The sequence below is a fragment of the Triticum aestivum genome, chromosome 7A (assembly GCF_018294505.1).
Source record: "Triticum aestivum cultivar Chinese Spring chromosome 7A, IWGSC CS RefSeq v2.1, whole genome shotgun sequence".
NCBI lineage: Eukaryota > Viridiplantae > Streptophyta > Magnoliopsida > Poales > Poaceae > Triticum > Triticum aestivum.
Window position 1 is genome coordinate 308,252,465 of NC_057812.1, and position 72,089 is coordinate 308,324,553.

Genomic DNA, 72,089 nt, shown 5'->3' on the forward strand with positions numbered 1-72,089 from the left:
GATTTGAGTCTTTGCTTTTTAGTTTACCACAATCATCCTTGCTGTACACACCTTTTGAGAGAGACACACATGATTCGGAAATTATTAGAATACTCTATGTGCTTCACTTATATCTTTTGAGCTATTTAGTTTTCGCTCTAGTGCATCACTTATATCTTTTAGAGCACAGTGGTGGATTTGTTTTGATCTCTCATGCTTCACTTATATTATTTTGAGAGTCCTTTAGAACAACATGGAAATTTGCTATAATATAAAAACTTTCATAAAAGTGCATGGAATACTATGAGAAGTTTGATACTTGATGATTGTTTTGAGATATAGAGATGGTGATATTAGAGTCATTGCTAGTTGAGTAGTTGTAAATTTGAAGAATACTTATGTTAAAGTTTGTGATTCCCGTAGCATGCACGTATAGTGAACTGTTATGTGATGAATTCGGAGCATGATTTATTTTTTGATTGTCTTCCTTATGAGTGGCGGTCAGGGACGAGCGATGGTCTTTTCCTACCAATCTACCCCCCTAGGAGCATGCGCGTAATACTTTGCTTTGATAACTTGTAGATTTTTGCAATAAGTATATGAGTTCTTTATGACTAATGTTGAGTCCATGGATTATACGCACTCTCACCCTTCCACCTTTGCTATCCTCTCTAATACCGCGCACTTTTCGCCGGTATCATACACCTACCATATACCTTCCTCAAAACAGCCACCATACCTACCTATTATGGCATTTCCATAGCCATTCCGAGATATATTGCCATGCAACTTTCCACCGTTCCGTTATTATGACACGCTTCATCATTGTCATATTGCTTGCATGATCATGTAGTTGACATCGTATTTGTGGCAAATCCACCGTTCATAATTATTCATACATGTCACTCATGCATCATTGCACATCCCGGTACACCGCCGGAGGCATTAACATAGAGTCATATTTTGTTCTAAGTATCGAGTTGTAATTCTTGAGTTGTAAGTAAATAAAGAGTGATGATCATCATTATTAGAGCATTGTCCCAAGTGAGGAAAGGATGATGGAGACTATGATTCCCCCACAAGTCGGGATGAGACTTCAAACGAAAAATAAAAAAGGAGAAAAGAGGCCAAAAAAAAGAAGGCCCAAATAAAAAAATGAGAGAAAAAAAGAGAAGTGACAATGTTACTATCCTTTCTCCACACTTGTGCTTCAAATTAGCACCATGTTCTTCATATAGAGAGTCTCCTATGATATCACTTTCATATACTAGTGGGAATTTTTCATTATAGAACTTGGCTTGTATATCCCAATGATGGGCTTCCTCAAGATGCCCTAGGTCGTCATGAGCAAGCAAGTTGGATGCACACCCACTTAGTTTCTTTTGTTGAGATTTCATATACTTATAGCTCTAGTGCATCCGTTGCATGGCAATCCCTACTCACTCACATTGACATCTATTGATGGGCATCTCCATAGCCCGTTGATACGCCTAGTTGATGTGAGACTATCTTCTCCTTTTTGTCTTCTCCACAACCACCATTCTATTCCACCATAGTGATATATCCATGGCTCATGCTCATATATTGCGTGAAGATTGAAAAAGTTTGAGAACATCAAAAGTATGAAACAATTGCTTGGCTTGTCATCGGGGTTGTGCACGATTTAAATATTTTGTGTGGTGAAGATAGCGCATAGCCAGACTATATGATTTTGTAGGGATAACTTTCTTTGGCCATGTTATTTTGAGAAGACATAATTGCTTAGTTAGTATGCTTGAAGTATTATTATTTCTATGTCAATATTAAACTTTTATCTTGAATCTTCCGGATCTGAACATTCATGCCACAATAAATAAAAATTACATTGAGAAATATGTTAGAAAGCATTCCACATCAAAAATTCTTCTTTTATCATTTACCTACTCGAGGACGAGCATGAATTAAGCTTGGGGATGCTTGATACGTCTCCAACGTATCTATAATTTTTGATTGCTCCATGCTATTATATTATCTATTTTGGATGGCAATGGGCTTTATTTTACACTTTTATATCATTTTGGGACTAACCTACTAATCGGAGGCCCAGCCCAAATTGCTGTTTTTTTGCCTATTTTAGGGTTTCGAAGAAAAGGAATATCAAACGGAGTCCAAACGGAATGAAACCTTCGGGGGCGTGATTTTCTCAACAAACGTGATCTAGGAGACTTGGAGTGGGCGTCAAGAAACAAAAGAGGAAGCCACGAGGCAAGGGGGCGCGCCTACCCCCTGGGCGCGCCCTCCACCCTCGTGGGCCCTCCGTTGCTCCACCGACATAGTTCTTCCTCCTATATATATCCATGTACCCCCCAAACATCCAGGAGAACCACGAGAACCTAATTCCACTGCCGCAACCTTCTGTACCCGAGAGATCCCATATTGGGGCCTTTTCCAGAGCTCCTCCGGAGGGGGCATTGATCACAGAGGGCCTCTACATCAACTCCATGGCGTCTCCGGTGATGTGTGGGTAGTTTACTTCAGACCTACGGGTCCATAGTTATTAGCTAGATGGCTTCTTCTCTCTCTTTGGATCTCAATACAAAGTTCTCCTCGATTCTCCTGGAGATCTATTCGATGTAATATACTTTTGCGGTGTGTTTGTCGAGATCCGATGAATTGTGGGTTTATGATTCAGATTATCTATGAACAATATTTGATTCTCCTCTGAATTCTTTTATGTATGATTGGTTTATCTTTGCAAGTCTCTTCGAATTATCGGTTTGGTTTGGCCTACTAGATTGATCTTTCTTGCAATGGGAGAAGTGCTTAGCTTTGGGTTCAATCTTGCGGTGCTCGATCCCAGTGACAGAAAGGGAACCGACATGTATTGTATTGTTGCCATAGAGGATAAAAAGATGGGGTTTATATCATATTGCATGAGTTTATCCCTCTACATCGTGTCATCTTCCTTAAAGGATTACTCTGTTCTTATGAACTTAATACTCTAGATGCATGCTGGATAGCGGTCGATGTGTGGATTATAGTAGTAAATGCAGGCAGGAGTCGGTCTAGTTGTCACAGACGTGATGCCTACATACATGATCATACCTAGATATTCTCATAACTATGCTCAATTCTATCAATTGCTCGATAGTAATTCGTTTACCCACTGTAATACTTATGCTCTTGAGAGAATCCACTAGTGAAACCTATGGCCCCCGGTCTATCTTCCATCTATTAATCTTCCAACACTTAGTTATTTCCTTTGCCGTTTATTTTACCTTGCGTCTTTATTTCTCTTTATCATAAAAATACCAAAAAAATATCTTATCATATCTACCAGATCTCACTCTCGTAAGTGACCGTGAAGGGCTTGACAACCCCTTTATCGCGTTGGTTGCGAGGTTCTTATTTGTTTGTGTAAGTGCGTGGGACTTGAGCATGATCTCCTACTGGATTGATACCATGGTTCTCAAAAACTGAGGGAAATACTTATGCTACTTTGCTGCATCAGCCTTTCCTCTTCAAGGGAAAACCAACGCAGTACTCAAGAGGTAGCAAGAAATAAATCGAATTTGGTTGTACTAAATACATGAGAAACAAATACAATTGCTATATTTCCAAGTTGTTAAGCATGCTTGGTTTGGTTAACTGACTGATCTTCTATTAGGAGTATGTTATATTGTGCAATGTGGTGCTCAGTTAACATTTGGTTCATTTGTTGTGGTGTTTAGTTAACTGCTTGGTTCAATTCTGCAATGCGATGTTCAATTGTTGTGGGTGCATTCTGTTATTGTATAGCATGTGAGAAATAAATCGAATTTGGCTATACTAAATATGCGAGAAACAAATACAATTGCTATATTTCCGAGTTGTTAAGCATGCTTGGTTTGGTTAACTGTCTGATATTCTATTAGGAGTATGTTATATTGTGCAATGCGGTGCTCAGTTAATGTTTGGTTCATTTGTTGTGGTGTTTAGTTAACTGCTTTGTTCAATTTTGCAATGCGATGTCCAATTGTCGTGGGTAGAATTTTATATTGTTGTGCATGTGAGGAAAAATCGAATTTGGCTGCACTTAATACATGAGAAACATATACAGGTGCCATATTTCCTAGTTCTTAATCATGCTTGGTTTGAATAAATGGGTTTTCATGCGGCTTGAATTAATCTAATGAATCTCCAATGTGCTTATTTTTCATCAACATATTTAATAATAACATGCGAACCCTTACTTAATCTAATGACTAACTACCTTATATGTGTTGCAGGGAAACAATGGGAAGCACTAAGGTTTACAATCGAGTTTAGCACGTGCATGGTCCGTTTTCTAATAGCACATTATTGTGCAATTGCAGGAACCATTCTAATATTTAGGTTTTTAACAATTTGGTCTTGCACATGTAGGTCCTGCTGTCAAAGGTTTTGACCCACTGTTTGACCCTTTTTGCATATGGGGAAATGACTTGTCCATGAATATCAATCAAGTCAAGAAACTCAGAAAGATTGTTAGGATAAAGAAATTAGCTACAAAAACAACAAGATCTTTGTCTGCACAATGAAGAAGACATCAGTTAACTACAAGATGGTACTAGCTATTATACCTTGCCTTTTTTTATTCCTTTGCCGCATTTCCAATATAGAGAAGATATTCATCCTTGTTTTCAGGCCTTTCCAAAGCAGTTCACTGATTGTTACCTCTCAAACCACCTCTATGCTCAGGAGGCAAGGAAGGTTTTCATACAACACCCACGGTTCAATATTGAAGTGTTCCTGAAGAGGACGAAGGATGGACGATCAATCATCCACAGGCACTGGCCTAAAGTTGCAAATACCTTCAACATAAATGAAGGCTCAATATTCTCGTTCCACTTCAGCAGTTTTCCAGATGAGATGCATCTTTCTATGTACTGTATATGATGCTAATTTCAAAAGGTTCTAGACGTTGCATGTCAAACTTAGTGCTGGTGCAGTTGTGTAATGGGGTAGCTGAGTGCTGAAGCTATATCATGTTGTACTCTGATGTATTTCAATTATGAAATCATGCTTCCTCAATATGGAAATGAAATACATTGTGTGCTTAATATGAATGTCAATTAGATTAATAAATGGATTGTTAATAATAGGCCAATTACCCTGCTAATTGGATTTTTCTATTGCAAACGGTTATTCAGAAAACACCATGGGCGATGACCTCAGGAAACGCACACTGTTTCTAGGAATAACCCATGTTGGATCAATGAAAAATCACACACGACATTCTCTTGAAAACTGTTTGCATTAGGCCACCTTGCGCAGACGTTTACCACATAAAAACTATGTGTGATGGAAAACATTTGCCACACAGTTTCTTCTACGCACCGTGTGTGATGCATTCAATAACGCAAATAATAAAATTGTTAATATCGTGTGCAATGGCAACGCTATCACGAACAATTAAACGGGGAAAATTGTGTGTGATGTACATGCAAAGGGAAACATTTTCCTTGGAGTGACTGTGTGGGACGTTCATACGGATGGAAACGTTTAGCGGGGACTGATTGTGTGGGATGTATTTACGACCGGAAACGATTCCGCATGTCTAATTGTATTTTTTAGTATTACTATACATATAACCGTATTTGAGTGCTCGTCGGTCGCACACGACCTCATTTTGCCGAGCGTGTGTGCCAGGAGGGCATATCCTCGACGGTTTCTGGGCCGTGTGGGAAGTACCCCCCCTATCGCCCACACTCACTTGGCGATGGTTCCAAATGCCGTCGCGGAAAGGGGTCAAAAATAGTTTGTATAGCACCTCGCTCTACCAGTGTCAACCGCGTTGATAAACACTTTCGCTTAACGGTCTACAAGGGTACATAGACACACTCTCCCCTCTCACAGCTATGCATCTTCATGGATAGATCTTGCTTGTGCATAATTTTTTTTTGTTTTCCATGCAACGTTCCCTAGCAAGCGCAACACCCAGCACATGCTTCGCCGCCGCTGGCCGTCAGTAGCTGTTGCCGGCGGCCATTGCCGCCACCCCACTGATACATCTCTGTCATATCTATAATTTTTTATTGTTTCATGCCATTATTACACAACTTTCACATACTTTTGGCAACATTTTATATGATTTTTTGGACTAACCTATTGATCCATTGCGTACTGCTAGTTCCTTTTTGTTGCATGTTTTTTGTTTCACAGGATATCCATATCAAACTAAGTCCAAACACGATAAAAAATTACGAAGAATTATTTTGGAATATTTATGATTTTTGGGAGGTGGAATCAACGCTAACGGAGGCCCACGGCCTCCACAACCCACCAGGGCGCACCGGGCACCCCCCCCGACACGCCCATGTGTCTTGTGCCCTCCCTGTAAGTCGGTTGGGGCCCTTCTTCGGGCGCAAGAAAGATAATTTATGGAAAAAAATCATGTAAAATTTTCAGCACAATCGGAGTTATGGATCTTCGGGAATTTAAGAAACGGTGGAGGGTGTCAGGACCCCGATTCCAAGTCACACCGATCGAGCCTGTAACACCCCATATCACTTTGCGGCCTCACGCACGGTATTCCAATGGGTGTCACCTTACCATGGCCCGGGACCGTTTGTGCCTTTTGGCTCATGTATATGATAGTGTCGCTAGCATCCATATGACAGAGAACCCGGGCCGACATGGCTAGTCGTGAACCCAAAGCGGCACTAACCTATGGGGACAGGCATACATGTATCACATCGAACATGTCGGTTAGCAGCGTGTGAATCCGGGCTGTAGCACTGGGCTAACAGGACTCCGGGAACCCGGGCTGTAGCAGGCTAGGCAGGACTCCGAATGTCACCGTGTGACATTTCCCCGAAGGGACAGACACAGGAATGAAGTGAAACACATGTTGGCCAGTCAAGTGTCCTGAGCAGTAGTGCTGGGCTAGCAGGACTCCGGTGAACCGGGCTGTAGCGGACTACTATGGCTCATGGAAGCACTAGACTACATTTCCCCATAGGAGAGGCTGCCAAGGATAAACAACTATATTGTCGGATCCCACACATACCAAGCATTTCAATCATGCACACAATATGCTCGATATGTGTAAATACAACATGGCATCACAACAAAACTCTACAACTCAAAGTACTTTATTTAAAGGCTCCGTAGAGCCATACATAACATGTTCATACAGGTAGGGGTCACATGACCCGACACTCAAGTCATACAAGCATACAAGCACATGCGGAAGCAAACTAGTCTGAGTACAGACACTAGAAAGAAAGAAGGCTTGACGAAGCCTGTCTATCTACATAGGGCCCTCCATGGCCAGAATCACCACCTGGGTGGCAAGTCACTCATCGACATCGAGGTCTACGTAAAACCCGTCGGAGGGGGCGGTGTTGTCGTCTGAAAACAGTAATTAAAGCAACATGAGTACAAAGGTACTCAACAAGACTTACAACAGATCCTACTATACATGCTCATTCTCAAGAAGGTGGTGGAGTTAGTGAAGCAAGCCAGCTTTGACTCTTGGCTAAGCTATCCTATGAGACACCAGTTGTAAAATAGTTTTCGCACATGAGTCCTCTAATCACCAACACAATACTCCACTGTGGATCCTCCCTCGTCATCCTACGAGAGGGCCATCCTCGGTACTCACACTTATCTTGAGTCTTTTAGTAGTAACCATTAACTTGTCTATGAACTGTATAGGCAACCAGGTAGTCCTTTACCACAGACGCGGCTATTCGAATAGATGATGTTAACCCTGCAGGGGTGTACTTCTTCACACACGCTCTCACCACTTACCGTCGTTTACACGACATGTACTCGGCAACCTTCAAGCAGAAGCCCAACGAGGGTGTCAGCCACGGCCTACCTAAACACTCAAGTCTCTAGTCCAGGTTTATCGCCTATCCAGGTTCCATCCGTAGGGAGTCCAGCCGAGGTTTCCACATACGGCCCCGAACAATGTGTACAGGGTTGCCGAGACACCAAACGGGCGACTCGGTACACCGTGCCACGGTGTATCTACCGCATCATAGCCCACCCCTAGGGTTAGCGCTACGCACGGCCGCCAACACATATCCTATAAACACCAAAAACTAGTTGCAACTCCTGGACAGAGTACTAGGGTGGTTAAGAAGCCGAGAGGGTTAATTAAGGATCCCAATGCATGGTAGTAACTGATTCTTAAATCACACATACAGATCTCAGTTCTTAAGGACGACCTCAATGAAATAACCCACCATGTACTCCTACATGGCCTCTCATTGATACCTTTACCAAATCATGTTCAACACATCCCTCACATTACCGACGTAATCATTTCACTCTAGCCCATCACCCAGATGAACCAGACCTGACACAACCATAAGCATCGCAGGCATAGCAAGGTAGGAAATACATACATGGCTCAATCAACTCCTACACATGCTAGTGGGTTTCATCTAGTTATTGTGGCAATGACAGGTCATGCAGCGGATAAGGGTTCAACTACCGCAGCACACAGCAGTTTGAAACATTGTTGTCTTAATGCAGTAAATGAGAGCAGGAGCGAGAACATGGGATTGTATTGATATGATCAATGGGACTGCTTGCCTGATGGAGAAGTAGTAGGGTACTTCCCTTCAGTCGGATACTCGTGAATATCCTCGGAGGCAGAACCTACCACGAAAGACACCACAGAACACAATCATCACATGGCAATATGCAACAATATGATGCATGCTATGACATGGCAATATGATGTGTCCTGGCTAATGCATTGTAAAACATGTTGGTTTGAGTCTATTTGAATCAAAGGTTCGGATGGAAGCTTATGTTATTAAGTCATAGAAGTGCATTAGCTTGTTTCACCTAAACAGCAAGGTTAATGAGTTCTGTCATGCATGAAACCATTACAGATGGAAAGATTTAATTTTTCTGATCAAATTTCATATATAAATCTTTGCATTTGGAGTTACGGATTAAAAGTTATGAATTTTTGAAGTTTGTAGTATTTTCTGGAATTTCCTGTGTAAAAGTAATTCCAGAAAATAGTTATTGCGTCAGCAGTGCGTCATGGTGATGTCAGCGGTCAACGGAGCCGGTCCAGGTCAAACCTGACCAGTGGGACCCCCGTGTCAGTGTAATTAGCCTAACAAATTTCTAGTTACCACTAAACCTAACTTAATTAGCAGATGGGCCCCACCTATCATGGACTCAGGGAGGAGTCAACCTGGGCCCACACAGAGTCAAACAGGGTCAAACGGGGTTAAACTCGCCGGCGAGGCCAGACACGGTGGGGCAGTGCGGGTTTCGTGCTCCGGCGACCAAATGGACGGCGGAGACCATCTACGCGTAGCTGGGAATGAGCCGCGTCGTTTGGTGGTAGTGGTGGAGCTCGGGGTGGCCGGAAACATCGCCGGCGACGAGCTGTGCGGCTGCCGGAGCTTGGGCTCATCGTTAGGGGGCACGGCGAGGCGCGTGGAGTAGTGCTACGGGTTCCTGCGAGTGCGGTGAGTGTGATGGACATGGTGGTGTGGCCGGAGGGTGGCCGGAGTCACGTCAGCGACGAGCTCGGTGGCGGCGCGTGCGGTGATGATTCGTGCAGTCCCTACGGTGCTCGAGAGAGAGAACGGGTGCAGGAGCTCACGGCGATCACATAGGAGCAGACGACGCGGCCGGGGACGAACTGTTGCGGCGGTGACGGCGAAGGGGATCTGCGGCGGTGCTCGGTGAAGTCGAGCTCGAAGAGGACGAAGCAGGGCGCGCGAGCGGTCGGGGCTTGGGCTGCTCGACGGACACGATGATGGCAAAGCTGTTGGACACGGAAGCGCAGCACGGGGACGACGGCAGACGCGAGTTTCACGGTGGTGTGGGCGCGGCAGCGTCGGCCATGGTGCGGGAGAGCGAGGGAGAGAGGCAGGGGAGCGAGTGAGGTGTCCGCGGGGTCGGGCGGTGACGTGGGGCTCGCCCAGGTGTCCTGGGGCGCGGGCGGCAAGCAGGTGGCGCCGTGGCGAGCTCGCGCTCGCCGGCCTCACCTCTCTGCCTGCCTGGCGGAGACGAGGCAGCTGGCTGGCATGGGCCGGCACAGTGCTAGGCCGCCAGGTGGGCCGGCTGGTGGGCTGCGGCCAGGTAAGTTTCCCTCCCTCTCTTTTAATTTATGTTTTCTATTTTTTCTGTAACTGTGTGGCTTTATTAAAAATAATTAGGCATCTTCAAAAATCCTGAAAAAAATCAGGGGATCTGTTTATATTATTTCCAACAGCCCACACTTATTTCCAGAATTATTTGGGCATTCAAAATATTATATAGCATTTAATTGCCCAAATGCAAATAGGTAATGATTTAATCCAATGACCTTAGGTGTCCTAGAAAAATGTGAACCCATTTTGTCAGAGGTTCTAACCTAAAACAAAAAGGGTGGACTTTTTAGAAGGGCATTTCAGGTTCATTGAAAATAATTTTAGTAAACCCTAGTTGTTTCCAGGGGGTGCTGGGGGCTCTGTCATCCCCATTTCAATTTTCTGGAAAAGTAGACATGATGCAACACTCTAATGCATGAACTAGCTAGGGTGTGACAGAGGGCTAGAAAACATGAACGAGAAACAGAAGAGAACAGAGGGATGGACCAATCTCGGAGGGGCTCCCGCCCCTCCGCCACCATGGAGGCCATGAACTAGAGGGGAAACTCTCCTCCCATCTAGGGGAGAGGCCAAGGAAGAAGAAGGAGGAGGGGGCTCTCTCCCCTCTCTCTCGGTGGCATCGGAGTGTCGCCGGGGCAAGGATCGTGACGACGATCTACATCAACAATCTTGCTACCGTCAACACCAACTCTCTTCCCTCTATGCAGCAGTGTAACCTCCCTTATGCCCGCTGTAATCTCTACTTAAACATGGTGCTCAACTCCATATATTATTTCCCAATGATATTTTGCTATCCTATGATGTTTGAGTAGATTCGTTTTGTCCTTTGGGTTAATTGTGATCTTGGTTGGTATGAGTGTATATTTTATTTATGGTGCTGTCCTACAGTGCCCTCTGTGTCAGGCAAATGGAGGGATCCTCGCTGTAGGGTGTTGCAATATGTTCATGATTTGCTTATTGTCGGTTGCGGGGATGACGGTAGCCTAAACACGGATAAGTGGGTTGTTGTGTATGGGAGTAAAGAGGACTTGATACTTAATGCTATGGTTGGGTTTCATGACCTTAATGATCTTTAGTAGTTGCGGATGCTTGCTAGAGTTCTAATCATAAGTGCATATGATCCAAGTAAAGAAAGTATGTTAGCTCATGCCTCTCCCTCATATAAAATTGCATGAATGATTACCGGTCTAGTTATCGATTGCCTAGGGAAAAATGACTTTCTTGTCGACAAAAGCTATCCACTTTTATTACCTTGCAATTTATTTGTAGTTTTATTCTCACAAAGTACTCGTAGTTTTATTCTTGCCAAATAGTTTTATACTCTTTCTAGGTAAAGCAAATGTCAACTGTGCGTAGAGTTGTATCGGTGGTTGATAGAACTTGATGGAATATTTATTCTACCTTTAGCTCCTCGTTGGGTTCGACACTCTTATTTATCGAAGAAGGCTACAAACGATCCCCTACACTTGTGGGTTATCAAGACCTTTTTCTGGCATCATTGCCGGGGAGCAATAGCATGGGGTGAATATTCTCGTGTGTGCTTGTTTGCTTTATCACTAAGTAGATTTTATTTCCTGTTCTAAGTTGTTCTCTATCTTTAGTTATGGATATGGAACACGAAATACCAAAAAAATAGTTGTACTTGCTACTCATGGAGATGGGGAACCTCCTAAAACCCTCGATGCTCGTTATGCGAAAGATATTATGCACTACTTTGATAATCCTGAGAAAGCCCCATTTAAGTTGATAATGGGAGTAATGTTGGATCAATGTGAATACTTTAGGGATTATCACTTGACTCAAAAAGGGAAACTGTTGTGGGATCAAATTCATATATTGCATTGGTATGCTCGGGAGCTATGCTTAAGATATGATTATACTTCTTGCTCTAGGATGAAGGCTCGACACCTTCCTTTTCATGCAAATTTAATGATTATGAAACATTAGCTTCTTATGCTAATGGTAGATTTGATTACTATGATTTGGAATGAATAGAAGAATTTGTTGCTTTTAAGAGTGCTTATGAAATTGAATCTTTGTTTGAAAAGTATGAAGCTTTTGATGGTGATGTTTATAGACCCGAAATTTTTGCTATACTTAAATATTGCTATGAGAATTATAAATATAATTCTGATATTGATGCATTTATTGAGAAAGTCTCCGCTGTCCAAGAAAAGACTAATATTTTGCAGGAGTCTATGGAAGAAGGAATTGGTGAAACAGTGAGCTCATTGGATGAAAAAGATGATGAGGAGAGCGAAGAACAAAAGGAGGAAGAGCGGATTGATCACGCATGCCCACCTTCTAATGATAGTAACTCTTCAACTCATACATTGTTTAATGTCCCTTCATTCTTACCGAAGGATGAATGCTACGATAATTGCTATGATCATGTTGATTCATTTGAAATATCCCCTTTTGATGAACTTGATGTTTGCTATGCTTGTGGCCAAGATGCCAATATGAATTATTCTTATGGATATGAACTTGCTATAGTTCCTTATGTCAAATATGAAATTGTTGCTATTGCACCCACACATGATAGTCCTATTATCTTTTTGAATTCTCCAAACTACACTATATCGAAGAAGTTTGCACTTATTAAGGATTACATTGATGGGTTGCCTTTTACCGTTACACATGATAATTTTGATGAATATAAGTATGCATGTGCTTGCTGCTCCTACTTCCAATTATTATGAGAGAGGAACTATATATTCACCTCTCTATGTTTCCAACATGAAAAAATTGCAAGAAACCGCTTATGCTCTGTATTGGCCTTTACTTGATGTAATGAATTGTTCTTGTATGACATGCCGATGCATAGGAAGAGAGTTAGACTTCATCATTGCATGATGTATGTTGCTTTGTGCTCATTACTACATGCCAAATCATTGTTAATTAAAATTGGCTTTGATATACCTTGGGATCCGGGTAGATCCAGTACTTGAGCACTTTATGCATAGCTTAATGGCTTTAAAGAAAACGCTGCCATGGAGACAACCTGAAAGTTTTAGAGAGTCATTTATTTCTACTGAGTGCTTTTATAAAGTTTAAAAACAAGAAAATATAGAGGTGAACCTTAAAACTTCTTCAAAAAGAGAAGTGATTGAAAGGTGATGCATTGGAGAAGTGAGGGTCGACCTTGAACACTTGTGTTCATGCTCATGGAAACAATGTAAATTTTTCATGGAAGTCCCAAAAAATAATTATCCCCTTGTACAAATCCATTGTATTATAAAAATAATGTGCCAAGATTTGCCTTTAGGATGATTAGATTACTTGTTGGTATGTGCGGTGCAGAAACATAAACTTTGGCTGTAGCGCGTGAATTTTCATTTTTTACCGGAACATCAAAAGGTTATGAAACTTTTTGCACAGTATTTATATTCAAATTGTTTATTTTTTCCTAATGTTTAAGAATTTTTAGAGTTACATAAGTATGGTGAATGTTTAGATCTTTACAGACTGTCCTGTTTTCACAGATTGCTGTTATAGCTTCATTATTTGCGTATGTTTGAAATCTTGTTGAGCCCCCTTTGACTTGGGGCAATAGGATTGTGATAGCATACAGTGGGTAATGTTTGACTATAATTATACAATAATTTTATAGCAGTACATGATGGGATTTTACTGGCATATTCACTAACCCCGCCACTAAAAGTTCGGCTAAGTTTTGTGTGGATGAAGTGATCAAAGATCAAGGAGGACTAGATATGAGGATAAGGAAGAGAGGCAAGAGCTGAAGCTTGGGGATTCCCAAGGCACGCCAAGTAAATATTCAAGGAGACTCAAGTGTCTAAGCTTGGGGATGCCCTGGAAGGCATCCCATCTTTCTTGAACAAGTATCGGTATGTTTTCGTCTTTGTTTCATTCATGTGATATGTGTGAATCTTGGAGAGTCTTTTGTGTTTAGTTTTCATTTTTATTTTATGCACCATGCTAGTATGAGATAGTCCATGGTTGATTTATAGGATGCTCATTGCACTTCACTTATATCTTTTAAGTATGGCTTTATAGAATGCTTCACGTGCATCACTTATATCATTTGAAGTTTGGATTGCCTATTGCTCTTCACATAGAAAACCGTTATTTGTAGAATGCTCTTTTGCTTCACTTACTTACTAGAGCATGATCTTTTGTAGAAAGAATTGAACTCTCATGCTTCACTTATATCTATTTCGAGAGTCAACAGGAATTGGTCATTTGCATGGTTAGTCGTAAAATCCTACATAAGACTTGTGGATTACTGAATATGATATGTTTGATTCCTTGCAATAGTTTTGTGTTATAGAGATGGAATGTGAGGGAGGTACTAGTAAATGGTTGTGGTTAGTAAGAATATTGGTGTTAAGGTTTGTGATTCCCGAAGCATGCATGTATAGTATCCCGTTATGATATGAAGTTGGAGCATGATTTATTATTGATTGTCTTCCTTATGAGTGGCGGTCGGGGGCGAGCGATGGTCTTTTCCTACCAATCTATCCCCTAGGGGCATGCGTAGTAGTACTTCTCTTCGAGGGCTAATAAACTTTTGCAATAAGTATATGAGTTCTTTATGACTAACGTGAGTCCATGGATTGTACGCACTCTTACCTTTCCGCAATTTGCTAGCCTCTATGGTGTCGTGCATTGCCCTTTCTCACCTCGAGATGTGGTGCAAACTTCGCAGGTACATCCAAACCCCGTGATATGATATGCTCTGTCACACATAAGCCTTATTATATCTTCCTCAAAACAGCCACCATACCTACCTATTATGACCTTTCCATAGCCATTCCGAGATATATCGCCATGCAACTTCCACCGCTTCTGTTTTGATGACTTGATCATTCATTGTCATATTACTTTGGATGATCATATAGCTGACATAGTATTTGTCGGTCAGACACCGTTCATCATTTTTCATACATGTTACGCTAGATCATTGCACGTCTTGGTACACTGCCAGAGGCATTCATATAGAGTCATATTTCGTTCTAGGTATCGAGTTGTAATTTTTATTTCTTTTGAGTTGTAAGTAAATGGAAGTGTGATGATCATCATTATTCATTATTAGAGCATTGTCCCAGTGAGGAAAAGATGATGGGGACTATGATTCCCCTACAAGACGGGATGAGACTCCGGACAATGAGAGAAAAAAAGAAAAAGAAGAAAAAGAAGAAAAAAAGAAAAGAAAAAAGAAAAAGAGAGAGAAGGGGCATTGTTACTATCCTTTACCACACTTGTGCTTCAAAGGAGCACCATGTTTTCATATAGAGAGTCTCCTATTTAGTCACTTTCATATACTAGTGGGAATTTTTCATTATAGAACTTGGCTTGTATATTTCGATGATGGGCTTCCTCAAATGCCCGAGGTCTTCATGAGCAAGCAACTTAGATGCACACCCACTTAGTTTCATATTGAGCTTTCATACACATATAGCTCTTAGTGCATCTGTTGCATGGAAATCCTTACTCCTTGCATTGATATCAATTGATGGGCATCTCCATAGCCCGTTGGTTAGCCGCGTCGATGTGAGACTTTCTTACTTTTTTGTCTTCTCTATATTTACCTCTATCATCATACTCTATTCCACCCATAGTGCTATATCCATGTCTTGCGCTCATGTATTGCGTGAGGGTTGAAAAGGCTAAAGCGCGTTAAAAAGTATGAACCAATTGCTCGGCTTGTCAACGGGGTTGTGCATGATCAATACTTTGTGTTAAGAAGATAGAGCATGACAAGACTATATGATTTTGTAGGGATAGCTTTCTTTAGCGTTGATATTCTGAAAGACATGATTGTTTGTTGGAATGCCTGAGTATTGATGTCTTTATGTCAAATTATAGACTATTGCTTTGAATCACTTATGTCTTAATATTCATGCCATGATTAGATATATGATCAAGATTATGCTAGATAGCATTCCACATCAAAAATTATCTTTTTTTATCATTTACCTGCTCAAGGACGAGTAGGAATTAAGCTTGGGTATGCTGATACGTCTCCGTCGTATCTATAATTTTTTATTGTTTCATGCCATTATTATACAACTTTCACATACTTTTGGCAACATTTTATATGATTTATTGGATTAACCTATTGATCCAGTGTCCAGTGCCAGTTCATGTTTGTTGCATGTTTTTTGTTTCGCAGAATATTCATATCAAACAAAGTCCAAACACGATAATTTATTACGAAGAATTATTTTGGAATACTTATGATTTTTGGGAGGTGGAATCAACACTAACGGAGGCCCGCGGCCTCCACAACTCACCAGGGTGCGTCGGGCACCCCTTGGGAAGCCCATGTGTCTTGTGCCCTCCCAGTAAGTCGGTTGGGGCCCTTCTTCGGGCACAAGGAAGATAATTTATGGAAAAAATTGTGTAAAAATTTCAGCGCAATCGGAGTTACGGATCTCCGAGAATTTGAAAAATGTTGGAGGGCCAGAAAACAGGAACGCGAAACAGAAGAGAACAGAGGGATAGATCGAATCTCGAAGGGGCTCCCGCCCCTCCGCCACCATGGAGGCCATGGACAAGAGGGGGAACTCTCCTCCCATCTAGGGGGAGTGCTACCTCTTGAGCACTGCGTTGGTTTTCCCCGAAGAGGAAGGGATGATGCAGCAAAGTAACGTAAGTATTTCCCTCAGTTTTTGAGAACCAAGGTATCAATCCAGTAGGAGGCTATGCGTGAGTCCCTCGTACCTGCACAAAACAAATAAATCCTCGCAACCAACGCGAATAGGGGTTGTCAATCCCTACACTACCACTTACGAGAGTGAGATCTGATAGATATGATAAGATAATATTTTTGGTATTTTTTGTGATAAATATGGAAAGTAAAATAAAGGCAAAGTAAAGAGCAAAGGAAATAACTAAGTAGTAGGAGATTAATATGATGAAGATAGACCCGGGAGCCATAGGTTTCACTAGTGGCTTCTCTCGAGACCATAAGTATTCTATGGTGGGTGAACAAATTACTATTGAGCAATTGACAGAATTGAGCATAGTTATGAGAATATCTAGGTATGATCATGTATATAGGCATCACGTCCGAGACAAGTAGACCGACTCCTGCCTGCATGTACTACTATTACTCCACTCATCAACCGCTATCCAGCATGCATCTAGAGTATTAAGTTAAAAATAGAGTAACGCCTTAAGCAAGATGACATGATGTAGAGGGATAAACTCATGCAATATGATGAAAACCCCATCTTGTTATCCTCGATGGCAACAATACAATACGTGCCTTGCTACCCCTACTGTCACTGGGAAAGGACATCGCAAGATTGAAACCAAAGCTAAGCACTTCTCCCATTGCAAGAAAGATCAATCTAGTAGGCCAAACCAAATTGATAATTCAAAGAGACTTGCAAAGAAAACCAATCATACATAAAAGAATTCAGAGAAGATTCAAATATTGTTCATAGATAGACTTGATCATAAACCCACAATTCATCGGTCTCAACAAACACACCGCAAAAAGAAGATTACATCGAATAGTTCTCCACAAGAGAGGGGGAGAACATTGTATTAAGATCCAAAAAGAGAGAAGAAGCCATCTAGCTAATAAATATGGACCCGTAGGTCTGAGGTAAACTACTCACACTTCATCGGAGGGGCTATGGTGTTGATGTACAAGCCCTCCGTGATCGATGCCCCCTCCGGCGGAGCTCCGGAACAGGCCCCAAGATGGGATCTCGTGGATACAGAAAGTTCCGGCAGTGGAATTAGGTTTTTGGCTCTGTATTTGATCGTTTGGGGGTACGTAGGTATATATAGGAGGAAGGAGTACGTCGGTGGAGCAACAGGGGGCCCAGGAGGGTGGAGGGCGCGCCTGGGGGGGAGGGGGTAGGCGCGCCCCCCTACCTCGTGGCTTCCTCTTTTGTGTATTAACGTAGGGTCCAAGTCTCCTGGGTCTTGTTCGTTGAGAAAATCACGTTCCCGAAGGTTTCATTCCGTTTGGACTCCGTTTGATATTCCTTTTCTTCGAAACCCTAAAACAGGCAAAAAAACAGGAATTCTGGGCTGGGCCTCCGATTACTAGGTTAGTCCCAAAAATAATATAAAAGTGGATAATAAAGCCCAATAATGTCCAAAACAGTAGATAATATAGCATGGAGCAATCAAAAATTATAGATACGTTGGAGACATATCAGGAAGGCCAAGGAAGAATAAGAAGGAGGGGGCTCTCTCCCCCTCTCTCCCGGTGGCACCGGAGTGCTGCCGGGGCAAGGATCATGATGGCGATCTATATCAACAATCTTGCTACCGTCAACACCAATTCTCTCCCCCTCTATGAGCGGTGTAACCTCCCTTCTCCCTGCTGTAATCTCTAATTAAACATGGAACTCCATATATTATTTCCCAATGATATTTGGCTATCCTATGATGTTTGAGTAGATTCATTTTGTCCTATGGGTTAATCGTGATCTTGGTTGGTATGACTGTATATTTTATTTGTGGTGCTGTCCTACGGTGTCCTCCGTGTCACGCAAATGGAGGGATCCTCGTTGTAGGGTGTTGCCATATGTTCATGATTCACTTATTGTCGGTTGCAGGGGTGACAGCAGCCTAAACACGGATAAGTGGGTTGTTGCGTATGGGAGTAAAGAGGACTTGATACTTAACGCTATGGTTAGGTTTCACGACCTTAATGATCTTTAGTAGTTGTGGATGCTTGCTAGAGTTCCAATCATAAGTGCATATGATCCAAGTAGAGAAAGTATGTTAGCTCATGCCTCTCCCTCATATAAAATTGCATGAATGATTACCGGTCTAGTTATCGATTGCATAGGGACAAATGACTTTCTTGTCGACAAAAGCTATCCACTTTTATTACCTTGCAATTTATTCATAGTTTTATTCTCACAAAGTACTCGTAGTTTTATTCCTGCCAAATAGTTTTATACTTGTTCTAGGTAAAGCAAACGTCAAGTGTGCGTAGAGTTGTATCAGTGGTCAATAGAACTTGAGGGAATATTTATTCTACCTTTAGCTCCTTGTTGGGTTCGACACTCTTATTTATCGAAGAAGTCTACAAACGATCCCCTACACTTGTGGGTTATCACCCACCATCTATCGTCGTGGCCGCCACACCACCATTGAAAGCCAGGGCCATCGCCCGCTCCGCCACCGCGTCTGGAAGGCGGGAGGTGGCCGTCGTGGTCGCCACCCCACTGTCAGCCACCGAGGCCAGCACCCGCTCCGCTACCGTGGCCCGAAGATGGGCGGTGGCGGTCGTGGTCGGTACCCCACCATCGGCTGTTGTGGCTGCTAGCACACCGTCGACCGCCAGGGTCATCACCCACTCCACCACCGCCACCCGAAGGCGGGAGGTGGAGGTGGAGTCCCACATGTGCATCAGCGACCTTGCGTGCTACATCAAGTTCCTGCGGGAGGAGGAGTGCCTTGTCGAGCATGCAAAGAGTCTTACTGCAACCGTGGCCACAACACACGCCGCCGCAGAGGCGAAGAATGAGGAGATCCGTGAGGGGTCTTCTGGAGCGGCAGAGGGCATTCAAGGTGAGCGTTGCTAAAGGTGCAGCAGCGACGAGCACCGGATTCTAGTTGTTTAGCTCGTTGATAGGCTCCTCCTCCTCTGCCTCTTACTGAGCGCGCTCGACATAGGAGAGGCTGCTGCAAGTAATAAAAGCCCCTCCGTAGTAGTAGTATTTAGGGGCTATTTTGTTTAGTTCATCTGACTATAGATGTAGTTGAACTATACAACATACTTAAAATTAACTAGTCTATATAGTTGAACTAGCTATTTCAGTACGTGGTTGGCAACAATTGGGGAAAAGTTTGGTCGGTTCAGCTATCGAGTTGAATTGTTTGTATAAAGAACGACTTCTTAATCTATGAATGAAATCTATGCTTACTGAGTTTATGCAAAAATTAGATAGTGCTAGTGATTTTTAGCTGCAAATTTTGACAATGGAAATGTTACAAGGTTGATAAAGGGCAATGTTACTAGATCAACAAATGTTAATCTTTCCAGTTTGACAAATGACAATATAACCAATATGACAGATGCAAATCTTACCAAATTGTCTGTATGTGGTTGCACACAGGTTATCTGAAAAAATCGTTTGCGTTGAAGGGATGTACAAATCCCTCATGTCAGATTTTCTCTTGGCTTAGCGGCAAAGGAACCGTAGCTCTCGCTTTGCATACCGTCTACAATATGAACTGTTTGTGATGATGAGATGCACAAATCCTACGTGGCAAATTTTCCCTTGGCTTACTGGGGAAGACCATAGCTCTCTCTTTGCATACGGGTGCTCTATCTAAAACATTTGCGATGAAGAGCTGCACAAATTCTGCTCGGCACATTTTCCCTTGGCTTACTGGAGAAGTTGCCAGTTTGCATATGGGTGTTCTATCTAAAATGTTTGCGATGAGTGTTTTAAATTTAAAAACCATTGATGTTTTTTAAATCGTTTGATAAGTCTGTATATTCAGAGAGAAAAACACAAGTTTGTTCAAACCATGTGTTTCATTCAGTCACACTGCGACTTTATGTTCATACGATGGAGATATAGTATTAAAACCAAAAAAAAGTAATTCTGGGGACGGCGCGGGCGGCGCGCCGTGCCGGCGTTATCGTTGTCGTCCTCCGGGACGCCGTTGTTGAAGTCTTCAAGGCAGCACAAAATGTTCTTCACTTGGCAATCTAACATCACGTCATTGTGCAATCGAAGGGCGGGGCGCGGGAGGACGGCAACTCGCGGCGCTACGAGGTAGTGGTCGATGGCGACGTCCCATGACACTGAGGGGGCGCACACATGGGCATGGGCGCGGCGGGTGCAGGAAAACGCAGGGGACCGGCACCATGGTGGGTGCAGCTCACCCCGTGCATTCGGTTTATTCGGTTTACATGGTTCGGTTTATACGGTTTTTCGGTTTGTACGGTATTAATACTTCGGTAAATACGGTATGAAATTAAAATATGGTTCGGTTTCGGTATATACCAAATTATTTCGGTATGGTTTCGGTATATACCATAAAAACCAAAGTTGACGCGAATTTGAAAATGACGTAATAATAATTTGCAAATTTATTACTCAAAACACATACTATTTTACACAAATAGTATATGACTATATATATAAGAATATATGCATGCATTAATTCATCTGTTGATGGTTATGGACGTGCTTAGCATTTTAAAAAGAGAAAAATGACTATGTTACAAGAAAATTTTACATGCTTATTAGTGAATTTGACTGATGTACAAGAAAAATGACAACTTGTATGGTTGTTCATCTCAAGAAATATAAATTTATTTTTACTTCGGTTTATTCGGTTAACCGTTTGGTTTTTCGGTATATACCATAAAAACCAAAGTTCAAATCGGTATGAAAAGTTCACACCATACCGAAACCAGAAACCATAAAAACCATAAAATCGGTTCAGTTCGGTTTATTTTCGGTATGGTTTTTCGGTTCGGTTTTGAAATGCACAGGGTGAGGTGCAGCGGCGCGCATGGGCACGGGCACGGGCGCTGGCATGTACATAAGATCACGCGGATCTGCGGGGACCTCGCTGACACCAACGTCTTCCAGCTCTGCGATAGTGCTCGGCGACCAGCCCGTCAATGTTACGAGGATGGTCGCTGGCGTGGGAGAAGGATGGGAGCTGGGGCGGGCGCGGGGGCAACAACGGTTGCGGCCAGCTCATTCAGGGCCATGTCCATGAGGCCCCATTCCTCCTTATTTTCTATCTCGTCTGGCTCGGACTCGACTTCAACAAACTGGAACACTAGTGGCAGATGATCCTTCTGTGCCATGGCCTTGGTGGAGGTCTATGAGGGGAATGGGAGGCGAACAGTAAGGTCGTATTAAATAGTGGCTCGGGCGCCATTAATGGAGAGGATGCGAGCAAGGTGGGTGACCATGGAAGTCAATGTTGGGGAACACAGTAATTTCAAAATTTTCCTACGCACCTGCAAGATCATGGTGATGCATAGCAATGAGAGGGGAGAGTGTCATCCATGTACCCTCGTAGACCGTTAGCAGAAGCGTTATGAGAACGCGGGTGATGTAGTTGTACGTCTTCACGATCCAACCGATCCAAGTACCGAACGTACGGCACCTCTGAGTTCAGCACACGTTCAGCTCAGTGACGTCCCACGAACTCCAATCCAGCAGAGCTTCGAGGGAGAGTTCCATCAGCACGACGGCGTGATGACAGTGATGATGATGCTACCGACGCAGGGCTTCGCCTAAGCACCGCTACGATATGACCGAGGTGGATTATGGTGGAGGGGGGCACCGCACACGACTAAAAGATCAACTGATCAACTTGTGTGTTCTCTAGGGTGCCCTCCTCCCCACGTATATAAAGGAGGGAGGGGAGGTCGGTTGGCCTCTCTAGGCGCGCCAAAGGGGGGAGGAATCCTCCTCCTAGTAGGAGTAGGATTCCTCCTTTCCTAGTCCTACTAGGAGGGGGAAGGAAGGAGAAGGGGAGGAGAAGGAAAGAGGGGGCGCAGCCCCTCCCCTAGTCCAATTGGGACTAGGCCCATGGGGGGGCGCGGCCAGCCCTCGTGGCTTCTCCTCTTTTTCGCTTAAAGCCCAATAAGGCCCATATGTACTCCCATATTCCCGTAACTCCGAAAAATACCTGGATCACTCGGAACCTTTTCGATGTCTGAATATAGCCTTCCAATATATCGATCTTTACAGGTCAATCATTTCGAGACTCCTCGTCATGTCCCTGATCTCATCCGGGACTCCGAACAACCTTCGGTACATCAAAACACATAAACTCATAATACCGATCATCTCCGAACGTTAAGCGTGCGGACCCTACGGGTTCGAGAACTATGTATACATGACCGAGACTCATTTCTGGTCAATAACCAATAGCAGAACCTGGATGCTCATATTGGCTCCGACATATTCTAAGACGATCTTTATCGATCAAACCGCATAACAATATACGTTGTTCCCTTTGTCATCGGTATGTTACTTGCCCGAGATTCGATCGTCGGTATCTCAATACCTAGTTCAATCTCGTTACCGGCAAGTCTCTGTACTCGTTCCGTAATGCATCATCCTGCAACTAACTCATTAGTCACATTGCTGGCAAGGCTTATAGTGATGTGCATTTACCGAGAGGGCCCAGAGATACCTCTCCGACAATCGGAGTGACAAATCCTAATCTTGATCTATGCCAACTCAACAAGTACCATCGGAGACACCTGTAGAGCACCTTTATAATCACCCAGTTACGTTGTGAAGTTTGGTAGCACACAAAGTGTTCCTCCGGTATTCGGGAGTTGCATAATCTCATAGTCAGAGGAACATCTATAAGTCATGAAGAAAGCAGTAGCAACAAACTAAACTATCATCGTGCTAAGCTAACGGAATGGGTCAAGTCAATTATGTCATTCTCTAATGATGTGATCCCGTTAATCAAATGACAACTCATGTCTATGGCTAGGAAACTTAACCATCTTTGATTCAACGAGCTAGTCAAGTAGAGGCAAACTAGTGACACTCTGTTTGTCTATGTATTCACACATGTACTAAGTTTCCGGTTAATACAATTCTAGCATGAATAATAAAGATTTTTCATGATATAAGGAAATATAAATAACAACTTTATTATTGCCTCTAGGGCATATTTCCTTCAGTCTCCCACTTGCACTAGAGTCAATAATCTAGTTCACATCGTCATGTGATTTAACACCAATAGTTCATATCTTTATGTGATTAGTTCACATCTCCATGTGACTAACACCCAAAGGGTTTACTAGAGTCAATAATCTAGTTCACATCGTTATGTGATTAACACCCAAAGAGTGATCATGTTTTTCTTGTGAGAGAAATTTAGTCAACGGGTCTGCCACATTCAGAGCTGTATGTATTTTGCAAATTTTCTATGTCTATGTCGTGGGTTTTTCATGGCAGATGTCCTCGTGAGAGGACTTAGTCGTGGAGCCATCGCTACGGGTTAGCTTAAAGGGGTTAAACCGGACAAGGGACACGAGGGGTTTTATACTAGTTCGGCCCCTTCGGTGAAGGTAAAAGCCTATGTCTAGTTGTGATTGGTATTGCTAGGGTTTCGATGACCAGGGAGCAAATCCGCTTTGCCTGGCTCTCGAGTTGTTGTCTGTCGTCCCTAAACCGCTGTCGGGTCGTCCCTTTATATACATAGGTTGACGTCCGCCGGTTTACAGAGTCCCGAGGCCGGATCATAAACGTGTCCGGCTCGGTCTCTATTCCTCTAACTTACAATACAAGTTACATGAAAGAGTCGGTTTACATCTATAGGCCTTAACCCGCCTTTGGGCCTTGGGCCTTCGTAAAGTGCCTCCATCCTCACGTCTTCATGGGCTTCTATCTTCACGGAGCTAACCCGGCCACTCCTAGCCGGTTTACCTCCAGTAATCATATCCCCAACATTAGGCCCCAGATTGATTTGAACTTGTTCATGTCAATCTTCAATACTTAGAAAAATTCTTGCCCTGGCACCTTCGTATAGATCTGGTAAACCGTCATGATGTCATCCTTTAGATCCGTAGTAAACCGTCATGATGTCATCTATCCGTTGAAGCCGAAGATACCCTTCATTAATGAGTATCCGACCCTCGAGGCGACATCCTTATTAACTATCCATTTTAATCTCCTTGATTTATGCACTTGTCGCTTATCGGTTCACCTTATAAATGGGCCCAAGGGTCATTCTCTTTTTCCCCCTTCGCCTCTTCTTCCTCCTTGCAACGTCTCTGCATCCGGGCGCCGCCGTCGTCACCGAGCTTCACCTCCGCCTCTCCATTGGCCGCTGCATCAACCTGATTGCACCAAAGAGTTGCGGCATCTTCCGTTGCTTCAACAGTCGCTGTAAGTCCTTTCCTTTCCCCCTTTGTAGATCTGTCTAGGGTTTCCTTGTTCTTCGCAGTTCATCGAAGTTCATCAGGGCTCCGGTGCTGCTCTTCTCTGTTCCTCCTTAGTCCATGGATAAAAAACCTGAAGCTCAATGTATTCCACGTAATGGTTTATCTTCCGCTACCACAACAAACCCTTATGCGCATAAAAACTGATCTGGTCTTTTGTGAACTCCTTCGGGACCAACCCTTTTTAGGTCTAAATCTTTTTGATTTCCTGTCTTACAGTAGATCCGAAATTTCCCTGCAACCTTGCGGAATCTGTTTTACCTTACTTAGTCATTTTTACCTTAGATTTGTATCCTCTTTATCACATAGGCGGTTTACCTTTGTAAAAGCAATCTATCACATACCATTAGTCCCCTGGTGAACCATCAAGCCTTTTTACCTCCATTGTTACACTCCAGTTTAACAGCATGTGTATACCTTTGTTCTGATATTGCCTTGTCATTCATTATTGTATCAGCCTCCGGTTTACGCAATTTACATACCTATATATCTTTATTCTGTCGCATCTTATATATCACCATGAATGATTTGTAAACCGGTATTACCTTTCAGCTTTTCGCTTGCAATGGCCAAACAGTTTTACGCTTGTAACTGGGCTCCTTCCCGGGTTACCGAAGAACAGCTTAACGGAATGGTCAGAATTGGTACCTTGCCAAGAAAGAATGAGATCCGGTGGCGAGTTCCTGGATCGGAGAATCCTCCTACCCCTAAGCAAGGTGAGGTAGTGGTATTTGTTGACCACATAGGTCGTGGTTTCAAACCGCCAGGGTCAAAGTTTTTCCGGGATGTGCTTGCCAGTTTCCAGCTCCACCCCCAAGATATTGGACCTAACTCAGTATCCAATATATGCAATTTCCAAGTCTTGTGTGAAGTGTACTTACAAGAGGAACCAACTGCTGAGCTATTCCGGGATTTCTTCCATCTAAACCGGCGCACTGAACTTGTAGATGGACCTAACACTGAACTTGGTGGCATCTCTATTCAAAAAAGAAAAGAGGTGGAATTCCCTCATGCCAAGCTGCACAGTCACCCCAAAGAGTGGAACCAAACTTGGTTCTACTGCCAAGATACTTCCCGTGAAGACGAGAACCCTCTGTCGGGTTATCGTTCCCACCGGCTTTCCAACACTCACCCATTGCCGCAACGTCTAAGTGCCCAGGAACGGGCCTTTTATGCCCCTCAACTCGCCAAGCTCAGAGCCTTTATGGCCAACGGTTTATCAGGCGTCGACTTTGTACATTGCTGGATATCCTGGAGCATCTTGCCATTAAGTCGCCGCTTCGGTTTAATGTGTAAGTACACTGGTGAAGTACAAGACTCCCAACATCACATCAACATTCAGTTAACTGATGAAGAAGTCGCTGAGGGTGTTAAGAAGATTTTGAACGAATCAGAATCTGTCTGTCGCCAAACCGGCTTAAACCCCTTTTACGCAAAAAACAAACCGCCAGTTGTAAGTACTGTCCTTCCTTTTTACCCTTGATATCTTTTTAGACTGTTCAATCTGTGAATATCCTTCTGCTCGTTTATAAACAGGGTGATGATCCATTCTAGAAGAGGAAACCTGCAGAAAAAGCGGCAAAGCCTTCCCGCCCCAAAACAAAAACCGTCAAGAAAACCTCAAAGCGGAAGGCAGCTGAGCATATCAGCATGGAACTGGATGATGATACGGATGAATCGGAAGTTGAGGTAGAGCTTGATTCACTTGGTTCCCTTTTTATGCATCTCATTAACAATGATATTTGTCAGGAGGGCGCAGAAGGCTGCCAAGCCGACGATGTAGAGGTAATTGTCCTTTCCTATGGTTCAGACTCTCTGCCAACACAAAAAATCCGTCAAGCGATCCGGAAAGTAAGCTTTTCACATCCTCTTGCTCACTTGGATACAACATTTATTTTGAAGAAGCAGCAGCACGAGGCTCGCCGCACAACCCGGCACAGCGGCCAAAAGGTCACCTCGGCCGGTTTACCTGACACCCTGGTTCGAAAGTGCCAATTTGAGGTCTCACCTCCTTCTGACAATTCTTATCCCAAGGCAGGTTATTTCCGACAACCTCTTAATCCATCTGATTCAAATTATCAGGTGACACCTCCCTCATCTTCTGGCGAGTCAACAGCAACCCAACTTCCTCCCCTCAAAACTGTAGTTGGGTAAGTACTTAAACCCCTTCTTTGATTGCTTCCATACTTTGTATACTATGCTTAACTTTCACATCTTTTTCTGCTTTAAGAGCCAAGGCTAGATCCAGCAAGAAGGCTCGGGTGAATAATCCATCTGAAGACCAGGCGGCTCATGAACCGGAGCAAACGGTTGAAACAGAACAAGCTATGGAACTGGAGGGTCCCAATCCTGAAGCTACCTTTGATGAACCACCCCCTCAGGATCACAATATCGATGAAGCACCAGAAGTTGATACTGCCGTGCCTAATGCTGAACCGGCAGATCCAATCCGGGCTAGTCCAGTGAGAGCTACTGAAACTCCATCAACTCCAGAAAAAGCTGCTGGAGATAAAGAAGGTGATGTTACCATTACTGGTACTGGTCACACTTCGCCTAGCCGTCCTGTAATCTTGGCCCAACATAGTGCCAAGGAAGAGTGTGTTGCCATGGAAAAAGGCAAATGGAGCACTGACTTGTCAAGCTACGCCCATCTCAGCGCTCAAGAACTCCACTCCGGTTTTCTAAACCGTTTGCACTCAAACCGAGATTATGAAGCCGGTTTGGTGAACTTGATGAAAGAGCGCTACGAGGTATTTTCATCACTTTCCTTTCTTAAATACAAAGTACAAGCATCAACCCAAGTAGCCCCCAAGGGCCGGTTTATGATGACAATCATAAACCGGGACTTTATAAGACATGAACTGTTACAAACTTGTCCTCCATATACCAACTGATCGTTTGAAGCAAATCAGATGTGATCATTATATTCCTGTAATTTTTCGCCTGTGTAGCCCCCAAGGGCCGTTTAGCTTTGCGAGGTAAACCGGGTCTTCCACCAATGCGTCAACTTTGAACAGAAGTACATTAGCCCCCAAGTGTTAAGGATAATGCTTGCATTGTACTTGAGACTTGTGAGAAATATGTTGATGATAGAACAAATAGGCATTAAATATGCAAGGCTTTTCATGGGCTGCCAGGCCGCTGAGTTAAACCATTTTGCAAAGCCTTTTAAGATGGACCTCAATCTTTAACCAATCATCGTTTTAACTTTGACAAGTTCAGGGTCCATGGGATTGACTTGTCAAATGTTCGATGGGTCATACCAGGTTTACCTGGACGGAGTGGCTTACTTAAAGAGGCAGGATAACCCGGGGTTTTAGGTGAATACACCTGGCTTCCAAGCCTGGCTTGATAGCCTATTACAAGGGTACAAGCTCGTTGTTCTTTGAGAAGCAAGGAGCCCCCAGGTAATATTTGAGTTGTGCTCAGTGGTTACCTATGTTTGAGCTGTGCTTAATACAATAGACTATCTTTGGTTCCACATAATTTCCTTTTGGCTTGAAGCATATCAAGAGGTGTAGCTATGGTGTGAAGACAACCAAGCCCCCTGGTGATATCCCTTTTTGGTTTTAAACCGATCAAGAGGTGTGGCTATGGTTCGGATACGACCAAGCTCCCTAGTGGTTTTCTTTATATCTGTGTGGCAGTATAGGCCGGGTTAATAAAACGCCGCTTTGTCAGTAGAAGCTCCTGTAGGCTCACACATGATGTAAAAAGAACAGAGACCCCGCTTTATTCGAGGCTCCGATTTATTATATAATATATACATTGTTATAAGTATGTACATAAGAAGAGTCTATGGTTCAAGTATAGTAAGGCCGAAGAAGAGCTATATTCCATGGCCGCTTGGTCTCCTCCTCCGATTTACGTGAGTCTTTGTGCTCTCGAACATCAATGAGGTACTATGACCCATTGTGCAGATTTTTGCTGACCACAAAAGGTCCTTCCCAAGGTGGGGATAATTTGTGCATATCAGTCTGATCCTGGATGAGCCAGAGCACTAGATCGCCCTCTTGAAAAGTTCTGGTCTTAACCTGGCGGCTGTGATAATGTTGGAGACCTTGTTGATAAATCGTCGAACATGCTGCTGCAAGATCATGCTCCTCATATAACAGGTCCAGTGAGTCTTGACGTGCCTTCTCATTGTTAGCTTCAACATAAGCCGCCATACGGGGCGAGTCGTGACGGATGTCACTAGGAAGAACCGTCTCTGCTCCATAAACCATGAAGAAAGGCGTGTAACCCGTAGATCTGTTAGGTGTGGTGTTGATGCTCCATAACACAGAAGGTAATTCCTCCACCCAACAACCCGGTGTCCGCTTTAAAGGAACCATAAGCCGAGGTTTAATACCTCTCAAAATTTCTTGATTTGCCCTCTCTCCTTGACCATTAGACTGGGGATGAGCCACTGATGCTACATCAAGCCGGGTGTGCTCACGTTGGCAAAATTCCTCCATCTCACCCTTTGATAGATTAGTACCATTATCAGTTATAATACTGTGTGGGAAACCAAAACGGAATATCACCTTTTTGATGAATTGAACCGCCGTGACATGATATGGACATCATCATCTTGTGCCTTTGATCTCCATCTCCAAAACACCGTCATGATCTCTAGCGTCACCGGCATGACACCATGTTCTCCATCATCTTGATCTCTATCAATGTGTCATCACATGGTCGTCTCACCAACTATTGCTATCTCGTAGCGATAAAGTAAAGCAATTACATGGCACTTGCATCTTATGCAATAAAGAGACAACCATAAGGCTTCTGCCAGTTGCCGAGAACTTCAACAAAACATGATCATCTCATACAACAATTTATATCTCATCACTTCTTGACCATATCACATCACAACATGCCCTGCAAAAACAAGTTAGACGTCATCTACTTTGTTGTTGCAAGTTTTTACGTGGCTGCTACGGGCTGAGCAAGAACCGTTCTTACCAACGCAGTATAGTGATTGCTTTTTGATCTTCAGAAAGAACCCTATTCATTGAATCCGATTCAACTAAAGCTAGAGAAACAGACACACACTAGCCACCTGTGTGCGAAGCACGTCGGTAGAACCAGTCTCGCGTAAGCGTACGCGTAATGTCGGTCTGGGCCGCTTCATCCAACAATGCCGCTGAATCAAGAATCAACTAGTGACGGCAAGCAATATGTATATAACCACGCCCACAACTCCTTTGTGTTCTACTCGTCCATATAACATCTACGCATAAACCTGGCTCTGATACCACTGTTGGGGAACGCAGTAATTTCAAAATTTTCCTATGCACAGGCAAGATCATGGTGATGCATAGCAACGAGAGGGGAGAGTGTCGCCCACGTACCCTCGTAGACCGTAAGCGGAAGCGTTATGAGAACGCGGTTGATGTAGTCGTACGTCTTCATGATCCGACCGATCCAAGTACCGAATGTACGGCACCTCCGAGTTCAGCACACGTTCAGCTCGGTGACATCCCACGAACTCCGATCCAGCAGAGCTTCGAGGGAGAGTTCCGTCAGCACGACAGCGTGATGACGGTGATGATGATGCTACCGACACAGGGCTTCGCCTAAGCACCGCTACAATATGACCGAGGTGGATTATGGTGGAGGGGGGCACCGCACACGGCTAAAAGATCAACTGACCAACTTGTGTGTTCTCTAGGGTGCCCCCCTCCCCACGTATATAAAGGAGGAAGGGGAGGACGGCTGGCCTCTCTAGGCACGCCAAAGGGGGGAGGAATCCTCCTCCTAGTAGGAGTAGGATCCTTTCCTAGCCCTACTAGGAGGGGGAAGGAAGGGGAAGGGGAGGAGAGGGAAAGAGGGGGCGCAGCCCCTCCCCTAGTCCAATTCGGACTAGGCCCATAGGGGGCGCGTGGCCATCCCTCGTGGCTTCTCCTCTTTTTCCCTAAAGCCCACTAAGGCCCATATGTACTCCCATATTCCCGTAACTCCCCCAGTACTCTGAAAAATACCCGGATCATTCGGAACCTTTCCGATGTCCAAATATAGCCTTCCAATATATCGATCTTTACGGCTCGATCATTTTGAGACTCCTCGTCATGTCCCTGATCTCATCCGGGACTTGATACGTCTCCAATGTATCTATAATTTTTGATTGTTCGATGCTATATTATATTATGTTTTGGACATTATTGGGCTTTAATATTCACTTTTATATTATTTTTGGGACTAACCTATTAACCGAAGGCCCAGCCCAGAATTGCTGTTTTTTTGCCTATTTTAGGGTTTCGCAGAGAAAGAATATCAAACGGAGTCCAAATGGAATAAAACCTTCAGGAACGTGATTTTCGGAACGAACATGATTCAGAGGACTTGGACCCTACATCAAGCAATCAACGAGGAGGGCACGAGGTAGGAGGGCACGCCTACCCCCCCCCCCAGGCGCACTCTCCACCCTCATGAGCCCCCTGTTGCTCCACCGACGTACTCATTCCTCCTATATATACCTACGTACCCCCAAACTACCAGATACGGAGCCAAAACCCTAATTCCACCGCCGTAACTTTCTGTATCCATGAGATTCCATCTTGGGGCCTGTTCAGGAGCTCCGTCGGAGGGGGCATGGATCACGGAGGACTTCTACATCAACACCATAGCCCCTCCGATGAAGTGTGAGTAGTTTACCTCAGACCTATGGGTCCATAGTTATTAGCTAGATGGCTTCTTCTCTCTTTTTGGATCTCAATACAAAGTTCTCCCACTCTCTTGTGGAGATCTATTTGATGTAATCTTCTTTTGTGGTGTGTTTGTTGAGACCAATGAATTGTGGGTTTATGATCAAGATTATCTATGAACAATATTTGAATCTTCTCTTAATTCTTTTATGTATGATTGGTTATCTTTGCAAGTCTCTTCGAATTATCAGTTTGGTTTGGCCTACTAGATTGATCTTTCTTGCAATAGGAGAAGTGCTTATCTTTGGGTTCAATCTTGCGGTGTCCTTTCCCAGTGACACTAGGGGCAGCAAGACACGTATTGTATTATTGCCATCGAGGATAACAAGATGGGGTTATTTCATATTGCATGAGTTTATCCCTCTACATCATGTCATCTTGCTTAAAGCGTTACTCTGTTCTTATGAACTTAATACTCTAGATGCATGCTGGATAGCGGTCGTTGTGTGGAGTAATAGTAGTAGATGCAGGCAGGAGTCGATCTACCTGTCTCGGACGTGATGCCTATATACATGATCATACCTAGATATTCTCATAACTATGCTCAATTCTGTCAATTGCTCAACAGTAATTTGTTTACCGTGAATACTTATGCTCTTAAGAGAAGCCACTAGTGAAACCTATGGCCCCCGGGTCTATCTTCCATCATATTAATCTTCCAATACTTATTTATTTCCTTTGCCCTTTTATTTTACTTTACATCTTTATCATAAAAATACCAAAAAAAATATCTTATTATATCTATCAGATCTCACTCTCGTAAGTGACCGTGTAGGGATTGACAACCCCTTATCGCGTTGGTTGCGAGGATTTATTTGTTTGTGTAGGTGCGAGGGACTCGTGCTTGGCCTCCTACTGGATTGATACCTTGGTTCTCAAAACTGAGGGAAATACTTATGCTACTTTGCTGCATCACCCTTTCCTCTTCAAGGGAAAACCAACGCAAGTGCTCAAGAGGTAGCAAGAAGGATTTCTGGCGCCGTTGCCGGGGAGGTTCGCGCAAAAGTCAACACACCAAGTACCCATCACAAAACCTTATCTCTCGCATTACATTATTTGCCATTTGCCTCTCATTTTCCTCTCCCCCACTTCACCCTTGTCGTTTTATTCGCTCTCTCTCTCCATCCTCCCTCTCTTTCTCCGTTTGCCTCTTTTTGCCCGTCTCTCGTTTGCTCGTGTGTTGGATTGCTTGCTTCTCACGATGGCTCAAGATAATACTAAATTGTGTGACTTTACCAATACCTAAAACAATGATTTTCTTAGCACTCCGATTTCTCCTCTCACCGATACTGAATCTTGTGAAATCGATACTACTTTATTGAATCTTGTCATGAAAGATCAATTCGCCGACCTTCCTAGTGAAGATGTCGCTACCCATCTAAATAGCTTCATTGATTTGTGTGATATGCAAAATAAGAAAGATGTGGACAATGATATTGTTAAATTGAAGCTATCTCCTTTTTCGCTTAGAGATCATGCTAAAGCTTGGTTTTCGTCTTTGCCTAAAAATAGTATTGATTCGTGGAATAAGTGCAAAGATGCTTTTATCTCTATGTATTTTCCTCCCGCTAAGATCATCTCTCTTAGGAACGATATTATGAATTTTAAGCAACTTGATCATGAACATGTTGCACAAGCTTGGGAGAGGATGAAATTAATGATACGTAATTGCCCTACGCATGGTTTGAATTTGTGGATGATTATACAAAAAATTTATGCCGGATTGAATTTCGCTTCTAGAAATCTTTTAGATTCGGCCACGGGAGGCACTTTTATGAAAATCACTTTAGGATAAGCTACTAAAATCCTAGATAATATTATGGTTAATTATTCTCAATGGCACACTAAAAGATCTACTAATAAAAAACTGCATGCGATAGAAGAAATTAATGTTTTGAGTGGAAAGATGGATGAACTTATGAAATTATTTGCTAATAAAAGTGTTTCTTCTAATCCTAATGATATGCCTTTGTCTACTTTTATTGCGAATAATAATGAATCTATGGATGTGAATTTGTTGGTAGGAATAATTTTGGTAACAACGCGTATAGAGGGAACTTTAATCCTAGGACGTATCCTAGTAATTCCACTAATAATTATGGTAATTCCTACAACAATTCCTATGGAAATTTTAATAAGATGCCCTCTGATTTTGAAACTAATATTAAAGAATTTATTACCTCGCAAAAGAATTTCAATGCTTTGATTGAAGAAAAATTGCTTAAGATTGATGAGTTGGCTAGGAACGTTGATAGAATTTCTCTTGATGTTGATTCTTTGAAACTTAGATCTAATCCACCTAAGCATGATATCAATTAGTCTCTCAAAGCCATGAGAATTTCCATTGATGAGTGCAAAGAAAGAACCGCTAGGATGCGTGCTAAGAAAGATTGCTTTATAAAAGCGTGTTCTTCTAGTTTCCATGATAATAAAGATGAAGATCTAAAAGTTATTGATGTGTCCCCTATTAAATCTTTGTTTTGCAATATTAATCTTGATAATGATGGGACTGAACATGATCCACCTTTACCTAGAAGGCGTTCCAAAAATTCGGAATCTTTAGATCTAGATGCTAAAATTGTTAAAAGTGGGATTGAAGAAGTCAAAACTTTAAATATTAATGAACCCACTATTTTGGATTTCAAGGAATTTAATTATGATAATTGCTCTTTGATAGATTGTATTTGCTTGTTGCAATCCGTGCTAAATTCTCCTCATGCTTATAGTCAAAATAAAGCTTTTACTAAACATATCGTTGATGCTTTGATGCAATCTTATGAAGAAAAACTTGAGTTGGAAGTTTCTATCCCTAGAAAAATCTATGATGAGTGGGAACCTACTATTAAAATTAAAATTAAAGACCATGAATGCTATGATTTGTGTGATTTAGGTGCTAGTGTTTCCACGATTCCAAAGACTTTGTGTGATTTGTTAGGTTTCCGTGATTTTGATGATTGCTCTTTAAACTTGCACCTTGCGAATTCCACCATTAAGAAACCTATGGGAAGAATTAATGATGTTCTTATTTTTGCAAATAGGAACTATGTGCCCGTAGATTTTATTGTTCTTGATATCGATTGCAATCGTTCATGTCCTATTATTCTTGGTGGACCTTTCCTTAGAACGATCGGTGCAATTATTGATATGAAGGAAGGAAATATTAGATTCCAATTTCCGTTAAGGAAAGGCATGGAACACTTCCCTAGAAAGAAAATTAAATTACCTTATGAATCTATTATGAGAGCCACTTATAGATTGCCTACCAAAGATGGCAATACCTAGATCTATCCTTGCTTTTATGCCTAGCTAGGGGCGTTAAACGATAGCGCTTGTTGGGAGGCAACCCAATTTTATTTTTATTACTTGCTTTTTGCTCCTGTTTAGTAATAAATAAATTATCTAGCCTCTTTTTTGGTTGTGTTTTTTGTGTTTAATTAGTGTTTGTGCCAAGTAGAACCGTTGGGAAGACTTGGGGAAAGTCTTTTTAATCTTGCTGTAAAAAAACAGAAACTTTAGCGCTCACGAGAATTCCTGTCATTTTTATTTGGAAAGCGCTATTTAGTAAATTATTTTTGCATATGATTAATAGATAAATTTCTCACGTCCATAAATTTATTTTAGAATTTTGGGGGTTCCAGATCTTGCGTTAGCTACAGATTACTACAGGCTGTTCTGTTTTTGACAAATTCTGTTTTTCGTGTGTTGTTTGCTTATTTTGATGAATCTATGGCTAGTAAAATAGTTTATAAACCATAGAGAAGTTGGAATACAGTAGGTTTAACACCAATATAAATAAATAATTAGTTCATTACAGTACCTTGAAGTGGTGTTTTGTTTTCTTTCGCTAACGGAGCTCACGAGATTTTCTACTTTAAGTTTTGTGTTGTGAAGTTTTCAAGTTTTGGGTGAAAGATTTGATGGATTATGGAACAAGGAGTGGCAAGATCCTAAGCTTGGGGATGCCCATGGCACCCCAATATAATATAAGTACACCTAAAAGCCAAAGCTTGGGGATGCCTCGGAAGGCATCCCCTCTTTCGTCTACTTCCATCGGTAACTTTACTTGGAGCTATATTTTTATTCACCACATGATATGTGTTTTGCTTGGAGCGTCTTGTATGATTTGAGTCTTTGCTTTTTATTTAACACAATCATCCTTGATGTACACACCTTTTGAGAGAGACACACATGATTCGGAAATTATTAGAATACCCTATGTGCTTCACTTATATCTTTTGAGTTATATAGTTTTTGCTCTAGTACTTCACTTATATCTTTTAGAGCACGGTGGTGGCTTTGTTTTATAGAAACTATTATTCTCTCATGATTCACTTAGATTATTTTGAGAGTCTTAAATAGCATGGTAATTTACTTAAATAATTCTAATATTCTAGGTATTCAAGACTAGTAAAAACTTTCTTATGAGTGTGTTGAATACTAAGAGAAGTTTGATGCTTGATGATTGTTTTGAGACATGGAGGTGGTGATATCAAAGTTGTGCTAGTTGAGTAGTTGTGAATTTGAAAAATACTTGTGTTGAAATTTGCAAGTCCCGTAGCATGCACGTATGGTAAACGTTATGTAACAAATTTGAAACATGAGTTCTTTGATTGTCCTCCTTATGAGTGGCGGTCGGGGACGAGCGATGGTCTTTTCCTACCAATCTATCCCCCTAGGAGCATGCGCATAGTGCTTGGTTTTTGATGACTTGTAGATTTTTGCAATAAGTATGTGATTTCTTTACGACTAATGTTGAGTCCATGGATTATACGCACTCTCACCCTTCCATCATTGCTAGCCTCTTTGGTACCGTGCATTGCCCTTTCTCACATTGAGAGTTGGTGCAAACTTCGCCGGTGCATCCAAACCCCGTGATATGATACGCTCTTTCACACATAAACCTCCTTATATCTTCCTCAAAACAGCCACCATACCTACCTATTATGGCATTCCCATAGCCATTCCGAGATATATTGCCATGCAACTTTCCACCGTTCCATTTATCATGACATGTTCATCATTGTCATATTGCTTTGCATGATCATGTAGTTGACATAGTATTTGTGGCAAACCCACCATTCATAATCCTTTAATACATGTCACTCTTGGTTCATTGCATATCCCGGTACACCGCCGAAGGCATTCATATAGAGTCATACTTTGTTCTAGTATCGAGTTGTAATCATTGAGTTGTAAATAGAAGTGTGATGATCATCATTTTCTAGAGCATTGTCCCAAGTGAGGAAAAAAGGAGAAAGGCCATAAAAAGGAGAAGGCCCAAAAAAATGAGAGAAAAGAGAGAAGGGACAATGTTACTATCCTTTTTACCACACTTGTGCTTCAAAGTAGCACCATAATCTTCATGATAGAGAGTCTTTTGTTTTGTCACTTTCATATACTAGTGGGAACTTTTCGTTATAGAACTTGGCTTGTATATTCCAACAATGGGCTTCCTCAAATGCCCTAGGCCTTCGTGAGCAAGCAAGGTGGATGCACACCCACTTAGTTTATTTTGTTGAACTTTCATATATTTATAGCTCTAGTGCATCCGTTGCATGGCAATCCCTACTCTTTGCATTAACATCAATTGATGGGCATCTCCATAGCTCGTTGATTAGCCTCGTTGATGCGAGACTTTCTCCCTTTTTGTCTTCTCCACATAACCCCCATCATTATCCTATTCCACCCATAGTGCTATATCCATGGCTCACGCTCATATATTGCGTGAAGGTTGAAAAGGTTTGAGATTACTTAAGTATGAAACAATTGCTTGGCTTGTCATCGGGGTTGTGCATGATGAGAGCATTCTTGTGAGACGAAAATGGAGCATGAATAAACTATATGATTTTGTAGGGATGAACTTTCTTTGGCCATGTTATTTTGAGAGGACATAATTGCTTAGTTAGTATGCTTGAAGTATTATTATTTTTATGTCAATATTGAACTTTTATCTTGAATCTTTCGGATCTGAATATTCATACCACAATTAAGAAGAATTACATTGAAAATATGCCAAGTAGCATTCCACATCAAAAATTCTGTTTTTATCATTTACCTACTCGAGGACGAGCAGGAATTAAGCTTGGGGATGCTTGATACCTCTCCAACGTATCTATAATTTTTGATTGTTCCATGCTATATTATATTCTGTTATGGACATTATTGGGCTTTATTATACACTTCTATATTATTTTTGGGACTAACCTATTAACCGGAGGCCCAGCCCAGAATTGCTGGGTTTTTTTTTCCTATTTTAAGGTTTCGCGGAAAAAGAATATCAAACGGAGTCCAAACGGAATAAAACCTTCGGGAACGTGATTTTTGGAACGAACATGATCCAGAGGACTTGGACCCTACGTCAAGCAATCAACGAGGAAGGCATGAGGTAGGGGCGCGCCTACCCCCCCCCCCCCCGAGGCGCGCCCTCCACCCTCGTGGCCCCCTGTTACTCCACCGACATACTCCTTCCTCCTATATATACCTACGTACCCCCAAACTACCAGATATAGAGCCAAAACCCTAATTCCACCACCGTAACTTTCTGTATCCACGAGATCCCATCTTGGAGCCTATTTCGGAGCTCCGCCGGAGGGAGCATCGATCACGGAGGGCTTCTACATCAACACCATAGCCCCTCCGATAAAGTGTGAGTAGTTTACCTCAGACCTATGGGTCCATAGTTATTAACTAGATGGCTTCTTCTCTCTTTTTGGATCTCAATACAAAGTTCTCCCCCTCTCTTGTGGAGATCTATTCGATGTAATCTTCTTTTGTGGTGTGTTTGTTGAGACCGATGAATTGTGGGTTTATGATCAAGTTTATTTATGAACAATATTTGAATCTTCTCTGAATTCTTTTATGTATGATTGGTTATCTTTGCAAGTCTCTTCGAATTATCAGTTTGGTTTGGCCTACTAGATTGATCTTTCTTGCAATGGGAGAAGTGCTTAGCTTTGGGTTCAATCTTGCGGTGTCCTTTCCCAGTGACAGTAGGGGCAGCAAGGCACGTATTGTATTGTTGCCATTGAGCATAACAAGATGGGGTTTATTTCATATTGCATGAGTTTATCCCTCTACATCATGTCATCTTGCTTAAAGTGTTACTATGTTCTTATGAACTTAATACTCTAGATGCATGCTGGATAGCGGTCGATGTGTGGAGTAATAGTAGTAGATGCAGGCAGGAGTCAGTCTACTTGTCTCAGACGTGATGCCTATATACATGATCATACCTAGATATTCTCATAACTATGCTCAATTCTGTCAATTGCTCAACAGTAATTTGTTTACCCACCATGAATACTTATGCTCTTGAGAGAAGCCACTAGTGAAACCTATGGCCCCCGGGTCTATCTTCCATCATATTAATCTTCCAATACTTATTTATTTCCTTTTCCCTTTTATTTTACTTTGCATCTTTATCATAAAAATACCAAAAATATCATCTTATCATATCTATCAGATCTCACTCTCATAAGTGACCGTGTAGGGATTGACAACCCCTTATCGCGTTGGTTGCGAGGATTTATTTGTTCGTGTAGGTGCGAGGGACTCGTGCGTGGCCTCCTACTGGATTGATACCTTGGTTCTCAAAACTGAGGGAAATACTTACGCTACTTTGCTGCATCACCCTTTCCTCTTCAAGAGAAAACCAACGCAAGTTCTCAAGAGGTAGCAGGACTCCGAACAACCTTCGGTACATCAAAACACATAAACTCATAATACCGATCGTCACTGAACGTTAAGCGTGCGGACCCTACGGGTTCGAGAACTATGTAGACATGAGCGAGACTCCTTTCCGGTCAATAACCAATAGCGGAACATGGATGCTCATATTGGCTCCTACATATTCTACGAAGATCTTCATTGGTTAAACCGCATAACAACATACGTTGTTCCCTTTGTCATCGGTATGTTACTTGCCCGAGATTCGATCGTCGGTATCTCAATACCTAGTTCAATATCGTTACCGGCAAGTCTCTTTACTCATTCCGTAATGCATCATCCTGCAACTAACTCATTAGTCACATTGCTTGCAAGGCTTATAGTGATGTGCATTTACCGAGAGGGCCTAGAGATACCTCTCCGACAATCGGGGTGACAAATCCTAATCTCGATCTATGCCAACTCAACAAGTACCATCGGAGACACCTGCAGAGCACCTTTATAATCACCCAGTTACGTTGTGACGTTTGGTAGCACACAAAGTGTTCCTCCGGTATTAGGGAGTTGCATAATCTCATAGTTAGAGGAACATGTATAAGTCATGAAGAAAGCAGTAACAACAAACTAAACGATCATCGTGCTAAGCTAACGAAATGGGTCAAGTCAATCACATAATTCTCTAATGATGTGATCTCGTTAATCAAATGACAACTCATGTCTATGGTTAGGAAACTTAACCATCTTTGATTCAACGAGCTAGTCAAGTAGAGGCAAACTAGTGACACTCTGTTTGTCTATGCATTCACACATGTACTAAGTTTCCGGTTAATACAATTCTAGCATGAATAATAAACATTTATCATGATATAAGGAAATATAAATAACAACTTTATTATTGCCTCTAGGGCATATTTCCTTCAGTCAAAGGGCTCGCTTCCCAGTGAGCCTGCACAGCATATATCTCGCACGCTTTCAGGTGAGCCTACACATTGGAGGACAGCTTGCACGCCTCCCGGTCAGCTTGCGCAGCAGACTGCGCTCGCACGCCTCCCTTCTACTCAAGCAGCTATCTGCACGACACCTCCTAGCCATTAAAAGTGTGACGCGTAGTGTCACGTGAATGTTAATAGAACACCCATGATTTAAATTATATAAACGTTTGAGATGATAAGGTGGCAGCTATTTGTTTCAAAATGCCTTTGTTGGATGTCGATTCAAGTGCGCCTTCTCTCAAATTGGACACGGAAAATACCACAGCATGTCGAGCGCCATTCCATGATAGCACGCCAAGTTTCATGAATTTCAGACGAGTTTTAGATTTACTAGAATTTAAAAACCATGTATCTCAATGTTTGTGGTCAAGCGACGGTGGCAAGGTGTTTGACATTCATTCCCATTTCTTGCACGGGATCTAAGCATGCAACCAAGGACACACATTTGATTTTTCAACCCATTTATAGGCATTGGAGCATGTGCCTGCAGTTCAAATTTGAATTATGCACATAAAATGCCTAGAAAACTCATTTAATGTATAAAAATGTCCAAATGAACCCAAAAATTCTAAATTTTAACACGACACTCCTGTTGCTCTATGTTGCCACTAGGAAAAAAATTGAAAACGAGAAGAGGCAACGAATATTGTTTCACCAACGAATGTGGCACGTTCCTACCGGAACCATGAGGGTTGTTGTGAGAACCTCTGATTTTTGAGAAGGTTATACCCAAACCTGCCCCAAATGGGACATTTTTTACCACAGCATGTTGATGCTATTCCATGATAGCATGCCAAGTTTCATGAATTTCAGACGAGTTTTAGATTTACTAGAATTTAAAAACCATGTATCTCAATGTTTGCGGTCGAGCGACGGTGGCAAGGTGTTTGACATTCATTCCCATTTCTTGCATGGGACCTAAGCATGCAACCAAGGACACACATTTGATTTTTCAACCCATTTATATGCACTGGAGCATGTGCCTGTAGTTCAAATTTGAATTATGCACATAAATGCATAGAAAACTCAATTAATGTATCAAAACGTCCAAATGAACCCCAAAAAATTCCAAAATTTAACACAACACTCCTGTTGTTCCATGTTGACACTAGAAAAAATTTGAAAGTAAGAGGAGGCAACGAATATCGTTTCGTCCACAAAGGTGACATGTTCCCTACCGGAACCATGAGGCTTGTTGGGAGAAGCTATGCTTTGTGAGAAGCTTATACCCAAACCTGCCCCCAAATGGGACAATTTTGTTACCATGACATGTTGATGCCGTTCCATGATAGCATGCCAAGTTTCATGAATTTCATACGAGTTTTGGATTTACTAGAATTTTAAAACCATGTATCTCAATGTTAGCGGCCAAGCGATGATGCCGAGGTGTTTGACATTCATTCTCATTTCTTGCATGGAACCTAAGCATGCAACCGAGGACACACATTCGATTTTTCAACCCATTTTTATGCTCTGGAGCATGTGCATGTAGTTAAAATTTGAATTATGCACATAAATGCCTAGAAAACTCAGTTAACATATAAAAATGTCCAAACGAACCCCGAAAAATTCCAAAATTTAACACGAAACTCCTGTTGTTCTATGTTGACACCAGAAAAAAATTGAAAGCAAGAAGAGGCGACGAATATTATTTCGTACACAAAGGTGACACGTTCCCTACCCGAACCATGAGGCTTCTTATGAGAAGCTCTGGTTTGTGGCAAGCTTATACCAAAACCTGCCCCAAATGGGACAATTTTTTTACCACGACATGTTGATGCCATTCCATGTTAGCATGCCAAGGTTCATGAATTTCAGACAAGTTTTGGATTTACTAGAATTTCAAAACCAAGTATCTCAACGTTTGTCGGCGAGCCACGATACCGAGGTGTTTGAAATTCATCCACATTTCTTCCATGGGATATAGGCATCAACCCATGGACACATATATAATTTTACAACCCATTTTGCTGCACTGAAGCATGTGCATGTAGTTTAATTTTGAATTGTGCACCTAAAATGTCTAGAAAACCAATTTAATGTATAAAAATGTCCAAACGAACCCTGGATAATTCCAATTTTTTTGACAACACACCTATAGTTGCATGTTCACTACAGATAAAAGTTCTAGCAATTCAAACACCATCCTTTGCCGCTATGGCCCCATTATGTATTTCAAATCAAGACAAAAAATCGAGTAGATCACACATAGTTTATTATCACCAGCCATGTGAGATGCAGTACAAAATATCTTGGAGCACCGTCGGAGTAGTACGTATATGGCTTATGCGAGAGGGTGTGTCAGTGATAGTCCACAGTCGGCGCGTCAAGCACACTAGCTCGCTTCCCAAATATCGCTTCACTGTTCAATCGTCGCCGGTGAAAGATTGGGACGTGGACCCGCGTCGTGATGGCAACTTCGGCGGCCCACTCCCGCGAGAGCGCGGCCGCAGCCGCCATGTGTGTGCTAACAAGCTGTGTGAGCGCGATTGCAATCCGCGATTGGGCGGCCAAGGCAGCCCAAATAGACGCTATTGCTGCTTAGGTGGCGGTAGCAACATCTGCGTCGAGGATAGCAACTGGCGAGAGCGGCACATCAGCTGTCTGTTCCACAGCGGGGGCCTTAGCCCTGATGGAGGCCGCCCACGCCCAGCTCCTGGCGGTCAGCGCACAAATCGAACGAAGCTTCTCTGACAACGGTCGGCAACCCACGTCCGAAGAGTTGGCAATCGCCGAGAGCATTCGAGCAGCCGTTCGTTCCTTTGTGACATACCTTGCCACGACGGAGCTCGTCCAAGCCCAGATCGCGGACGCCCATGCCCACCTCGTGGCGGCCTTTTCCAAAGAGATGGCAGATGCGGATGGCGAGATGCTTTCCAAGTATGGTGCGATGGATGTCATGGAGCCCCTTCCCCAGGAGATCATCGGGCGCGAGCTGGACATGGAGGAGGCGTCGGAGATCGACGAGCGCCAACTGGAGTAGACTCTTTGTTTAATTTAGAGCTCTGGTCTTTAATTAGTTAGAATAATGTTTAGGTCAGCTAGCTCTGTTTATTTGCTGAACTTGGTCAATTAAGAAGTGTGGGTGTGCTGTAGGCTCTTTTGTGTACCCAAATTATGCAATGACGTAGATGACCACTGTAACCAGGGAAATTCAGACCAAAATTTGCACGTTCAAACTCATCACACACGGGGTAAGCTATATGAATCGTTTGTGATGTTCACATATCGTACATAGTGTTGAATAAGGGACCGTGTCTGATGACACTTTCCGCGCCAGTTTTTCGCTACACCGAGCCAAAATTTTCGGCTTCCGTGGAAATATCTACCTCCTCGCCCCCTCCCCCATACCAAAAGCCACATTTCCCCTATTTCTGCCTTCCTTTCCAAGTTCAAACCATCACTCCTTGCATGCAGCATCGCCTCCTCGCCGGCGACCATCCTTCACGCTGCTTGGCCTCGTCGATCTAGGCAGGTAATCCACACCCGACCCCATCCTCCTCCTTCTACATCCCACATGCCCCGACCGTCGGCGCGACCCAAATCACTAACCCCTATTCCAAATAAGCGCCGCCCTAAGACATGGTGCACATAGTATAGCCAGGACCTCAAGGAGCATTTGGCAGCGGAGAAGCAAATCACAGCCACACGCGCGGACGAGGTCGCGATGGCTGCCATTCATGTCGACCCCCAGATCTTGGAGGAGCACCTTGACATCGAGGCCACCGTCGACGCCGTGATGCGGTTGGCTGCTTCAAACGATAGTTCATGGCGTTTTCTCGAGGCCACAGTCGATGCCTGCGATGAAGACTACGAGGTGTTTTCTCGGCGTGCATATGCTTACCTCAACTCGAGAGGCAGCAGGTTGGTGCCCGGAGCGGCTCAGGCAACTCACAACTATGAGGAGGGCACCCACTATGTGGAGGCCTCCCCCTCTTCCAAGTCCAAGGAGCCAATCGTCATCGATATCTCCGACGATGAGGAGTAGCTTGTCTTATTAGCTCACTGTAAGGACCTATGTTCAGTTATCTAGCTACGCTGGTTAAGCATGTTCGATTTACCTGTTGCGTGTGCTGCTCCTGCCTTTCCTTAACAAATTCTAGTGAATTGTCATATGTACTTTTTCCATGCAATCTGATCCTCTAGTGTATACATTCTATGTCGTGCAATGTGGTGCTCACTTATTAACTATTTGGTTAATTTGTTGTCGTGTTCAGTTAACTGTTTGGTTCAATTCTGCAATGTGGTGTTCAATTCTTCTGGGTGCAATTTTGTATCGTCTTTCATGTGAGAAATAAATCGAATTTGGGTGTACAAAATACATAAGAAACAAATACAATTGCTATATTTTCAAGTTGTCAATCATGCTTGGTTTGTTTAACTGTTTGATCTTCTAGTACGTTATATATTGTGCAATGTGGTGTTCAGTTAATGTTTGATTCATTAGTTGTGGTGTTTAGTTAATTGTTTAGTTCAACTATGCAATGCGATGTTCAATTGTCGTGGGTGCATTTTTTTTATTGTCTACCATGTGAGAAATAAATCAAATTTGGCTGTCCTAAATACATGAGAAATAAATACAACTCATATTTCCAAGTTGTTAAGCATGCTTGGTTTGGTTAGCTATCTGATCTTCTATTAGGATTATGTTATATTGTGCGATGTGGTGCTCACTTAAAGTTTGGTTCATTTGTTGTGGTATTTAGTTAACTACTTGGTTCAATTATACAATGTGATGTTCAATTGTTGTGGGTACAGTTTTGTATTGTTATGCATGTGAGAAATAAATCAAATTTGGTTGTACTAAATACATGAGAAACATATACAATTGCTATATTTACTAATTCTTAATCATGCTTGGTTTGGATAAATGGCTTTTTCATATGGCTCGAACTAATCTGCTAAATCTACAATGCGTTTATTTTTCATCAACATATTTTTACTGATAGCATGTCAATCCTCACTTAACCGGAATAACTACCTTATATGTGTTGCGGGGAAACAATGGGAAGCACTGAGGTTTACAATCGAAGTTTGCACATTCATGGTCCTTTGTCTAATAGCACATTATCGTGCAATTGCGGGAAGCATTCTAATATTTAGGTTTTTAACAATTTGCTCTTGCACATGTAGGTCCTGTTGTCAGAGGTTTTGACTCACTATTCGATCCTTTTTGCATATGGGGAAATGAGTTGTCCATGAATATCAGTCAAGTCAAGAAACTCAGAAAGATTATTAGGATAAAGAAACTAGCAACAAAAAAAACAAGATCTTTGTCGGCACAATGGAGAAGACATCAGTGCATTATATGATAGTACTAAATATTATACCTTGTCTTTTTTATTCCTTTGCGCCATTTCAAATCTAGAGAAGATATTTATGAATATCCTTGTTTTCAGACCTTTTCAAAGTAGTTCACTGATGATTACCTCTCAAAACACCTGTATGGCCAGGAGGCGAGGAATGTATTCATACAACACACACGATACAATATTGAAGTCTTTCTGAAGAGGACGAAGGATGGACGGTCAATCATCCACAGGCACTGGCCTAAATATGCAAAGACCTTCAACATCAATGAAGGCTCAATATTCGCCTTCCGCTTCAGCAGTTTTTCAGATGAGATTCATCTATCTATCTAGCGTCTATGATGCTAATTTCCAAAGATTATAGATGTTGCATGTGAAACTTGGTTCTAGTGCAGTTGTGTAATGGGGTAGCTTGTTATATGTCAATATGGTGTAACTGAGTGTTGAAGTTGTATGATGATGTACTCTGATGTATTTCAATTATGAAATCATGGTTTCGTAACACGAAAATGAAATATATTGTGTGCTTAATATGAAATGTCAATTTGATTAATAAATGTATTATTAATAATATGCCAATTAGTAGGTTTTTCTATTGCAAACGGTTATTCAGGAAACATCGTGGGCGATGACCTCAGACAACGTACACAATTTCTAGGAAGAAAACGTGTTGGATCAATGAACAATCACACATGACTTCCTTTTGAAAACTATTTGTGTTAGGCCACCTCACGCAAACATTTTCCACATAAAAATGTGTGATGAACAACCTATGCCACACAGTTTTTTCTGCGAACTGTGCATGATGCATTCAATAATGCAAAGGATAAAATTGTTAATATCATCTGCAATGGCAACACAATCACAAACGATCTAATGGGGAAAATTGTGTGTGATGTACGTGCGAACGGAAACATCTGTCTAGGATTCATCGTGTGGGATGTACATACGAATGGGAATGTTCTTCTTGGATTGACTGTGGGATGTACATACAAACAGAAATGTATTCCGTGGATTTACTGTGTGGGTTGTACATACGAAGGGAAACGTTTCTCTGGGATTAACTGTGTGGGATGTACTTACAAACAGAAACGATTGAGCCTGTATAATTGTATGTGGTGGCTAGCCCGATCGCACACGAGCTCATTTTGCGCAGCGTGTATAACCGAAGGGCCTATCCCCGACGGTTTCTGGGTCATGTGGGAAGGACCCCCCTATCGCTCACACTCACTAGGCGATGGTTTAAAATGTCATCACGGAAAGAGGTTAAAAACCGTTTGTATAGCAACTCGCTGTACCAGTGTATTATCAGTGTTATATACTTTGGACTTCATTTTACATTATTTTTCTAGACTAACATATTAATCCAGCGTCCAATGCCAGTTTTTGTTTTCTCTTTGTTTTTGTTTTACATAAAATAAATACCTATGAAGGTTCAAACACGACAAAACTTTTTGATGATTTTTTTTCTGAAACATAAGAGACCCTAGAAGCTTTAGGGAGAGACCAGAAGACCCATGAGGGGCCCAGAAGCCAGGGGCGCCGGGCAGGCTTGTGGGCCTCTGATGCTCCATTTGCCCTAATCTCTGGCCTATAAATTCACATATATTCCAAAACTATCGGGGCGAGACCCGAAACAATTTTATCGCTGTTGCAAGTCTCTATTCCAACGCAATCCCATCTAGAGCCTTGTTCTAACACTCTGCCGGAGGGGGGAATCATTGGGGAAGCCATCTTCATCAACCTTGCCGCTTCCATTATGATGTGTGAGTGGTTCTTTCAGGACCTACGGGTCCATAGTAGTAGCTAGATGGCTCTCCCTCCTCTCTTTTTGATCTTCAATACAATGATCTCTTTGGAGATCTATCAGATGTAATTCTTGTTATGTGTTTACTAGGATCCGAAGAATTGTGGATTTATGATTAGATTGACCATTGAATTTATATGAATCTTTTGAAGTTTCTTTATTGCATAATTTTATAGCTATGTATAATTTCCGATCCATGAGTCTTCTTGGGCCAAGATAGATAAGCAGTTCTTCAGAGGGAGTAATGCATATTAGTGGGTTCAATCTTGCAGTGATCTTGTCCATTGACAGAAAGGACGAAAGCATGTATTGTGTTGCTACTAAGATAAAACGATGGGGCCAATCTTATTGCAATGTTTTCTTCTATTTACATTGATGGTCCTTTTTTTCATTCTTTACCCCAATTCTATTTTTTCAAATTAACTAGACAATGCCCGCACGTTGCAACGGAATATAAATATTTTACTACATTAGCTTGTGATATACACGTCTAAATCAATGCGTGTAAATTAATGTTTATCAAATCCTGCCTGTGATTTACCTTATATTTTTATGAGAAGTTTGATAAGTAAATTAAAGCAAAATTGGTTCAGAAGATAAATAATTTAAGGTGACTGATTATTATACGGAGAAGATTGGACGAAGGGGTGGTGGAAAAAAGTGAAACATGAAACCTTACATTCTTTTTATGTAGTAAAGATAGAATTTATGTCATTTTAAACACAGTACAGATGCAGACGCTCATACATATGCACATACACCCTACCCCTATAAGCACCTTCGAAGAACCGAGTCGGCGCATCATCTTGAGATTGACGAAGCAGCCACACGCGCCTTCGTAGTCGAGGGAGGCGTCTCCCCCCACTAAACACACATTACCAAAAGGTTTGAAATAATTCCAGAAAAATGTGAGCACCATTGTCAAGTCTAGAACTTGAACTCTGGTGCGCTGTGGATACCACTATCCTCCTAACCATCCAATCACATATTGTTCGCAAGTAGTAGAGATTCTTAGTGTAGTTGCTTTTCTTATGGCAAGTAGCAAGAGAGAAAAACGTCACGCTGCACTTAAAAGTTTTTTCAACTTTTTTAATACTTCAGTTAAGAATAACCAAAGGCATACATCTTTTTCACACGGCAGATCCTATGGGAGCGCCTATAGTAGGGCGCAGCACGCGCTGCGAAGGAAGCGGGCGCACGCACCCCCGCTCCCCTACTGGGCCAGCCCATGTGTGGCCGGGACGCCGCCTGTTTTTTTTCGTAGATGTTTCCTTTTTCTTTTCTTTTTTTCTTTTTCAATAATTCGGGATATCAAAAGGTCCTAAATTTCAGAAATATTGCTAATTTTGAATAAAACAATCATGATTTCTAAAAAGATGCTCGATAATTCAAAAATTGTTCATGAATTTGGCAAAAAAATGTTCACAAATTTAAAAAATGTTAATGAATTTAGAACAATGTTCATGATTTCAAAAAAATTGTTTGTGAAATTGAAAAATGTCCACAAAATAAGTAAATCATGATTACAGAAAAATGCTCTGGAATTCAAAAATTGTTCACGAATTTGTAAAAAAATGTTCACAAACTTAAAAAATGTTCATAATTTAAAAAACGCAAACAAATGTTCGCTAATTCGAAAAATGTTCATGATTCAAAAAAATGTTCAAGAATTTGGAAAAAGGTTCATGATTCAAAAAATGTTCACTAATTCTAAAAAGTTCATGATTTTCAAAAAGTAGTCTTTAATTTTAAAATGATCATTATTTCAAAAAAATTGTTCATGATTTGAAAAACATATTCATGACTTAAGAGAATGTTCACAAATTTCTAAAAAAATTATTCTGATTTAAAAAATAATGTTTGTGAGTTTTTAAAAAATGTTCACAGTTTCAAAAAAAATATTCATGATTTAAGTGTAATGATTTAGTAAAAATAGAACCAACATTTTGGAAAAAATGTTCATCATTCAAAAAATACGATTTTAGAAACAAATCACGAATTAATACATTTTCGGAAATTAGAAAACAAGAATAAAAATGAAAACATAAAAGTAAAGAAAAAATGAAAAGGAAACAGAAAAAGGAAAAGAAAAATAAAAACCGAAAGAAATAGAAACCCGGTTCAAGGAAGGTTCTAGAACCTTCCCAAAACCGGTTGGGGTTAAACCCCGAAATGGCCGGCCCATAGAAACAACAGCGGGCGAGGGGGGGGGGGGGGTACGCGGTACGGCGCTTGCGGGCGCGGTACACGCCGTATAGGATCTCCGAGATCCTATTCAGCGCGTGGGTCGCCCGCGAGCGACCTGCGCACCCCCAGCTCGCAGATCTAGTCTTTGGTCTGGCCCATTTAAGCTTAATTTTCCACCGATTTTGGGAAGTTTTTTTTTCTTTTTTTTTCTTTTTTTCTTCCAGTTTTTCCTATCTTTTCCATTTTCCTGTTTGTTTTGCATTTCTTTTTCTTCTCTGTTTTTACTTTTTATTTTATTTTTTCCTTCTCTTTTTGAATTTTGTGAACATCTCTCAAATTTGTGAACATTTTTGAAATCATGAATTTTTTTAGACTTGTGAATATTCTTTTATGCATGAACATTTTGTGAACCATGATTTTTTTTACATATTCCTGAATATTTTTTGAAACTGTGAACAGTTTTTAAATTGTGATTTTTTAACTCATGTATATTTTTGAAATTTGGGAACATTTTTAGAAATTCTCGAACATTATTTTGAAATACTTGAACGCTTTTTATATCAGCAAACATTTTTTGAACTGCTGATTTTTTTTAAATTTGGGAACAATTATTTTAGTTCATGAACACATTTTTGAACATTTAGAAAAAAATCATGAACATTATTTTAATTCGTAAATATTTTGTAAAAGTTCATGGATATATTTTTTGAATACGTGGCATTTTTTAAAATCACATACTTTTTTAATATGCAATCATTCTTTCGAATCATGAACATTTTTTAATATGTAATTATTTTTTCAAAATCATGAACATGCTTTTCTGAATGCACGATCAGTGTATGATTTCTTGAACATTATTATCCTAATTTCAATATTATTTAGAGATTGGACCGTTTCAAAATCTTGAACTGCTAGAAAACCAAAAGAACAGGGGCGTCCCACCCGCGCATGGGCCAGCCCTATAGGGCGCTCGGGAGGGCTGGGGGTGCGCGTTTCCACGACTTCTGGCGCGTAAGTCGCCAAATAGAAACTCCCCTTAGGGCATGTATAATGGTGTTATCCTAGGAGTGCTATGTTATCCTAGGAGTGCCACGAAGGATAAATGATGAGGTGGAGGAGAGAGAACTCGTAAAAAGGCTTATTTAAGAGAAAACAAGAGATAAACTTTTAGCATAATATGTCTCATCACGTTTTTAGAAATAACTAGTTATTGAAAATAAGGCTAAGACACGACCCATTGTAGACATCTTGTTTTGTTATTTCTAAATTACATGCAAGATTTAAGATAAAACTATTTTATCAATCATTATATATGCCCTTAGCTGCCAGTGTGTGATGAAAGAAAAGTGCTCCTCCTTGCCTCTTTTTTCTTTTCGAGACACTTCCTCCTTGCCTCCTTATACCTTTCCTTTTGCAGGCCCACTGAAGACAGCCCATTCATTCCCCACTGAAGACAGCCCATTCATTCCCCAACTTTCAATCTCTTTCTCGCTCGATGCGCACCATCATCATCCCGAGCTCATCTCTCTTCTTCCTCCGTTCCCCTCGTCGGAAAAGAGGGAGGAAAAAAATTACCTCCTTCCACAACCGCCGTCCCCCGAGATGCGCCGCCTAGCTGCTGCTCCTCCCCGCCCACTTCTCCACCCGCACGTATCCCCCGCGCTCGGAGTCCTGCAACAGCATGGCCGAGTAGCGATGGCAAGGACGACCCCCGTAGCATGCTGCTCCTACCTCCTACCAAATCGCAGGACGCTCAGCCAGGGCGCCGAATTCGAACCTCTACGATCCAGATCGACCGATCGGGACCGGGGCTCCGCAATGGCCCGAGCGAAGCCCGTATCCGCGAGCGGCGGCGAGGCGTCGCCGGATGGCGGCATGAACCCGTTCGCCCCGCTCGTCGAGCTGTGGCGCCGGACGGTGCAGCCGCTAGGGGACTACGGATTCGGCAAGCGCAGCGTTTGGGAAGGCGGCGTGGGGCTCTTCATGGTCTCCGGGGCGGCCCTGCTGGCACTCGCGCTCGCGTGGCTCCGGGGGTTCCAGCTGCGCTCGCGCTTCCGCAAGTACAGCGCCGTGTTCGAGTTCAGCCAGGCGTGCGGGATCTGCGTTGGCACGCCCCTCAGGATACGCGGTGTCACCGTCGGGAGCGTCGTCCGCGTCGACTCTTCACTCAGGAGTATTGATGCCTATGTTGAGGTGCGTTTCAACTCTCCTCTTTTTCTATCAAATAATTGATACCAACGCTTCCTTTTGTCACTGCCATCCATCGATTTCTCGCTCTAGTTTGTAAGTAGAATGTAGTATGCGAAAACTGAAAATGAAATGAAGCTGTTAATCCCTGACTCAGACAAAATCCTCTCTCAAAGGTGCTGCATTGCCTTCTCTTCCTGACTGCTTACAATTCGCGCAACCACTTTTCAAAATTGAACCATAATTTTGTTCACCCAGTGACTCATTATGTTACATTTATCTTGTTCCATAATCTTTTCAGCTCTCCAAAGAATAAGGGTCTGTCTAATCATCATCCGGCTGATTTCAAATTCGGTTTCACTCAGTTTTCTTTTCTGTACGGATCATTAATTTGTCGCTTGGTGTTGACACACCCTCTTTGCTAATTATCTGTCATCCTTTGTGTTGCCGTTTTTTGTGTGTGTGTCCCCTAGTCGACCCTCGTACCTGGGTTTGCTGCTCCTTTTCTCGCCAGAAATGTGTAGTCAAGAGGGAAATGACAAGAAACACAGTCAGAGGGGAAACTATAGGACATGTAGAACACTTATAGTCGTAGTACCGTGGATGCAGTTCACATTTACTCTTGGTCCGTGTTGCTCCCGGAAAAACTGCACAACGACGGAGATAACAAAACCATTTTATTCTATCATACAGGCAAAAAAATGCATTGATAAAATGAAAAAAAAATCTACTCTGGCTTAGCAGAGAATGTACATCATGCTGCATAAATAAACTCTGCTTGGAGATAACTGACAAAAAAGACTCCTCACTGAACTAAGGAAGCACACTGGCTTCCATTACTTGACTCACAAACTGAAGATGACTAGGATAAAAGCTCCTGACTAAACTAAAGAAGCACACTAGCTTCATGACCTCAAAAAAAAAAACGGAAGCCCATTGCTGTTGGTTTGCATTCCTGAAGGCATCAAAATGGGTGTATGCCATGAAATGAGATAACAAGAGGACCTCCATCCTTCGCTCAGGCGCGCGAGAGCTGGGCGTTGGGAAACTGAGAGAATGAAAGAACAAACTAAAAGTCTAAGAAAGGAACTGATAGGCACTGAAAAACAGAGAGCGGAAGGACCTCACTACTTCATCACTTGACATGCTGCTTTGTTCCCGGCTCTCAACGTTGGATGAGCTACAATCAGACCCATATGCTGTCTTCCTACTTATCTGAGCCCTGTAAAAACATAAAACTTAAGGCCATGAAAAAAATTGTAGCAAGGATTACATATACCGATACAGATGGAGATATAGCTGGAGGTGATGCTGTAAGCTAATTACATACATGGCAAATGGCACTTCATTTTATGAGGACACTACTGGCCACACAGATGAACATGACTAAGAACATGGCCTATTACAAAATTGAACAGAGTGAACTGCATGAAAATGTGCAAAAAATGATGAAGTCGTGTGCTATCCTATAAGGATTATTCCCTTTTGAAGAGGGTGTGGATCACATAAAAGCACTGTTGGGAACAGATTTGAATGTCTACTGTGTGAGGACAATTCAAAGGAAACACTAATTCAAAGGAAAAACAAAGCTGACGATGGAAAAAAAATGCAGGTTAGGGTCTATCAGGGACCATGGTGCAATAGCAAGACAAAAGACACATTAAGAACTGGTACTGACCACCACACAGCTGCTACCGGCCACCACAAGGATAGCACTGCTTGAAAAACTAGCACACCCCCCCCCCCGCGTTGCTCCCCGTGTGGGCGACTGCCCCCCCCCCCCCAACCGTAGGCTAGCACCGCCGCCGGCCACCCACCCCCTCTCTGCCGCTGCGGAGGACGTCGCGGGGCAAAGCCGCGCTGCTGACGGCGGCGGCAGGGATCCTTTCTCGCATCTTCGGGCGGCTCTCGGGCACGGGCTGGGGTCTCTTGTTGGACGGCGCGTCGATCTGCGAGCGGGGCCTGGTCCCGGCGGCTTCAGCGCCGGCGTCGTGGGGCTTCGCGTTGGCGCGGAGCTGCGAGTAGGTGGCTGGGCGGGGGCTTGGGGGGCGGGGCCTCGCGCGCGTGGTCGCCGCAATGCTCGCTGGCTCGCGCGGGCGTCCCGTGGCTGGCGGCGCTGGTGTGGAGGCTTGGGCGCTCGTCTGGCCGGGTGACGTGCCGTGCGCGGCCGGTGCCGGCCCTGCTGCCCCGTGTTGCCCCAGATCTGGCGGGCGGCAGCGTTTCTCCTGCATTCCTCCCCTCGTCCGCGTCTGTGCGCTGCTGGTCCTACTGACAAGATCTTGCTCTGGCCGGTCCAGCTTGTACGGGGAAGGGGAGGTGGAGGGAGTCCCAGGATCCACTGCGACGGTGCGCTGCCCCATTTTCGTGGTAAGTTGGGGGTGCTCTTCTCCCCTCTCATGGCCTGTGGCGGCGGCCGGAGGTGTGCCATGGCTTGGATCTTGAGGCGATTTGGTCGTGTTTGGCTCCTGGAGAAATCCTTGCAAAAACTGTGTTTGATGCCGGTGACGGCGGCGCCATTTTTGGTGTCGTTCACCTCCTTGGGGGCGTTGCTGAGGAGTCCAGTTCACTCAAATCCACCGAGAGTGTCTTCGGGCGTAAGCCCAAGATCTTGTATTGCTAGATCGGACGACGACGGCGGCAGGTTCGTCGCTACCTTCTTGGAGGCGTCGTCTTGGAGACCATGGCTGTTGGTGGTAACCGACGGCTTGCGTGGGTGGCTGTTGTCGGTGGAGTGTGGTTGATGTTGATGGTGTTGCGGCCGGCTTGGGGTCGACGGTGGGTCTGTGCTCTTCTTCGGCGATGTTCATGCTCGAGTGCTTCTTGGTGTGTCTCTGCTAGGCGGTGCCTTGCGATCTCGCCGATGGCACGCAGGTGCCGTGGCGTTGTCTCGGCCTCGCATGTCCTTTCGAATGTACCCCCGACACAGGTGGTGTTGTGGCGTTGTGCAGTCTCGGATGCGCGGTGCCTTTCGATTGCGTTGATGGTGCAGTGTTGTGGTTTGGACTGCTTGGTGATGCCCCTTGACGACGCCGGTGACACACAGGTGGTGTGGCGTCGTCTCGGCCTCGCGTGACCCTTCGAATGTGCCCCGTGATGCAGGTGGTGTCGCGGCGTTGTGCAGTCTCGGTTGCGTGGAGCCTTTCGATTACGTCGACGGTGCAGTGTCTTGGTTTAGTCTCGGCTGGCCGATGCCGTTCGATTACACCGGCGATGCTCTTTGTTGTATTGTGTTGTGTTTCCCTTCTTGTTCTCCCCCTGTTGTGGTTGTGTGTGACGTCTTGTGTGTCGTCGCTGTGTTGTGTTGTGTTGTTTTATTTTACCTCTCCTCCCATGTATCCCCTGTACCTCTGGTTCACTTGAGCCCATCTTGCGAGGCTGCAAAGCCTTATAGGCAAATGAATACAATTCAGGTGGGGGAGTTCTCTCCCTCCCCGGTGAAAATTCAAAAAAAAAAAAATAGCACCCAGATTTGAAATTTTGGTTTCTCTTCAAGGAGGATATGGATACCAACACCCAACAATAGATCGATTCAATGCCCATTCACAAATCGACAGCACCCCCGTCCCCCACGAAATCAATGGATGCTAGAAAACCCTAGGAAATTGGGGGACGCAATCCGCCTCGTCCGACCAAAATCTCCCTGCTCCCCATCAAGACAAAACATGAATCGATCTGCATATATACCCCACTGCGATTAGCCCGTGGCTTGCAACACACCTCGATGAAGAACTCATGGAGTTGCCATCCGATGCGCCGCTAGAAATGAAGAAAAACACAAGATAGAATCACGTGGAGACTTACCCTGTCCGCCGACAGCGACCCCTCTGTTCGCCTCGCCGCTCTGGCTCTCTCCTTGCCCCCATCTCGTGTGAGATCACGGCTGGCCTTGCTGCCGTTCGCCACCCTTGCTTTGTTCCCTCCTCTCTCTTTCCCCGTGGATGAGCCACCGCTCCCTGAAAATGGGTAACTGACAAACCCCGGTAAGACCAGACAACCCGCTAAAAACCGGACAGCGTGCCAGAAGTGGAAGCCAGCCTCATGAACCACACGTGAGCTTCGTAATATGTGCTGCATCTGCACGATCGGACGGCCCAAAAATCTGACTGAAGACGAAATCTAAATCGGCCGGCTGAAAATTGGAAAATCTGAAGAATAATTATTCATGTGCCTAGTTTGCAGCTTACACTTATGTTACTCCGTTTCAGCCTTCATGTCATCTTACAACACTATCTCAGCTATGTATCATTGGCCCATCTCTTTTTAGGAATCTCATTCTTCAATCTGTGCAAGGTAGTTGGGTGTTGCTATTTCGTTTTTTCCCTGAGAGGAAGTTACCGTTTCATACGAGTGGCAGTGGCATGCTAGTAAACTGTTATCCATAGTTGCTTTTTCTTTTCTTGTTGTTGCCTATGCTTACATTTCTTTGGTGTATTGAGTAAAGACTTCTCTTTTTTTTGTAAAATGGTAATATTTTGGACTCAATCTCTGATAGCTGAATCCTTCTATATGGCAGGTTGAAGATGATAAAATTATTGTGCCCCGTAATTCATTTGTTGAGGTGAATCAATCTGGCCTCCTAATGGAGACAATGGTCGATATTACACCAAAAGATCCACTCCCAACACCTTCAGTTGGTCCACTGGACGCAGACTGTTCCAAAGAAGGCTTAATCCTCTGTGACAAAGAGAGAATGAAAGGACAACAAGGAGTAAGCTTAGATGCAATGGTGGGTATATTTACCCGTCTAGGAAGAGACATGGAGGAAATTGGTGTTCATAAAAGCTTCAAGTTAGCAGAAAAGGTTGCATCTATAATGGAAGAAGCACAACCTCTCCTTTCACGGGTACATTCTTCTTACTAACTAGAGATGATACCCCGCCCATTGCTGCAGGGATTGGTTTGCACTATATTTCCATCAGATTTAGTTGTATGGAACATGAATATTTGGATTACTAACTCCAGAACCAAAACTGAACATACATATAATTTGTTATATTTGATCACTAAATATTTGTAAAATATTTATTCAATATAAGTAGCATCCATGCTTGCATGTTGACGTGTGCCTTTTCCCATGCATTGTGGCATGCTTGCATGTTGAGATAAATAAGTAAGTGGGGATCACCTATTAGTTATATAAGATATAGGATTCTTGTGTGATACTTTTCAACCTTTGATATGTTTGCCGCATTTATTTTGAGTGGTGAAACCAATCCATTTTACTCAATACTGCTGAATAGGATTTCATTGTACAAAATTCAAATGGCCCCCGGCTGACGAGTTGGCAGTTGTGTGGTAGCGTTTCCCAATTCCCAAACCTCGGTTATTTTTTATTTTGGAAGAAAGACTTGGTTGCCAGGTGTATTTGATACTATTATAGGGGCCTGATTTTATGTTATGTCCTAATTTTATGAGCATTGCTAAAGTATCAGCATCTTTTCATATATGTCCTGCATATGATGGGTATTGGGCATGCATACCAAGTTGCATGGTCTGTTTGTGGAATGGCTAAAACAAGTTGGTCATATTTACACTATCAGAGCTCAAAACTAACTCTGTCAAAACTGTGCTACTTGGTTGAACTGCTGACAATCTCAAGATTAGGTCAATCATATCGCTGTTGCATACCTACCCTGGCACTGGCTAGCATGCTTGGCCAGTACTGTTTCAGGACCATCATCGAGAAGAAGGGACCTCCACTCAGTTGGAATGTGGTGTTTGGTTTTTCTTCTCTGTTTGCGAAAGGAGGGTGGCTGATGCTTTCTCCATACATGCAGTTTTCTGGACGTTAACGTATTTGCAGAAAATAGAGAAATATGGTGGTCACTTGTTCTGCCATTAAATTTCATAAGCATCAACTTAAAATGTTAGTGATGGAACAGATTGAAGCATTAGCTGAAGAAGTTCAACCTTTGCTCTCGAAGGTGGGTGATAGTGATCTGGTGAAGGATGTGGAGACTATAGCTAAAGGCCTGGCTGACGCATCTGGTGATTTAAGGTAGTGCTTTTAAGGGCATCACTTGTTGTAATATATTCCTTGCACAAATCAAACTTGATTTTAATAAAAACTTGCTTTGCATTCCGAAGAGGTAATACTGGACCCAAAATATTTTGTTGGAAAGAAGCAGAGTAAATATAAGGGTGAATATAGACTGCTTGATTAGATCACTGTTCTCAGGGGTAAGCATGGAAGACTTCAACCTTCTGCACAAGGACAGGTAAAATACAAAGAGTGAAGGTCATCTACCACTTCTTGCATACTGTACTACATTCCAAAGGTTATAGGAAAGCGGAAACAGCAGTTGCTATGATTTCCAATGCAGATAACACTGCGTTTGGATGTCTTCATTGGAGCCCAGGAAATGGATTTGGTAATCATCTAGGGTCAATACGGACGTTTGGCTGGACACCAAATTCGTATTGGAAATGAAAGAGCAATTCAGGCCCGTTTTCGCTCCGTGAAAATCTTCCTCCCACGTTTCGGAGGGGTGGCGCTCCGAATTGGCCCGATTTCGCTATCTCCCGCAAAACTTACCGCTTCAGCCCACGAAAGAGAAATAGAAGGCAGCGAAGGGGAATGAGAGGGGCGAACTCGAGCACTGACCTAGGTCGTGCCGGCGGCGACCTAGTAGCAGGTGGCGGCGGCGACCACCACGGCGGCCGGCGGCGGCGCAGTCCCGCCCCTCCCCTCTTCCCCACCCCATTTCCCGTCGCCCCTCGCCATCTCCCGTCGCCCTGTGCTGCGCCCCGCCATGGAGGTCGACGGCGGCCCAGGACCGGCGCGCCCCGTCGTCAGCTCCGCCCTTCTAGCCAGGTGTGGCCGTCGTCCTTGCCTATCGTTGCCTGGCTCAAGTCCTCCTTTGTCCACGAGTTGCAGCTCCTTCTATACAACACTCCACCATTACGTATGTACGAGCTGCTCCTCTTTTTGTGCAGCCACAACACTGCTCCACCATGGATCCATGGCTACGGCCTAGATCTTCTTGTCAAACCCCTCCAAATCATGAAAATCCCTCTATCTTTGCACCATTTTTAATTTTTTCCAGTTTTATCTACTGTGCAGATCAGGGAAGTTTTGTTGATTTCGCTTTTCCTGATGTATTTTTAGAATATTTATTTATTTTCGTTGCTATATATTCATTCGTATTCAGATTACATTTTTGAGTCATGTAGGGCAAGGTATAACCTGGTAAGGTAATGTAGCTATACAATTCCAAAGTTTGTCATCCAAACATGATTTGGTATTGGAAGCTCAGAGGCATTTCAAGGGCCAATTCACTAGACAACCAAACAGGTGAATTCGTATTCGTGCCATTTCAGTTTCCTCACTGATTTGGAATTCGGACCAATACAATACGGAGCTCCCCAATGGAGACATCCAAACGAAGCGTGAAGAACATTGAGGTCTGTATCTGTATCTTCAGTTTTTCTTTTTTGTTGTTGTTGTTAAAGTGCGAGAAGGCATGCAAGTTTTTGACCTGTTACTTTCAGAGTATCAGCTCGGACATCTCTGGTTTCACCCGCGAGGCGACACGGCGGAACATCAAGCTGCTGATCAAGTCCCTCAGCAGACTATTGTGACCCCTCAGTTGAACTGAACAGCGTGGATATGGGTAGAGTAGGCCATCCGTCCTGATGGGGTCGGAGCATCTTTAAGAAGATAAGCTGAGTTTTTTTTTTCTGCATTCTTGGCAAGAAAAGCAGTATTTATTGTTGTCGTCGAGTTATGCTAGGCCCATTTTTGTTTTGTGTTTTGTGCAGCACGGTTGTGGTTGAGCAAGTGTAAACAAGGAATACTCCCATTGTTTCTTACCGGTGGCACTCGTTGATCGGTGTGTCGTCGTCGGGGCGGCACAATTCAAAGCAGCAGCAGCAGCCTAGTAGGACTGATAGCTACTGGTAGCACATCTCGCCATCGGTCAATTCAATCCTTGGACTTGCGCTCTCTGCTTTTGTTTGTGTGGTGGAATGGAATCAAACGCGACGACGAATGTAGCCTGACAACGGGTGCATCGGTCCAGTTTCGATCGTGTGGTCTTCCATTTCGTGCCTCGTCGGATATAAGCGGAAGTATGTTACTATATTGATTATTTTTCCAGTTTCAATTGCGTGTGGTGTGCGTGCAAAACAAGCTGCAGGCCGTGCACGCTAGGCGCCAAGCCAATAATCCAGCGCCGTTTCCATTCACTCCGCCTTACATCTTGTCTTGTCCATGTTCAGTAGTACGTTGTTGGATGGATGGATCCAAGTTGATTATTCATCCTTGCATCATACTGCAACTAGCTTAATTGCTGGAACGATTCAGTATGGCTGAAGCATCTTCACAAGCCAAAGGCAGAAAACCGTCGGTGCGCCATCTCATCTCATCTTTTTGTTGTTGTTCTTCTTCTTCCGAAAAGGATCCAGATCCATTACGTAGGTTTGTCAAAACTAAAGGCATCCCAGACATAATAAAATTTACATCGACCACTGCAGCCAGAACGATACATTGATGCGCCGTTGTCACCGCTCCCATATCAGAACCGGCCTAACCTTGTGGATATCAGCCGGTAAGTCTCCATGCATGTGCCCCCTAACGACTAGCGCAGTGTAGTCACTGTTGAATCCTTGAATCGATCTGAACCTCACACCAAATCTCATCGCCGCGAACGCACTGTGAGAAACCCTAACCTCACTGCCCCAACGAGCCAGTAGAAATCTACTTCGGAGCTCCATTAGATCTGTCCCGATGAATGAAGTCGAAGAGGCTCAGAGCGTGGAAGACCAACTCAAAGATGAAGGAAGCATCAACCATGCGAGGACTAAAACCCTAACCTATCTATTGGCCGCAACCAAGGCACCAGGATTCCTCTCCCCGCCACCCGTCACCGAAGCGTGAATCTACATACTCGCCGGTGTTGAACGAGGGGAGTAACACTTTGATCTAGTCGCCCTTGCTAGAGGGGAAAGAAAGAGTATCACATCTCATCTCTGATTAATAAGTACTCCCTCCGTTTACTACTATATGTATGTGATGATGATTAATTAAGTACTCCCTCCGTTTACTACTATATGTATGTGATGATGATTAATTAAGTACTCCCTTCGTTTTTATTTACTTAGCATATTAGCTTTGAATAAAGTCAAAAAATTTATACATTTACAGAAAACAATATGAACATTTACAATAATAAATCTATATGATGTGTAAATATATTCAATGATGAATTTAATGGTACTGATTTAGTGGTGTATATATTGATATTTTTTCTGCAAACTTGATAAAGTTTATAAAGTTTAACTTTAGACAAAGCTAATATGTGAAGCAAATAAAAACAAAGGGAGTAATTTCTGCATATTCCTAAAAACATAGTAATTCGGCAGGTTTACATTGTTAGAGTAGAATTTATATAGCTATGTAGCATTTGGTATTTACCCCATTGTACAAGGGGTTTTCTGCATATCCTATACATGCACATGTATACATACTGGCCTATGGCCTCGTGAGAATACAAGTTGCATATTCCTAACATGATATTAGAGTCTTAGGTTTTTTTTAGCACTCACAACTCGTGCTTTCGATCCAATTTCCCATCCACGTATCCGTCGTCCTTCTTCTCTAAACGGCGCTGCTCTCCGCTGCCTTCACCCACCGCAGGTCAACCCTACTCTGGGGCCGCCGCTCTCCCATGCCACTCACAGGCCGTGGTGGACAGGCCCGAGCCCGATCCAACCGCCTGCCTGCCGCGTGCCAGTCTGGTGCGCAGTTGCTCCTGTCGGCTGCGGTGTTGACACAAGTCCCCCGATCTGCGCTGATCCGATGCGCAGCCGAAGTCGTGTGACACTGCTGCCTCGTCTCTTGCTGGTCAAGGCCCATGATCCAGCCTGGTATATACTGGCCTATGGTCTCATGGAAATATAAGTTACATATTCCTAATATACATGACATGTTCATACATCTACGTAATTTAATTTTGCTCGTTAGTTAACGCATGTTAGGGAAAACTAATGAGTAACCCTGCACTTTATGCATCTAAAGATGCATGCAACCTACACAGAAAAAGAAAAAGATGCACACAACCAATAATTACCAGGCCTTAAGTTCACGAGTCTTGTGAAGTACTTCATCCATCCGGAATTATTTGTCGCGGAAATGGATGTATCTCGACGTATTTTTAGTTCTAGATACATCCATTTCTACCAATTTCCGTGATAAGTAATTCGGGTCAGCGGGTGTAAGATAAAAGGCAAATATGTTAGGTCGCAGTGAGAACTCACTTATAACAATGTCTATTGTTAAGAGCATGGCTAATAGTATGGTCAATTGCGGACTATTTCATGTTATAATATCTGTAAAGTTATCGTTTATAATTATTTATCTATATCTATATCAATATAAAAAGACTCAAAGGAGCAGATCCAATTAATCTCGATCATCAAATCATGTCAGTCCAACGACCTAGGCTGCTTCAATGTCGAGCGTTCAACACGTTTAGCGTGCAGTTAATTTCATGCCAAATATAGTACTACTCACATAATAACACGTAAATAATATTCTACTTAATATCCACATGCACTTAATATAATTTCAAATTAACGTGTATTGCATGTATACATTGACTAGTATAAGTAAATGACATGTTGTGTCATTGGCGTAAAGTCCAACTACAACCAGGATGTTAAGCAAGTGTAGCTAGGAAGTTAAGCAAGCTATGGCCGACACGTATAGCAAACGTTACGAATTATTTCCTAAGGGCATTATCAAGAAATGCAACCAAAAGGCAGATGAACCATTTGTAGATTTTTTTTCCGTATCCGTACTACCTTAAAAATGAAACTCTGGTTTACCCGGCGAAAAAAGTCGACTGCTTCTCTACCATGTTCTCTGATCATTTCCAATCATCGTTACACAATTTTCGAATCGGGATATGAATGCATGCAAACGGGAAAGCAATTGCATGACAAGCAAAAAGTAATCTTCTGCCTCTAGCATCATGAAAATGTCACTATGTAATTTTAGAACTAAACCAAAAAACCATACGGAAAATAAACTGAACCGAATCAATTTTATGGTTTGTGGCTTTGGTATGGTATGAACTTCCCATACCATCTTGAATTTCCGTTTTATGGTATATACCGAAAAATCGAACGGTTAACTGAATGAACCAAAGTAAAAAGAATATTTTTTAGGCGAACAACCACAAAAGTAGTCATTTTTTGTACAGGAGCCAGATTCCTTGCTAAGCACGTCCTTTTTTCTGTAACACAATAATTTTTCTCTTAAAAAATGTTCAACACATACATAACCATCAAAGCATGAATCCATGCATGCATATATACTTATATAGTGTTTGTATAAAAAAGTATGCGTTTTGAGTCATAAATTTGCAAATTATTATTATGTCATTTTCAAATTTGCATCAACTTTGGTTATTATGCTATATACCAGAATAATTTGGTATGTATACCGAATCTGAACCGTCTCTTGATTTGATACCGTGTTTACCAAAGTATTAATACCGTATAAACCGGAAAACTGTATACATCGAACCATGGAATGCACAAAGTTACACAAATTATCTTAAGACCCAAACATTTTCACTCCATTTTATCTTGTCATATCCTGACCTGATGACTGAAGGCGCTCAAGTTCTTGCATGTCCTTTTTGTAAAGAAAGAAAAGCTAAAAAAGTACTCTGGCTTCCTTTGGTTCGGATGATAGGGAAATCATAGAAATAAAAAAGTTATAGAAAATGAGATGGTATGCATCTTAAATCCTATGAATATGAATAGAAAGAAAAAATGCCCTTTGGCTCAGATCATAGGATGTTTTTCATTGAGTGTACACTAATATTTATTTGTCTATGAAATATGAAGTATAGAAAGAATTCCTTCATAGAAATAGAAATCTATTTCTACAAATCAAAGGGCTTTAAAGATAATTTTTCTACAGAAATCCTATTTTATGGAATTCATACAAAATTCCTCGAGGCAAATGAGGCCTCTGTTTCTATTCCATGGCCATACATGCACGTGCTAGTTTGAAGCGTCAGGTTAGGTGTACAGTGTAGTATGTAGGGGCTGTTTGGTTTGTGACTAACTTTGCCAAAGGTTGCCACACCTAAAGTTAAACAAGTTTGACTAACTTAGATGAGCGTTTGGTTCAAGCCACACCTTAGGCAAGCCACATTTGAGCCCCATATGACATACACACAAAAAAGTATGACAATATTCCTTTAGGCTTGCCAACGTGTGACTTTCATTCTGATGAACTAAACTTAATCAAGGTTGGCAAAAATGTATGGCAAAATATGATAATACTAGGCCTAGAACCCCGCAATGCGCAGCCGTAGTGGTAAAACTAAAAGCAGTCCTGCAGAAATGAGTTGGAGTATGATAGAACGCGTGCGCATGAACTTGGAAAAGGTATGTGTTGACTGTCAAGAATGGTGGTCGATTGGATTGGATTCGATGGGTCCTTTCCAAGACGACTGAGAAGTGAAGGCCGAGCTAGCAAGCGTGCACCGCCTCCATTCTACTCCCATATATTGCTGGCCCATACTACTACCAGCTTTTATAAATTCCATGGACTGCTCATGGCAGGTCCTCGCATCTAATCAAGCGTACTATATATTTTCTTCGTCTGAAAATACTTGTCATCAAAATAAACGAAAAAAATATATTTAAAATTAAAATACATCTAGATACATCATCTTTTATTTATTTTGATGACAAGTATTTCCGAACAAAAGAAGTATATAAGAACCATCTCATCTCGTAAGCATAAATTCACTCAACTACCCTACCAAATTTTCTTCTTCTTGCTTATATAATGCTTAATGAAATCATGGCGAGAGGCGAATCAACTTGTGGTTGGATGGTTAGAGGGACATTGGTATCCTCAACCCACCAGGGGTTCAAGTCCCGATGCTCGCATTATTCCTAGATTTATTTCAGGATTTTCGGTGATGCGCTTTCAATAAGAGGAAACATTCCCATCGAAGACGAGGCGATGCGCTTTCAGTAAGAGGAAACGTTCCTATTAAAGACGAGACACGTACAGTGACTTCGTAAATCTCAAGAGATGCTCATAAGGACAAGGTGTGTGTATGTGTGTTCATAAAAATGAGTGTATGCATGCATGTATGAGTGTTACTGATGTTAAAAAAAGAAATCGTGACAAGAGAAAAAAAAAGTTTGTCAGCCGAAACTTTTATGTCCTTCCGAAGTCTCGACTGTATCTATCTACACGTATGGTACCGGTCCAACCGTTTCATCAGATAAGAAGATGAGAGTATGGAACGGAAGGCAGTTCCGATTACGTACAGGGATTCTTGCGAGGAGTTACCTGGATCTTTATTCCAGTCCAGATCGGAGTAGTTTGCACGTCGTCATCGTTTTTTTCTTTTTTTACACGTCGTCATCCGGACGGGATTTCAACAAACAGACGCAAACGATCTCCCCTCCTTGGCGTCGTTGTTGTACGACCTGTATACCGTGCACAACGTCCCAGCGCCACCATATATATCCCAGCCTCACACGGCCTCCTGCTCCAGCGTGCGTCCTGCTCCTGTCGTCCACGATGAGTCCTTGTCACAGCTCCACAATGGCGGCGGCGAGGTCGCTCCTGCTGTCCTGCGTCGCTCTCGTCGCGCTCCTCCTCGTCCTGCCCTCCCGCGCCGCCGCCGCCGGCACCGCCGATGGGACGGAGGAGTGGGGATACATGCAAGTCCGACCCAGTAAGAAAATTAGTGTTTCTCTTCTTCTTCTTCTTCTTCTTCTTCTTCTTCTTCTTCTTCTTCTTCTTCTTCTTCTTCTTCTTCTTCTTCTTCTTCTTCTTCTTCTTCTTCTTCTTCTTCTTCTTCTTCTTCTTCTTCTTCTTGTTGTTGTTGTAGCTCATGGTGGCGTGGTTAACAATTGAACTCTGCAGAGGCGCACATGTTCTGGTGGCTGTACCGTAGCCCCCACCGCGTCGACAACGGCACGGCGCCATGGCCGACCGTGCTGTGGCTTCAGGGCGGCCCGGTGAGTAGCTAGCCAGCACCAATTCAAAAAGAAAAAATCTTGCATAGAGGAGCATACTGATGATTCAATCTGGCATATATGCATTGCAGGGCGCGTCGGGGGTGGGTTACGGCAACTTCATGGAGATCGGGCCGCTGGACACGGACCTCAAGCCCCGCGCCACCACCTGGCTCAACAAGGCCGACCTCCTCTTCGTCGTAAGTAGCAACCTCATCTTCGTCCTCGCGTGGGGCTGGGCAATGGCAATTGCCGGTTAGTTTTTGAGTTCTGAGATTGCTCCGCAATGGTGGGCAGGACAACCCCGTGGGCACGGGGTTCAGCTTCGTGGAGGGTGGCAACAAGAGCCTGATGGCGCGCACGGACGGCCAGGCGGCGCGCGACCTGACGGCGCTACTCATCAAGCTCTACCGGCACAACAAGCGGCTGCAGGGGAGCCCGCTCTACATCGTGGCCGAGTCGTACGGCGGCAAGTTCGCCGTCACCACCGCGCTCACCGCGCTCAAGGCCATCCGACATGGACACCTCAAGGCCAAGCTTGGAGGTACACTACTAGAGCCAGCCAATAATAGCCTATTAAATCCATTAACGAGCTAGCCCATCATGATGCAGCTAATGTAGTAATAATAATCAATCCATTATAGTAACTGAATTTTTGGCCACGCCGCATGCAGGTGTGGCCCTGGGGGATAGCTGGATTTCACCAGAGGACTCCGTGGTAAGTCTTAACGACTGCCCCGTATTGTGCTTGCTGAATTAATAATCGAGTAAGTAGAAGTAATTAACAGAGAGAATTTACTGGGTGCAGTTGTCATGGGGCCCCTTGCTGTACCAACTGTCCCGTATCGACGAGAAGGGGCTGCAGCAATGCGACAGGTAGTGAAAAACGAAAACCTTCCAATTCTGTGCGATCGGCCTTTATATACTACTACTACTTGTAAATAATTATTAAAATAATTCTTTCAAAAAAAGAAACAACAACAACTGACGACGATGCGTGACACGCAGCCTAGCGAATAAGATCAAGGCGCAGCTCAAGGCGAAGCAGTACGCGGCGGCGGAGAAGTCGTGGGAGGACCTCGAGTCGGCCGTCCTTGAGCAGAGCAACTCCGTGGTGCGCATCCTCCCTCCCCTCGTGCCCCTGCCTCTGCTTTGTTTGTGTTGTACAACTACAAGTAGTACTGACTTGTAATTGCATGGTGGGTGTTGCAGAACTTCTACAACATCCTCAAGGACGAGTCGTCGGAGGACGCTGCGGTGCTGGCGACCGCGGGGGCGGCTGTGAGGAAGGTGGGCTACACGAGGTACCTGAGCTCCAAGGCGACGAGGGAAGGCGGCCTCGACGGCCTCATGAACGCCGAGGTCAAGGCCAAGCTCGGCATCATCCCCAACAACTTCACCTGGGGAGAGCAGTCAGGCGACGTGTTCGAAGCCCTCGCAGGCGACTTCATGAAGCCAAGAATCAACGAGGTTGTCACCACTAGCTAGCTAGCTACACTAGTTCCTACAGTACCTAACTAATTTCAGTGCAGCTAATGGCTTACTCTAATTAACCTGCTGTGAGTGATAATGGATGCATGCAGGTTGACGAGCTCTTGAAACTTGGCGTGGAGGTGACCATCTATAGCGGACAGGTAAACCACCGTCTCTCTTGTGTCCGGCTACTAGTAGTTGCTGTTGATCCATCCGTGCGCGTCTTGCAATCCAAATAGAGGACCCAAGCCTGCACGCATTTGTTGCCTGCCCATCGGTCTTGTCGTTTTGATTTGACCGTCTAGTGTTGTATGCGCACGCATGCTTCCAAATCGATCAAAATCCCTGACATGTGTCACCCCAAGTTTGTTCTAACCGCTGTTGCTTACCTGCAAGTGTGGCGTGGATGATCAATCACTCACTGGGCCGCGCAAACGCATCGCAGAATCTCTCGACTTAATGACCAGTAGAATACTTTGCATTTTGTAATGAGATCCAACCAATCAACGTTTGTTCTTGCAGCTCGATCTCATCTGCGCAACCAAGGGAACACTGGACTGGGTCCAGAAGCTCAAGTAAGTGCTGCAACTCACATGTTTATGTGCCCGTGTGTTTGCAAGGACATAATATGAGTTTAACTTGATTGCATGCTGCCAGGTGGGAAGGTCTGAAGAATTTCACAGGGTCGCCCAGAAAGCCGCTCTACTGCAAGGGGGGTGAAGGTGAAGGTGAAGGTGAAGCAGCCGGCACCCAGGCCTTCCTCAAGTCGTACAAGAACCTGAAATTCTACTGGATACTGGGAGCTGGCCACATGGTAATCCAACAGAAAACTTGCACTCACGCATCCATCAAATAATTGAGCACCTTACCATACTGCTGGCGTTGGGAGCATCCATGTGCATGTGCAACTTAATGCAATAATTCCGTCCTACAGGCTTGACCTGGAGGAGAGTGTGCATTCATCTAGTGGTTGGTGAGATAGTTTTCTCATCATGCACATGCACATCTCTCCACCACACATAGAAAAATTTAGTACCGTATATGCATTGCCTGTGAGAAGAGAGAGGCAGCAGGCAGAAATAGTGATATATACAGATAGGGGGCCAGGCAGGTGTACTGCTTGCTGCCTGTTGAATGTCCATGGTATTGCTGGCTAAAATCTAATGCTCCACTTTTTGCTGTGGTAGATACCGATCGACAACCCTTGCCCTGCACTCAACATGCTGGGTGACATTACACAATCTCCTGCTCGGTAGAAACAAGACGACGGCGACACACCAAGCAGCCTGACACCAACACAAGAAAAGATTCCCTTTTTCCTTTTTCTTTTCACAGTAAACTGTAAAAGACAGTGGCGGACATTTATGAGATAGGAAAGATGAGAAAACAGATATAAATGAATAGAGAGAGAGAGAGACATCTGTTTGACTTTACAGCATACTACAATACTGGCGCAACTGTGTTACTTTTCGGTGGCAGGGTATGATCAAAAATCAAAATTTATTGCATACACTTCCGCTGTCACTATATGTATACTAGTACGTATAATCTAGAGGTAAAACGCACACTTTGTCCGCTTTTTGTTCGTGTGGATCGGCCATGTGGACGTGCGCGTCCGATTTTTCATTTAGGCCGGCAGGTGAACAGGAGACCGACCCATTTATACCGAAGTGACCAAAAGTGATTAATTAAGCATAATTATATATAAATGGCCGGTTAAACGTCGGCCAAAGTCTACTTAAACATAGCTAGAAAATTAAAAAAACTCTAAATGGCCACCAGCAACATGATGCTTGAGGCTGGAAGTAACATGTGCAAAGCCTAAACGCTGGAAGTGCAGTTTCGAGCGACCGCGACCAGCCGCCCACACCCACACCGACGGTGGCCATTCCGGCCCCGTCGGCCACCAAACCGCAGCCCTGCGTCCGGCCGGCCGGCATGCTGCCGCCACCTCCTGTCGCGCTCCCCGCGGGCTCCGTGCAGCGCATCATCCCGCTGCCATCCCCGTCCCCTGCTCAGTTGGATCTGGATCGGGATCCAGCGCCGCCGCCAACGCTCGCCTGCCCTGCTGTGTCCGTGATGCTCCCCGTGCTCAAGACCTTAGCCGCTACGATGACACCACCGGCTCCCGCTCCAACGACACCGTTGGCTCTCGCTCGGTCGTCCTTGGCTACCGCCGCCGTCTAGCTGGCCGCGGCTGCACTCGCCTTCCGCAAGGCCGATCCGGCCGTAGGTGGTCATCTGGCCCATGGTTGTTGTCTGCCAAGGACCGTGAAGACGAGCGCTACAGCGCGCCTGCCCGTCGTCCATGCTACCATGGCCGGCGCGTCCGTTCAGGATCTGCACCTTCAGTCGACCCTGCAATGTGGTTGTCCAACTCCGGCGGCTCATGCTCTTCTCCAGTGCACTCTGCCCATTCAAGATCGGGAGAATCGTGGTCCTGCTGGGCCGACAGTGACATCTCCGATCCTGCAGGCCACCACCACCGCTCTCCCTGCCAGCAACTCTGCCGACCAGCTGTCGCCGCCTCCGGCATCGACTCCTGCATCCCTGTCGACGGCTACGCCGATTGAGTACACTGCTTCCCGAACGTCGTTGTCGTCGCCGCTGGCATCAGGCGACTCTGCAAGCATGTCTTGCACCGTCCCAGTCACTTCTCCCGTGCATTCGGCTTGGGGAGATTGGCTTGGATGCTTCCGCAAGGAGAAGTCTCAAGCTGCTCTCATGTGTTGTGCGCCGGCACCTCATGAAGATTCATTTGGGGACTGGCACCTCGTCAAGGGGCGCCGTCATTCACCATCTTCAACAGGCTTCCGGCATCCCGCTTCTAATGCACAACCGACTCCTCCGGCGTGGCTGAGGGACCGATGCTTTCGGTGCCTCTGCAGAGGTCATCATGCCTGCTCTTGCAGGGACCCAGTTCGGTGCAGGAACTGCCTTCGCTTTGGCCACATTGCTCGCTTTTGCCGCGCAAAACAACCCAGGGACCAGACTATGCCGCTAAGTCATGTTACTCCACTGAATCCACCAATATCTGCTCCTGCCAACGATGCTACCCCGATGTTTGCTCCTGCCAACGATGCTACCCCGACAGATGTACCGCAACAGTTGGTCCTCATGGAGCAGGTTGTGCTGCTCCGCACCGAGCTGCAAGACTGCTTGGCGAGAGTTGGGAGTGTTTTGGCAAATGTAGAGGCCGCTCTTGCCAAGCTCCAGGTTGTGCCTGTTATGTCCCTGCTGCCCGAGATCCATGTTAATTCGGCCGATGAGGAAGCTGGCATGTATGGAGATCTCTCCCCTCGCAGTGCATCCTGCCCATCGCCGTTGCCTATCGTGCCAATTACTTCTGGAAGTGAAGCTGTTATCGAGGTCGTGGCTCCGGTGCTTCAGATTATGCATGAGCTGCAAAAGCTTTGTGGGGAGCCCACTTCGCCTATTTCGATGATGCTTCCTATGGAGATGGAGTCGCTTGGAGGGGCCTTGACGATGCCGACCTCGACCTCACCACCGTCGTTGGAGCACAGTCAGCCACTCGCCTTTGTGGACCATGAAGGGTTGGATGTTGCTATTGCTCTCTCACCTGTGGCTGTTGGCCAGGTGCCGTCTGTGGGTGTAGGTGCTTTGGCACCTAATTCTGAGGCGCTAAAGTCCATCCGGCCGCCCATCTTTGACCGTGATGGTATGTTGGCACATATTGACGAGTTGGTCTTCGTGAAAAAGCTCGGCGGCTTGCTCACCCGTTTGGAGGCAGTTAGTCCTGGATCTGGCAAGGCGATTGCTTGCCTCGTAGCGGAGGAGGCTTCTACGGGCAAAATCAAGCAGGTGAAGAAGGCTCTCAGGAGCATAGGCAAGAAGAGTGGCGCCACTGGTAAGGCGTCAGCGGCTGTTTAATGGATGATACTCAATCTCTTCGACCACCATCTTCGATTGGCTCGTCTCCATGGATTTGGTGGTGTCTGTTGTCTGTAACCTTGGTTTGGTTGGGGGTTTCTTTGTGATGTAGAAGTGTGAAGGATCATGATTGTTTCATCCTATGTATGTTTGTCGGGTTAACCGTGTGGTCATGCAATTTCTTTCTCAGCAAGTAGTCCGCATGTGGTTTATATGTGTCGGTTTTCGCCCGATTTTCCGTTAATTAACGGGGCAACTCTCTTCTTCTTAATTAATCGATGAGGCAAATCTTTTGCCTCCGTTTCAAAAAAAAAACTCTAATAAACACCCGCACGCTGCCCTAGTAGATTGCCTTGCCCTTGCCTCGTCGTCATCGCCTTGGTGAGGTCAATGAAGATGGGGAAGGCCCAGCCCAACCGAACGCATCTTGATAGGCCACCAAGGCAATTGTCTCGTCACCACATCTATACTATAATCTAATCTAGAGGAAACACCGCAAGTCTTACAACTTGCATGGTCGATTTGGTGCATATAAACTTGTAAAATACATTATTCCAGTCCTCAAACTTGCATCGGCGTGAAAATACGGTCACAATTCAGGTATGAGGCTGCCTACATGGCACGCCAGCGTGGCAAAGGCCCGTTGTCAGCGCGACAAAGATTGTGAAAATTAAAATAATGCGCACTGTGGTGATTCAAACCGGCAACTACTGCGGTATCTTTATGTGTGCAAACCACCCACGTTTGTTTGTGGACAAATCACCTTTGTTTGAAAAATGGATGAAAATGTCACGTAGGGAACAAAATGAAATTGAAGTGTCAAGAAGGGAAAAATGAAGTTTTTTGGGCCAAAAAAGTAACCAAATTTTAAGAAAGGGCCAAATAAGGAATTCTCTCAATATATATAACTACATTTCATAATGAATCTAACAATATCGAT

The 72,089-nt window shown here is 43.6% G+C and overlaps 2 protein-coding genes across 3 annotated transcripts; both read left to right on the forward strand.

The window, feature by feature from the left end:
• The first annotated feature begins 51,084 nt into the window (after positions 1–51,084).
• LOC123154017 (protein TRIGALACTOSYLDIACYLGLYCEROL 2, chloroplastic) lies at positions 51,085–59,593 on the forward strand. 2 transcript variants are annotated; one of them, XM_044572835.1, is made up of 5 exons: positions 51,085–51,790; positions 56,298–56,627; positions 57,667–57,782; positions 57,872–59,188; positions 59,276–59,593. In XM_044572835.1, the coding sequence occupies exons 1-4, from the start codon at positions 51,200–51,202 to the stop codon at positions 57,915–57,917; spliced, it is 1,083 nt and encodes a 360-aa protein (XP_044428770.1). In that variant the 5' UTR covers positions 51,085–51,199; the 3' UTR covers positions 57,918–59,188; positions 59,276–59,593. The 2 variants fall into 2 exon arrangements, with proteins under 2 accessions (XP_044428770.1, XP_044428771.1); XM_044572836.1 differs by having other exon boundaries at positions 51,086–51,790; positions 57,384–59,188.
• A 5,640-nt stretch (positions 59,594–65,233) lies between these two features.
• On the forward strand, positions 65,234–68,768 carry LOC123154020 (serine carboxypeptidase-like 51). The gene is made up of 12 exons (XM_044572838.1): positions 65,234–65,502; positions 65,694–65,788; positions 65,878–65,985; positions 66,083–66,329; positions 66,460–66,503; positions 66,594–66,661; positions 66,794–66,899; positions 66,998–67,255; positions 67,369–67,419; positions 67,781–67,833; positions 67,916–68,072; positions 68,446–68,768. Exons 1-12 carry the CDS (start codon positions 65,346–65,348, stop codon positions 68,512–68,514), a joined length of 1,413 nt encoding a protein of 470 aa, XP_044428773.1. The 5' UTR covers positions 65,234–65,345; the 3' UTR covers positions 68,515–68,768.
• The last annotated feature ends 3,321 nt before the right edge of the window (positions 68,769–72,089 follow it).

What these genes read in the sequence shown, in the direction of transcription:
- LOC123154017 (XM_044572835.1), top strand. Translation starts at nt 51,200, where the DNA reads ATGCGCCGCCTAGCTGCTGCTCCTCCCCGCCCACTTCTCCACCCGCAC. An exon ending in GTATTGATGCCTATGTTGAG is followed by an intron (nt 51,791 to 56,297) that starts GTGCGTTTCAAC and finishes TCTATATGGCAG; the next exon opens with GTTGAAGATGATAAAATTAT. An exon ending in GACGCATCTGGTGATTTAAG is followed by an intron (nt 57,783 to 57,871) that starts GTAGTGCTTTTA and finishes TGCATTCCGAAG; the next exon opens with AGGTAATACTGGACCCAAAA.
- LOC123154020 (XM_044572838.1), top strand. Translation starts at nt 65,346, where the DNA reads ATGAGTCCTTGTCACAGCTCCACAATGGCGGCGGCGAGGTCGCTCCTG. An exon ending in GGGCTGCAGCAATGCGACAG is followed by an intron (nt 66,662 to 66,793) that starts GTAGTGAAAAAC and finishes CGTGACACGCAG; the next exon opens with CCTAGCGAATAAGATCAAGG. An exon ending in TACTGGGAGCTGGCCACATG is followed by an intron (nt 68,073 to 68,445) that starts GTAATCCAACAG and finishes TTGCTGTGGTAG; the next exon opens with ATACCGATCGACAACCCTTG.